The sequence below is a fragment of the Vigna unguiculata genome, chromosome 7 (assembly GCF_004118075.2).
Source record: "Vigna unguiculata cultivar IT97K-499-35 chromosome 7, ASM411807v1, whole genome shotgun sequence".
Lineage (NCBI taxonomy): Eukaryota > Viridiplantae > Streptophyta > Magnoliopsida > Fabales > Fabaceae > Vigna > Vigna unguiculata.
In genome coordinates, this window is record NC_040285.1 from 5,916,047 (window position 1) to 5,988,135 (window position 72,089).

Consider the following 72,089-nt stretch of genomic DNA (forward strand, 5'->3'; position numbering starts at 1 on the left):
CGAAGTAATGCCACACGATTAGTGGTCAAGCATTTGATCACATCTCTAAAAATCTTCTTTGAAATAATCTCACAAGACCGGTTTTGATCAGATTTCTGAAAATCTTCTTCAAATAATCTCATACGGCCAATCAGCGCATCCCAACCTACCAGCCCAAGGATAAGTATAGCTACACTATGCTCGTTGGTTACCATAGCTCTTTATATATAATGTATATCATAAATAGGCTTTTTCTTCCTGCACCTCCATAATTTCTAACTTACACTCATAAATTTTGAAATAACCCGTTTATCCTTCCTTAAGCTAACTTCTGGATTACTTATTATACAAATCTTCCAAAGCATTTTTTTTATTTTATTTTTGGAATAGGATTTTCAAAACAGAATTTGAATAACACAAATTCCTGAACAAGCCTCTTAAATTTTGAAACAAGATTTACAAAATGAACTTTCCATAAAAGGATTTTCACAACATGCTTTTGAAACATGTGAAATGTTTCTCAGAACAAGTTTTCCAAAATAAACTTCTCCATATATATAACACCTTTCCACAACAAATTTCCCACCAAATCCACAGTTTTTCTCTCTCTTCTTCCTCTCAATGATTGCAACGAAGAACAAAGGTGTAGTTAGAGATGCATCGATGGCGTAATGTAGTGAGGGCACTTTAGCCTTGTTGTTAGTATGGAGTGTGGATAGTAATCGAGGAGGTGCAAAAAGAAAATTTCATAATTAATGCCCAATTTGATGTGATGAAAACAAGAAAAAATGTGAAAATAGCAAGTGAAGATAATACCGATTATTTGGTTGACAAAAATAACAAGTAAAAAAGAAATAACACTTATCAGTACCTTTATAGTTTATTTTTCATATATTTTCTATTCAACTCTCCATTTATCTTTTTACTTCTTCATTAATGTCTTTAATTTTATTTTTCCTCATTTATTTCTGTTTACCAAAGAGCCCTAAAAGTGCTAATAAATGTGAGTCTATCAGTTCAATTGACAAATAAATAACAAACAAACTTCCTCTATAACAGCAATATTCCACCAGATACCTCTTTAATATATTCTCGTAATTACAAAAATCCATTTAAAGAGCATAACATAAAATCTTGAACCTTTAAAAGAGCAAAGAAGGGGTGTGTGAAATAAGGAATACAAAGAAACAAAAAAAAAAAAAAAAATCTCAGTGTTAACAATGAACACTACAATTTTAATGCCTCCCTGAACTTAATGCTGAAGCTATTTTCTAGACCTTTCTTACCAACCACTGGAAGATTTCCTTTCTGCATCATAGCCACAAACTCATTGTAATCTATGCGACCATCCTGCATATGACAAAACATAACTCACATTAATCATAACATAACTCTACATTCTATATCTTGCTAAAGGGTATTTAGTGTTTTAGCAAAACATTCAACATATAGCACGATACAGTAGTGTGGTTGTTCCAAGTACAAACTAACAACAGGAACATATGTACCATGATGTCCAAAATAACTACAAACAGTTATGAATTCATTGATTTGATGCCTCCTTGATTTCTTTTTTCAGTCAAATCAATTCTTGAAAGGAAGATATGATTCATTCTCAGATGTAATGAATCTACTGTTCATGCAAGCCTCTTGGGGTATGGAGGAAAAAGTGTCAGGTTTGGGAACTAAATACAAGGACAAAATCTACTGATTTTAAAAGCTGAAGACTAAAAACAAAATTTGGAAAATTTCAGGAACTAAAAACATCATTAACCTTTTTTTATGAAATTAGTGTTCCTTTTAATCAAAGGGGAGTGTTGAGCTGAAGAAATCAGAGGGGTTATCTAGAAATGATACCAAAGACAAGTAGTTCATCATTTGTTATAGAGTGACAATAGAATTGTAAATAACTTACATTATCTTCATCAATTTCCTTGATTATCTCTTCCAAACGAACATCTTTTATGCCAAACTCATCACAAGCCTGTTGAAGTTCTTCCTGAGTAATATAGCCACTTCCATCTTTATCAAAGTAAGAAAATGCTGCAAATAGATGATCTTCTCTTTCAATTTTGTTGCGGTGTAATGTTGCAGCAAGGAATTCGCCATAATCAATTGTCCCACTGTTATCAATATCAGCCTACAATTTCAAGACAGGGTAATAAGTTAGAGCTTAGAGTTAGCCTATTAAACAAAATACATTATTTCTATGAATATTTGATAAAGAAGAGGTTTAATGTTTTATTGGATATAGTAAACTTTTAATTCAAATATCATACAGAGTTCATGAACTTGCTGGCATGTGATATATAAACAAACAACAAAAAATGATAATATGTTTAAGTTAGTTGAAAAGGCAATATCTATGGTTATTTTAATACTAGAACTGAAAGCAAAGAAGCACAAATGACTACCAAATAACAGTTTCATTAAAAATTACAAATTAGGACTTGAAAAATCAAAGATTAATTAAGAATCATTGATTGCTACATTGTGATCAGCCCTTTCCTATAATTTCTTTGGTGGGAGATCTAAATATTTAAGGGTGTGAAATTTAAGTCAAAGACAGCCAAAATGTATTGTAAAAACTAAAGCCACTTTAATTACAGAAAGCTTAACCATTGCAAAAGATATTCATTTCTCATTGATTTTGTGCACCATATGTTATGCAATACACCTTGCTTCTTTTAATTTTATAAAATAAGCTTAAAAGCACTTACCGCTTGCATTAAATCATAAATTTCAGACTCATTAAGATTAGCACCGACTCTTTTCAAACCAGCTTTAAGTTCTTCAAAAGTGATTGTACCACTGTTGTCTGCATCTATCATCTTGAACATCTCTTTTAAGCCAGCAATTTCTTCTTCTGATAAGCTCTCAGCAATTATCTGAAAAACAAAAAAGGCAAACGATTGTTAAATGAAAAGGTTCACATTAAAGACTTCCAATCCAATAGACATAGTGTGAGTATCTCCATAGTCAATGTTATCTATCTCTAAGTCAAAATCAGACAACACGTGTGTCAATTTTATGTATTTGTAAGTCCAAATCATATAACATGTTACTTTGCGGCTTCAACATCCAGAGACTTACTATAAGAGCCATTTTCTTGAGCTTGTTCATAGCAGAAAATTGCTTCAAGCGACTTAATACAGCAGAATCAAGTGGCTTATCAGGAGCTACGCCATCAACTTGAATCCAAGGATGACCTACAGGCAATTAAACATATATAAGCAAGAAAAATTCAGTTTGGAATGCCATATTATTTCAAATTAATGATAATTGTAAAATTTATGCCTAAAGTAACTAGCTTGGGCGCTTATATAGCATAGAAAAGATTAATCCACATAGCATAGAAGAACTGTTATACTTCCTCTGATACAAAGGAGGATGGAAGAGAGGGAGGTTCATTTTTGTAGATTGAGCATTAGCTTTTTGGGAAAGGAGAAAACCTTTGTGAAGGTGAAACCCTTGGAGGAGAGAGTGCTCTCATATTTCTGGTTCTTTTCATTCTATTTAATAAAGTCTTTCTTGTATTTCTCTTTAAAATTCCAGGTTCTAACAATTGGTCAAACATGTCCGATATTTGAGAGCAAGAACCAATGTGCTTGAGATGAAGGAAACACAAATTTGGGCTAAGAAGGAAGAGTTGGTAGTGTTTGCAGGGTTAAACTCAATTGGTCCTATAGAGATCACACATTGACTAGAAATATAGCCAATAGCAATTCATGTTGCCTACCTTGATATAAAGTTTCTTAGTATGCGGGTTTATATCTAATTTGGTCTCACAAAACCGGCTCGAAAGATGAGAACTACACTCCACTCATATATTATAATTTGACCTTACTTTTAGTCAATGAGATCCCCTGGGCACCCCCTCACATCGAGGAATGAACATCTCAAGCGTGGGATTAGATATTTGTGAATGATCTAAAATTAGTCCAATAGCAAGTGACACAACAACCTCAACAACTTGACTAAAATAAGCTATGAATGGCTCTTGTACCATCTTAGTAAGTGGGTTTATACCTAACTCAACTACACAAAACTAGATTATAAGGTGTGGACTGCATCCCACTTATATATTATAATTTGGCCTTAGTCTTATTAGTCCACGTAGGATCTCCAACAAGGTGAAATCAACTAGAACTAATCGAAGTCGTATTACTGGATTGCTTGTAACATTGAGGGCTACCTAAAGGACCTCAAACAGCAGTTCATGTTATAGGGTTGCCCCGTGAAGGGATTCCCCTTCACAAAGAATTTCTCCTTTTAAAAAGAGTTAATGCTCCATCTACAAAAATGAGCATCCCCTCTTTACCCTAGCATCTAACTATAAGAAGTTCTTGCCAAACAATAAAATTTAACATCATTATTGTTCAACGAAGTCCCACATCCAAGTAAAGCCTAAAGTAATGTCAAGATCATGACTGAATTATCAATTAGTAAATTTATACTTACATAATACTTGATGTGCAGTCAACCTCCTTCTAGGGTCACGAACAAGCATATTTCGTACTAAATCTTTTGCACTTTCAGAAATATTAGGCCAGGGATCAGAAGAAAAATCAAGATCACCACGCAGAACCTGTTCAAATATTCCCTGTTCATTTTCTGCACAACCAAATGAACCACACAAAGGAAGAGAAAATTAATAATCAGACAAAAATAGTGGTACAAATGTAAAAGCATAATTACAGCGTCAAAATAAATCCAAAAGATCTCACCAGCCCAAAATGGAGGTACTCCACTCAAAAGAATGTAAAGGATAACACCAGCACTCCACACATCTGCCTCGGGACCATATCGCTTTCGCAAAACTTCAGGGGCAACATAGTATGGGCTACCCACCACATCAGAAAAGATATCACCTGGAAGTGAAATATCATCAGTTTTTCTCCATGGAATCAAATAACTTCTCCAACTTGTATAAAGCTTCAGTTAAAATAATGAACAGGCTCATGATTCATATAATTCTAGAAACCTGATTGAATATCTACATGTATACACACATGTGCGGAATTACTCTGATAAGAACCAACTGAACAGAGGTAGAAAAATTGTACAATAGACAAAATAAAACTATTACAAATGTTAACCACCTGTAATCCCAGATCAGAAGCCCCTCAGAGAAACAATTTCTCTACCTAATCACAACGTGTGTGTTCAAATAATTTGCTGTTCAAATGAGTAAATACTTGGAAAATTAACAACTCGTCCGATCTAACACTAATTGCAGTATACATAAATCGTCTTAAATGGGTATAAACAAAATTGCAGGATGGAAGGTAAAATACTAAAAGCTAAAGAAACATCCCAAACTTAGACGAGATAGCATATACATAGACTATTATGATGTTTTTTCTCCATAGAGTCTATAACACTTACATTGTTGCTATGAATCTAGGACATAGTAGACGGAAAAGCCCTCTAAACATTGAAGATTTGAAAAGGCCAACAAAAAATGTCGACCCCTTTTAAGACTAAAAAGTCTGTATGAAAAAAGAAGTTAACAAGTTCATACACAAGCAACAGCAACACATTGCATATTGGCAAATGCCAAGCACCTTAAAATATTAATCCAGTTCTATGAAAAATATTGCATGTAAAATATTCAGCAAATTAAGAAATCCAAAATAACTAAAATGCCTGCAGATCAAATTCAGCGTCCTATGATATCTCATTCCACTCGTGCTCCAGTCCTGTCTGAGTGTATGTGCTGATATGAAAATTTATGATTTCGGACTTCAAAAGGTATGTTTTTTTTTTTCACAATTTGACGTCTCAACAATTTAGTTTAATAAATTAAGTATTTTTATATGTTACAATTCATTACAACCTAATCATAACAGTTTGCATTTTCATATTTCAGTCCACCTCAATCTGACTATGTTAGTAAGTACATATTCATACCATTTCTCAGATCTTACACCATGCAGGTGCACAGTACGACTAAAATGAGAAAAACTGAACTTGCACAGACCAACCTGGCTTCTTATAAAGTAAATGTTTTATTTATAAAACATTTATTGCACTCTACATACTCTATATTTTTTTATACAATAAACGCTTTCTTTCTCAGTAAAACCGTTTTACCTTTAGTTGCTTAAAATCAACACTAAAGAGCAACATTAACAAAACCATTTATATAACCACAATATAAGTAAGACCATCTGAAAATACCTGGCTTAAAGAAGACAGACAATCCAAAGTCAATAGTTTTCAGAAGTGAATCTTCTTGCTGATTGACAAAGAGAAAATTCTCAGGTTTAAGGTCTCTGTGCATCACACCAAGAGAATGGCAAGCTTCCACAACCCCAACTATAGTTCTGATAAGTTCAGCTGCCTGTCTTTCAGTATAATGACCACGCTGTATAATCCTATCAAAAAGCTCTCCACCTGCACACAATTCCATCACAACATGAACAGCTACAGCATCCTCGTATGCACCTTTGATGGATATAACGTTAGGATGCCCAGCCAAGTGGTGCATTATCTGAATTTCTCTTCTCACATCTTCAACATCATCATCTGTGACAAGCTTCCTCTTTGCAATAGATTTGCAGGCATATTCATGTCCTGTTGCCTTCTCCACACACAAGAAAGTTGTCCCAAACTGACCCTGTCCAAGTTTCCTTCCAAGAGTGAAAAACTCCTTGAAATTATCAGTTTCTCTCTGCAACACAGAATCAACTCGAAGCCCTGCACTAGAAACTCTCTTCACAGAACCATGTTTCTTCTGCCTCTTCTTCCCTTGTTCCTTTGCTGGTTCTATTTCAGATTTTGCCTCTTGCTTGGCTTCATGTTTCGGCATAGTTATCTGCTCGGGAGGTTTATTTAGGACAGGCAAAGGCGTTTCGGGCACACTAGTTGCTTCCTCTTTTACAGATTCTCTATTGGACACTGATTCATCAGGTAATTGAGACCGCCAAATTGCTGCAGAAACCGATTGAAATAAACCATTTTTTGAAATGCTAGGACCAGTACATGTGTTTCCCATATTGCTTCACACTGATAAAAATTGTGCTACAGCTAACAAATATCCAATTTTCATCACTCGGATCTCAAAACCTGCATCATATGTAAACACAAGACACAAGATCTGAATATCAACTTCAAGTCCCTTTAAGTGAGCATCAAAGTCAAACCCCAAGTATTGAACCAATTTTTTTTTAAATAATCAACAAATCCAAAGATTCATATCCTCACCCAACAAAATGAGAGTTAGCTTGAACCAGAAAACAGAAAGAAAATCTTTTCATTTTTCAGACCACATTAAAAAATTTAATAGATAATGATTGATATTAACAATAACAGTCAACAAAAAAGGGGGGGAAGTCACAAAACTACAAAAATAATAGCAAAAGGTAATGAATAGTTAGAAAAGTTGAACACCCAAGTTGGTGAAAAGAACAAAGAATCGAACTTTATACAACTCCAAGGACACCCTTTTGAAAGGGAAAAAAAAAATGGAATCAAAAGAGCACAAATCAGAAACTATAAAAACCGGAAATGAAGGTGAAAAAATTAGAAGTTAAGGGGTGGCTAGAAGAGAGAGAAGTTAAAGATTGAAGCATAAAGAAAGAGACAGAGATTAGAGAGATTAGACAAACCTTGAGTTTACCTTGAGGTTGATGAATACAAAGATAGTTTGGTAGATAAACATGGTCTTCTGGTTTGGTTGTTTGGTGTCGTACCTCTTGGACCATGTTACACTGCTTCGTTAATTCGTTTATTTATTTCTAATTTCTCGTGTCATTTATATAATTTTTTTCTCAAACATAACACAAAAAATAATATTTAATTTACTATAATATAAATAAACTAGTTTTATTTTATATAACTATTTTGAAAATATAAACCTTTAAATTTGATTATCATTTTATAAATTAAATAAATTTGATAACTGTTTTGTACAAAATTAAATAATTAAATATTGTTTATTTTATTTGAATCTAGACTGAATCCAACTTTTTCTCCGGTCACTTTTTTTAATGGGAAAGAAATGTATTCAACTGGGAATGAATCTCCCTGCAGATACACTTTTTTTATTTATTGTTACAAAGAGAAATGCGAAGATAATGGAAATTTTCTACTTATAAAAATGTTATATAGCAAGAAACGTGAAATACGAATTGTTAATTACAAAAAGAAACAATTTAATTGATAATTTTTTTTATACAGTTACTTATATTTATAAAATTAAAATTAATTGAATAACGAAATAAAAAGTATACAAGATCGGAGATGACAACTTACCAATTTACAATCCAGTTAATAATACACTGATAAATACTTAAATTATACTCATTTTTTTCTTGGTGGATTACTTTTGCCATTAGAATTATTAATAAATTTCCGATATTTATCATCTGAAGGATAAATGATTACCATTTGTATCAACTAACATGTTACTAGATTGTAATATACAATCGTCAAGATAACATAGATATTCTAACGATGAAATTAATGAAAAAATATTTTTAATAAAATTATGAAAACAATTTGGTAATTCCATTTATAATTCAATGATTGTCTTGTCATAAAAAATTATAAAAAAATGCATGAAAAGCTAGTGGCATTTTCTTTTTGTGATATTATAATATTTAAGACAGTGGAGAAATAGCATGTTTGCGGGGATGAGTGGGAAAGCGAGTGAAACGCGTTTTGGTCGGAAGGAATGCGCTGATTCCGGCTTATACGTTTATGACGGAAGAATGATTAACAACCTCCTAATTATGTATAACTAGCTACAATCATTTATATTAACTTTTCATTAAATGGTTTAATTTATATTTTAATTCAATGTTTTATTATTGAAAAACAAAGTTGTGAAATAATTATTTATTAAAAAAGATGATTGTCCAAATATTTCTTTTCTTAATTGAATTCGCTTTTTATTCACTTTTTCTTCAGTTTCTGTATAAATAAATTTTGAGTTCAATTATCTCTTGGTATATAATTATTAAAAATATTCTAGAAAAATTTTGTATTAATTTAATCCTCGATATATGAACATATTTTTGTACATCGTAATACTTAAGACAAAAAATATGATTCAGTTAACTACTCAAATCATATCAACCAAAATTTCAAACATTTTATTACATTTTTTTCCAAACAGAATTTCAAAGGAGAGCGTCCATCCGTTGGTAACTACAACTCGAATGATTATCTTTTAAGTTTGTTTCAGATTATGGGTCAAATTCACATCTCGAAACAAATAGGTATGAACCCTAAAATTATTGGAGAAAAATAGAAGACGTCGATTTTAGAGATTTGTGAGACGGAAGAAAGTTACGCCCACTTAAAGGATATTCCAATATAAATAAGGAATATCCGCCATTTTGAATGAAAAATTCAAAGATAAGGATCGGTGGTTTGAAGAAGAACCTTGAGACTTGAGAGAGAAACTCATTTTTTCATTTACTCATATTTGTGTACTAATATGTCTCACGAAAACTTATATACTATGGGTCTAAAACAAAAAAAAAAATCCAACACGATTAAAGGTCTGATAAAGTCCAAACACAAAAATTACAAAATTATTGTATTTTCCCAGCCTAATAGAGGACATAACTTACCAAGGCCCAACGCACCTCTATTGGACATAACACTCATACATCCGCTAATCTCGTCAACACAATTGTAATTGTTCTACATATTTGAGGAGATATCAAGCCCTAGTCAAAATATCACAGTAAGACAATTGCTATTTGGCTAAATGGGTACCAACGCAAGTCCCAAGTTAAAATGACACTATAAATAAGAGTGTTTTGACTTTTTTGTATTTTAGGGTCCCTTTGACCAGAAAATTGTAAAATGGGGTCCGTTGATTTTTTTTTTAAATTGGGTTAAGTCGTTACCTAGGAGGACGACTTTCGGGGTGAAGTCGTTCTCCACCAGGCCGATTTCGCTTTTTTTTTTTTAAATTAATGTCGTTGCGTCAGATAACGACTTCTATTTAATAGAAAAGTGAAGTTGTCCTGTAACATGACAACTTCACTTTTAATATTTTTTTTAAACTTTTCAGTTTTTCAGTTTTAATTATTTGTTATTTTTTTCCTTGTTTTATTTTTTAAATATTTTAGATTTTTTTTTTAATTTAACGATTTTGCTTTTTTTTTCAGTTTTGATAAATTTTTTTATAATTTTTCAGTTTTCGTTACTTGTTTTTTTTAAACTGATGAGTTATCAATATTTTTTGAATTTTTAATTTTTTTTTTCAAATTTTGTTAGATATAAAAATTATATTGATTGTATTTGTAATTATTTTTATTCCTACAATAAATTAACTTCATAAAATAGATTAGATAATATAAAATTACATAATAAAAATAAACTAAAATTGGATAAAATAATAAATTACTGACGATAAGGACAATTTCCTTTATGATGTCCTTCATTCCTACAATATAAACATTTACTTCGTCTGTTGGAATTTGGTTGATCCATTTCATTATGGATTCTATTAGTTAGTGGTTTTCCCCGTACCCTACGGCGCATGTGGACCAATATTCTTTATTCTTAACCGGATGAAATTGTATTTCATATGCTTTGTTGATGTTGTAGAGGCTATAAACTGGATGGATATATGAGGTTAGATCTACATGAGAGAAAGAGCACACAACTATTACGTGATGACAAGGCAGTCGAAGAGCTTGAAAGTGACCACAATCACACCACCAATCATTTAATCTAATTGTAAAAGACATTGGTAAGCGATGATCATGTGGAGAAAACATCTCTTGAACTTCAACTTCATTATTTTCTCTTGAGTATCGACGGATTTGACACACTCCTGTTGTTGTTGATTTTTTTTCTAATAATAGCATTAATTTCGTCAGGATACTGGTGGCTTGCTCGTAACATGGAGTCTGCCTTAACCCCTCTCTCAACAAACCATGTTGCGGTCCTTTCAAATGTTGCTTTAATTAAAGCACAAATTGGTAATGAACGAGCTCTTTTTAAAACATAATTCATACATTCTGCTATATTTGTTGTCATGTGTCTGAATCTACTACCCCCATCGTAGGCCTGAGTCCACTTTTGTAGTGGTATCCTATCAATCCAAGTTGCCACTCTGGGTGAATGAGATTTCAATGCCGCCAATTTTGCATCCAATAAGGGTTGTTTGACTTCGTAAGCTGTTAAAATGCAATTATATTAGTTAGTTTAATTTATGCATACAATTATATTAAAATGCAATAATATGGTGAATGAAAAAAAAATATTACCCATATTCTTTAACCGTCTTTTCAACTCGTGATTCTTGAACTTTTTGTTGAAGTTTGAAGCAATATGGCGTATGCAGTATACTGATTGCAGACCATTTGCTTCCCATTCTACTTCTTCAGATTGTAGTGTTGCCAATATGTCTTTCCCCCTGTCCGTTATCAAACAGAGGTTTGATTGTGGTGTCACGTACTCCCTTAGGAGTTGAAAAAACCAGATTAAGGCCTCCTTTGTTTCTCCTTCCACTATCGGGAAGGCCAAAGAGAATATATTACGTGACCTATCTTGAGCAAGCGCTGTTAGCAATGTCCCTTGATATCTTCATGTGAGAAATGTCCCATCTACTTGGACAACAGGCTTGCAATAATTAAATCCTTGGATGCATGGTCCAAAAGACCAAAATACTTGTTCCATAATATAGCAAGAAGGGTCAGGTTGGCCATTGACAACTACATGAGGTCTTGTGCATTGAATTATTGTGTCGGGGTTACTTTCTTGTACAACTTGATAGGTATGGAAGGGTTTTCCTTTACAGAGTTGATGACAATAGAACCAATTTGGTTGGAATCAAGATTGACATGATCTGCAGGTTGCATGGTTGACAAACATGTGTGTGAACTGTCAATCTTCCTTATTTCCCACTTGAAATTGCGCTTGCTATAAGAAGCCCGTAAACGTCATGGGCAACCTTTTTTGTAGTTGATACATTGACATATATATTTATCATATTTGCTCTCAAGAACCACAAATCTAAAACCATTATCAATATGGTATTGCTTTATATATGACATTGTCGACTCCTTTGTGTCGAAACACATGCCGATACTTAGTTATTGTTCACTCGCTAGAATTGAAGTTTGAAAGGAAGTGTGACTTGAGGAGCCGCTTTGACTTGATGATCCCTAAGCCATTGTAGGGACTGTATACTAGTTTGGCAGTTGGGCCCAAGAACTAGGTTGTGAATATTGTTGAGGTTGATCCCACTGTGAGTATTGACAATTATTTGGAGCTGGTTCACCTTTGGTATCCATCTCATCCTCACTAAACTCAGAAAGAATATCAGGATACTGATTACACGAATCAGCCATTGTATGAAAATTTCACCACCAGAGAAAGAATATAAATTATGGCTGAAAAAGTGTTGTCCACAGATAGCTTTTCTCACATAAGTACACGTTTGAAATGGGTATGCATCAGAAACCCTAATTTACTGAAACTTTAATTAATGTCAACCACTTCCTCATTTAATTTACTAAAACCGTAATTAATACCAATCACTTACTCATTTAATTATCTGAAATCGTAATTAATGTCAACGACTTTCTCATTTAATTTACTGAAACCGTAATTAATGTCAATAACTTCTTCATTTAATTTACTAAAACCGTAATTAATGACAATGACTTTCTCATTTAATTAACCAAAGTCATCATCAATGAAAACATGGGCTTTAACTTTGTGTGAAGAAACCATATTAAATGAACTAGGTGCTTTAATTTTGGCTGCAGAAAACATATTAAATGAATTGAAACTTAATAACTCGCTATAATGAAGTCGCTGACCACGACCACGACATTAATTATCATATTAATGGGAAACCGGTCCAGTAGAGGACAGTTTTTGCTTCATTTAATAGAAACCGGTCCTAGCAAGCACGGTTTCATTACACAGAAATTGGTGCTGTTGCGCACGATTTTGTGTGGAAACGTTGATGGTGTGCACGGTTTTGCTGGAAACTGATCCCCCTAAGCACAATTTCTCTCTCCTCAGACGCTGATTCACGTTCACGGGAGCTGGGTCTTTCACGGGTTTGCTTCCAACAGTGCACTGCAGAGATTTCTTCCTGTTCAATTTGCATGCAATGGTCTACTACGACAACTTTTCAGCAATTATTTTGATGCTTTCAGAACCTCATTCATTGTTAATTTGAATGCAGGGTACAATAATTTAGGGAGTGCAACTGGACACCAACCAATGCAGTAATATATTTCATGCATTGGCTCATTTCATACACAATTTGCTCTCACTTTCCTTGGGTTGCCTCGTTACAATTTGCTCTCATTTTCCAGCAACACTTCTTCACCAACTTCATTGCTACTATTTTCAAGGTTTGCATTTTTTTAACTTTTAATTTGCAAATCACATTTTAGTCAATAGTTATGATGTTTATAATTAATATTTTCCTCTTACTCTAATTTCCTTTCACCCACTTTTTTTTAAGTATGGCTAACAACCGACACCTTCCCCCGGATATGTCACTACTCCGCCTTCAGCATGAACATATTACAAAGGACTTATGGGAAGACAACGAACGAGTTTTTAGACCAAGACGAACTGGAGTCTGGATTCTAAACAACCAAGATTTAATTGATCCGCGTGTCAAATTTTTAATGGAACAGGCTGGTTTTGGACACGCATTGTATATTCCAGACATGGATGTCAATCACCTTCTAATCACTTCCTTATTAGAAAGGTGGAGGACAGAAACTCATACATTCCACTTCCCACATGGAGAGACCATTGTGACATTATAGGATGTGGTAGTCCTCCTTGGCCTACCGATAGATGGAGATGTGGTCACCGATCCCACCATCGTGTAAGACATATTCTCGATGTTCCACGAACATCTGGTGGTAATTCCACCACCGACGATGATAAGAGGAAACTCAATTAGAGTTTCTTGGTTAAATAGTACTTTCGAACAAATCCTACAAAATACAAACAACAATGTTATTGCTCAATATGCAAGAGCGTATATACTAACATTGATTAGAAGCATTTTAATGCCAAACACGTCTGCTACAAGGGTACATGTGATGTATCTACTTAGGCTAGCTGACTTGAATGTAGTCAGCAATTATAGTTGGGGGGTCTGCCGTTTTGGCCTATCTATATTGTGGCCTAGATCATGGCATTCACCTAAGGCAAGAAAATATTGGTGGATGCATGATTTTGTTACAATGTTGGGCTTGGGAGAGGATCACTTCTATAGCTCCACAACTTGACCCTTTAAGTGATGAGGAAGTGGTTGCAGGGGATGGTTTTCTCGTATGTAGAAGGTAAAAACTAACTTTCTGGCAATTTTTTTTTATTCTGCTTTCCTTGTAATTTAACTTACTTCAAATTCATACACTTTTTAGGTAGATGAACCAAGCAGATCAGAGAAATGCTGGTTCTTTATCAGTTAGTGAATTTCGCTTGAAATTTGATCAAATTCGTACAAGACAGATAATAATTAAGTTACGTAATCATTTATTTTTCTAAATTTGAAACTAATGTCTACAAATTTTTTTCAGTTCTTATGGAGGCCTTATATTCAAAATGAAGTTCGTCGGTTGATTGTGGTTGACATCCCTATAGTGGCTAGAGCAACAATCCCTATAATTTGCTTCGCGACAGTCAAATTCCATCAGGCGGATAAGGTCATGCGTCAATTTGGTTTAAGACAAAACATCTCGCCTAACCCAATTAACCTCGATTAATTCCACATGAATGACTTGATGGGAGAAATGAAAGAGATTGGGTGGCACATCATCACCGTTGGATTGCAATTTGGAATGATCGACAAAATCGGGTCATTCAAGGTACACCATTTAGTGGAAATGACCATATGCGTGATGAAACACCCTACATGCAATGATATATAAACCACACTATCCGCTATATATCTCCAATTACGGAATCTTCTGATGATGAGGTCAGTTTTACTACAATGTCGTACATCTCTTTATCATGCTTACTTATTCATGGGAATGACCTTGCTATTTATTTTACAGTATGATATGTCACAAGAACCATCCCAACCTGCTTCACAACCTTACACTGGCCCTGTCGGGTCTTCTCCAGATTTTATACATCATCCCCAACAATTTTTTGGGCAATCGTCTATGGGTCACGGTTAAATGTTTGGACATTCATACCCTCAGTTTGACAACCCATCAAACACCCAATTCTAACATGTCCCTTCCTCGTACGGTTTCTTCCCGCATCAGTCAGGTTATGGTGTTGGTCCATCACAAATGTTTGGCACTTCAACCATGACACCATCATCCGCCTATTATTCAGGATCTTCTTCATCAATACCATTCTATCCTCCGCCAATGCCTTCTCAAACTCCCCAAACAACGGTTCACCATCCCCAATTTTCTCAAAGTCATCAACATGAAGATGATGATCATGATGAACCACACCAAGAAAAACCACCAACACGACCAACCAGACCCAGAAGACGACCTCCATGTGGAACTGGAGGACATAGATGATTTTCTACTAACTTAAATGTTGTATTTTAATTATTAATCAATGTTAAAATATATTAATGTAATGTTTATTTCTATTCTATTAATATTTTTTTACTGATTATTCTTCCAAATCCTAAAAAATAATCAAAATTCATTTACTACGAAAAAGAAAAAAAAAATGAAAAAGTGAAGTCGTCATGTGTGAGGACAACTTCACTTTTTTATTTCAAACAAATCGGTCCACTGCATAACGACATCACCTTTTTAAAAAAAATTAAGAAACCAGTAAGGGAGATGACGACATTACCTCTTATGTCATTACCCTCCCTGGCGACTTGACCTACTTCGGTAAAAAAAATTGACGTGCCCATTTTTGCAAATTCGAGTTCCAATAGACCCTAAACTACAAAAAAGTCGAGTGTTTCACTTGACTTGACATACGAACACTCACATTCTCTTACTTTAAACAAAGATACAAATTCACTTACTAACTTAAGCAACATAGAGTCTTTGCAAGTGGAGCTCCCCCATTCGAGCAACAACAAGCCAGATTCCAACCATAGTAACCACCTAGGTGACTACCTGAACCTCACCACTTGCATTCGGACCTTCCGGTAAGAACAATTATAAAAAATCTATATTTTATAATTCAAAATTAATATGAGATCCTTGTAAAGGTCTTGAACATGCTTCCATCAATTACTCTAAAATTCATGTGATGATCCTAGCCATGCTTCCATCATTAAATGTTATGGTTAATGAAGAGTATATATACAGAGAATGTTATTGGCAAGTCACATGTTTGTGGGTTTTATCATCTTGTCACTAAGAACTAACTCATCATAGCTTGATGTCTACTTCTTGTGCTTCAATGAAAATTACTTTCATCTCTTGTGGTACGCATTTTAAATGGTTGTATGATGTGCTCTTAACGAGAGTATAAATCGAACTAATAGATTAAAAATCAAGAAACTTTAATTTGTTTATTTTTTACAAATTTAAATTAAAAAAACCTATAACTCAAAGATATTCATTATTAAACCCTAAATTTAATATAAGGATTATATAAGTGTAAAAGTTTATATCTAAGATTAAAAAAATAGAGTTAACACAAAAGTTAGAGCAAAACACACCAAGATAGAACAAGATTATATTAAATTAAACTTGTCATTTGACACAAATTTAATTCATAAGATTATTCAAGTACAACACAATAAAGAAGATAAAAATAATTCTTAAAAGCTTACCATTTTACACAAGTGTAAAAGTCTCATTCTAAAAAAAAGCATGAACACCCATAAGACAAAAAAAACGAATGTGACACTTATGTATGTGTATTAATACATTAAACAAGTAAATTTTTTAAATGGGTTAAATATGTTTTTGGTCCCTCAAGTTTCACTAAAATTTAGAATTAGTCTCTCTTCAAAAAATTTGACCAATTTAGTCCTCCATCTTTAAAAATGCGTGAATTTGGTCATTTTAACCAAATTTTGTTAAGTTTATCTGACGTTTCAAGCGCATTTTATGATAGTATTTGAATTGTTTACACTGTTTGACACATATTCGCTTCAGTGTTAACTCAAATATTATCATAAAATGTGTTTAAAATGTCAAATAAACAACAAAATCTGGTAAGAAGGACTAAATTCACGCATTTCTAAAGATGAAAGACTAATTGGTATAAATTTTCAAAGATGGACTAATTCCAAAATTCACTTAAACTTGAGGGACAAAAAACATATTTAACCTTTTTTAAATTGACCAACTAGACAATTTAAGATTTAATAAAAAGACAATTAACCATTTTATTAACTCTAAAATAGGAAACAAATTTCATTTAGAAATACAATATCAAATTTCATTCTGAAATACATTACATAAAACAATTATAGTAGTAGAATAAATTTCTGAGTATAGTAAATTTTAATGCCTAAAATGAGATTTGATCTCAATATTGATACAATCATCGGATTTTTGGTTATGTAAGCCCAACCAACACCTACCAAATTTTCCAACGATAAAAACTTACAACATGAGCAAGTTTGTTCTTATTTTATTCCTTTTGGGAATTCTTAAATGTTAAACACAATATTTCAATATCATGTGATTATTTAAAATTAGGCACAAATATCATATAACATATAGACAAGATATATAGGTTTAATGTGTAAGTTAAAATGCACAATGTATATTTTTTACTATTTTATGCTTAGTATTATTATTTGTTGTATTTCGTGTCACCTACCTATTTTAACATTTTTCCCTAGATTGGTCTTACCAATTGTTCTTAATCAAAATGTTAACAATTTTAAGGGTCAATTTTAAACTAATCGAAACCCCGATAGTCATTATTTTAAAAGCTACCAAAAATTACAAACTATCAAGAAGAGTTGATTAAATATGTGTGTGTATTGGTAGTTTTTTTATATATTTAATTTCTCCAACACTAATTACAAATTAATATTTAAATGAAAAATAGGCTAAAGGTTTTTTTCATATTTTAATTAAAGTTATCTATTTGAAATAATTTTAAAAACAATTTTTTTTTGTTGGGTCAGTGTCTTGATCCACCAATGATTCATAGGTGGGGGAGAGTCCAAATGTCCAACCTATTTTTCATTAGCAAGAAAAATTGATTGATTGATTTAAGGAGAGCAAAGACTCCATACAGTTCAAAGATATAATCTTATCTTATTTTTGTCATTTTTAATTATTTTTCTTTATTTTTAAAAACGTATATAATGTTCTATTGAACACCAATAATATATCTTCTTACGATATTTTAAGAAATCAATTTACTTACAATTCAAAGATTTTAAAATCATCTTTATGGCTTAGAAAGTTCATTAAATCTTTTTTTTTTTCATGTGAAGTTTAGATTAAAGATTTTCATTTTTTTTTTCTTACAGATTAAGATATATAGGGTAAAATCTTCTAAAGTATTTCAAGTACTACAATTTTAAGGGATATATATTCTCTAACTCCAAAAGTACCCTCATCCTATAACTCCACTTGTAAAAGATACTGTGATTTGAAAGTCAGCTTGATGTGTCAAAAAATAATAAATGTTAATGAATACATAATTAATATATTTCCTAAAATATGCTATTTATAATACTATTTATGGATCTTACCTAACTGAGTTTTGATCCAAAACATTAATTGCCAGATAATTGGATTGATTTGATTAAAATTAGGTTTAATTGTTCTGAATGATAATAGTCTTATATCGGCTAACAAGCGTGAACTAAATACATATCATTCTAAAGGGTCGACATGTGCTCGTTCAAGTCATGTATCATGTAAGATTGAAGAGTGTCCTAAACTCGTATATTACATCTTTTATATGCAAGTGAAAGTTTAGAATATAAAAGAATGTGTTTTTTACATTCTTAGACACATTACAAACATGTTGATTATCTTATTATGTTATTATGGCAAATAATATTTCTCAAAGGAAAACAATTTATCTTAGATTACTGGGATGAATTTTTGAGAAACTTAAATTGATTAACAAATCTTAATGCTACATTTAAATTCTCAAAACAAGGTGATTTAATGATTTTTTTTAAGTTTGAAAGGGAAGTTTTATTTTCTGAAATTTGATTTTATTATAATGTTAATATTTTTTTTTCCTTCTTGATAATTTAGTGATAATTTCTTTTAAGATAAAGTAATCAATTAATTGTCATCATCATTGTTCCTTAAGACAAATTTTTAATCTTCTTCATTTGGAAAAAATCTTAGTAATAAACATCATATAAGTCAATAATTTCGATCTTAACATGTTTCATTCAACTTTCCTCAAAATTGTGGGAAATTGACCTTTTCACCTAGCATAATCAACACCAATTAATATATTCTTCCATATGAACATTCATAATTTTTTTGGTCATCAACTTTCTCTAATAGACTTAACCAATATATATTTATAATCACCTCTCTCTCTTTAGGAGTTGTTTGGATGAAAGCATTTAACACGGTAGTTCATTTTTTAAGGAATTTAAACTTTCCTAGGACAGAGCAAATTGTTTTGATAAGACGTTCAAAAAATTAATTGAAATTTGAAACTTTTTTTCAAACATTTTAACAATTCAAAATAGTACAGATTCAAACTATCCTAAAAAGTCAATGAATTTTGAATTCCTTTTCATATGGGTCCACATTATTCACAACTATTCATCCCTATTCTAATAATATTTTCACCCTTAGAGCACATTGTTAATTGAGTTCACACATTATTTAGATTTTTTTTTCTTCAATAACATTGAATAAAAATGGTTAATGTTATTTTTTTAATTATTAAATATTTAAGTTTTAGAATTGTTAAATATTTAAAATTATTTTTAAAATATTTAATTTAAAATTAGTAATTATTATTAATGTTTAGTATCAATATTTTAAATTAAAAAAATGATTTAAAATAAAATTAATTACTTTATCTAAGGAAATTGAAATGTTAAATATTTTAACTATTTAAACTAAGTAAAATCTTTAAAAATAATAATAATACTCAATTGCAAGTACTTTAAGTATTATCATTTTTAATTTATATTTAAATCCAATTTTATTCCCTGTAAGTGTGAACTTTTAATATTTATAAACACATTCAATAATTCAGTTTCTCAAAATTAAGTAATTTTAATTATTTGATTGTTAATATATCATTTAATAGTTAGAGTTGTTACTCATAATATAATAGGTGGCCCATTACTAGAGTTTATTGATAAACTTGCAATAAATATGGTTAGGTTCACACACACACACACACACACACACACACATATATATATATATATATATATATATATATATATATATATATATATATATATATATTAGTTTCGATTAGTAATTGCATGAACATATATCAATAAAAGATCCTATAATTAAAACTTTATAAAAAGATTAAAATTACATATGAAATAAAAGTTAATTTGAAATGTTTATTTATTGAATGGTTAAAATTTCCAGTTATTTTTTTATTAGGATGGAAAAAATATCCTGGCTTAAAACTTTTTGCCTCAGCCCTCTCCATCATTTGATCACAGGCATATCTCCTAAGAATATCATTGTGGTTCAATTTCCTGCATTTGGAAATATTTTGTTTGTTTTTATTTAATTTAATAACTTTCTTATTCTGTAAACGCTTAATAGTTTCACTGTTTTTAATATACCACTAAATGTTGGTTTGACTATGAAACTGTGATATAATTTAAGTAGACTTTTAAAAATAAATATCAAATCCAATAACACTACATCTGCCTTTTTATTTTCTCTTAAAAATTAGAAATCAAAGTAAAAAGGTTTTGCAAAAAAAAATATAATGTGTTTGATAACTTTATTAGTTAACTTTTTTTATTTTATTCACGCGATTGGTTAGTTTTTTAATAAGTAGTTTTTTTTCTTCTTTTCAATATTACAAAATATATAATGTGTTTGATAATTTTAATTGACTTTTTTACAAATTCAATTATTAATATTTTGATATTACTTTTTCCCATAGATCTTATCTAATTTCTAATAAAAAAAAACGAAAGCACAGGCTAAGCTAAAGAATGTTAAGAATTTCTAAGATGTGTTAATTTAAACCTATTTTTCTTTTTTGTGAATAATATTTAATTAAAATATTTTTGGTATTTGCTTCTTAATGTGATGGTTGACCTATGTACGATTACAATTATTGATTTTTTTTTTCTTTAAGGGTCATATTTTCTAAATCATATTCTTTTATATTAACAATAATATTAACAATATCAAGAAAGAAAGAAAGAACAGAACAACAAAAAAATTATCATAGATCTTCGATTAAAATAATATAATATATATATATATATATATATATATAAATAAATAAATAAAATGTTGTACGTTTCTGCCAACATAAACGCAAGCTGGCATGCATGTGAATTATGAAGCATGTCAAGTTTAGAATGATAATTTTGAACCATTTTGGGAGACATACCATTTCTAAGAATATTTGCTGTTTGTGAGGCAATAAATAAAGGAATGGGAAATAAATTTTTTTATGTACATCACAATTAATATTAGTATTTCAATTTGTTATTATTTTTTTGTTATTGACAAATAGTATTTATTAATATGTTATCGCAATATAAAAAACAGATGTAAAATGATAAACATAAAACTCTACAAAAATTATATATTAAGCTTCACAAATAGTTTTAGCTCATGAGGACTTTATATTGTATCTTAGAAGAATATGAGTTGAGTAGATTATTGTTTACACTTTGAAGAAACTAATGATGATCCTAAGAAGAAGTAATAGTCAAAAGAGAATCTCCAAGAGTTAATACAAGTAATGCATTTTAAGTCACAAAAGCACGTTTAGTTTAATGTGAGTGCATATGAAAAGACCTTATACCGGTAACTTTTTAATTCAGTTTAATTTTGGACGGATAATTTTATAATTTTAATTCAGTTTAACTTTGAATTAATCTCATTTTAAATGTTTGTTTTTGGATAATATTATTTAAATTTGGTGAATTTTAATTTTATTATTTGGATCAAGTATTTTAATTATTATCAATTCAAAAATTATTTAAATATTAAATAAATGTTACAAATTAAATAATATTAATGTTGATGTTCTTGTATAATTGATTGATTGATATTATTTTTTATCAAGGTTTTTAATATTCTTTTATTTTATATTTGTACATTTTTTTTCTTAATTTATGTCGAACAAAATAACAAAATGATTTTAAAGTTATGAAATGTTAAATCGAACTAGATCCAAGAAAGATAACATTATGTTAGACTTATGTAAGGCAAAGCCATGTCAATTCAAGTTAATGTCAAGGCAAATTGATTTGAGTTCAGGTCGAGTCAAGTCAATGTGTCCAGTTTGAGCCAAGTAGACTCATGTCTTGGTTGTGCTGAGTTGGCTTAGACCCAAGTTAAGTTAAGTTTGTTTGGGTCTAGATTGAGTTGAGTTGGCTTAAGGATGTGTTGAATTGAGTTGGCTTGTGCCTAGGTTGATCCAAGTATGTCTAGGCCTATGTCAAGTTAAGTCAGTCCAACCCAAGTAAGTTGAGTCAGTTCAGATTCAGGTTTCTCTGAGCCTATGTTAAGTTGAGTTGAGCCATCCCACATTCAATCAAGTTAGGACGAGTCTAACTACATTCAAGTTGGGTTGATCCCACATCTAGTCAAGTTTGGCTAGGCCCAGGTTTATTCTAGTTCAATCAATACCAAGTCCAACCTAACCTAATAAAGACCAAGTTAAGTCGAGTATGCTTGATTCGAAGTTGAGTCAAGTCCATCCAAGTAAGCCTAGTCAAGCCAAGTCAGCTCAAACCTAAGTTAAGTAGAGTTGATGTGGGCCTAAGTTAACTTAGGTTGGGGTGGTTCCACATCCATTCGAATTAGGACCAACCTATATTCAATCGAGTTGGATTAGGTTTGGATGGGTCCTAGTTTGAATAACATTAGGTTGGACCTAGCTTGATCAAGTCAGGTTGAGCCAATGTTAGGTTGTGTTGACTTGGGTCCAGGTCGATCCGAGTCGACTCAGACTCATGTTAAGCCGAGATGACTTAGACCCAAGTCAAGCTAAATCAGGGCAGGATCATGTTGAGACCACCTGGGCTAAGCCCATGTCGAGTCAAATTTTATCAAGTCGAGTTAGGGCCATATTCAAAGTGAGTTCAACCTAGATGGGACTAAGACAAATGAAATCATGTTTGACTAAGTTGAGTTGGAAAAGACACCATGTTATGGACATGTCAAACTAAGTTGGGACAATCTAACGTGAGGTCAAACGAAGTCTATTTAAGCTAAGTCAAGCTGAATTGACTCGGACTTAAGTTAACGAAACTACAAAGACCAAATTATGAATTTGAGAATACAAAAATTTTAATTTTTACTTTTTTTTAATTGAAATTTGAAATTTTTTAATTTTAAATAATTCAATCACTCTAATGAAATTATAAAAATTCCAATTCTTTAAGACTTATTTATCCAAAAACATATTTTTTTCATAATTTATTTCAAATTCTTTGAAAAAATAAATTACCTTCTTAAATACCTTATCCAGATACAAGGTAAGAGTATGACAACAACCTGATGATGTAAATTAAGAGAACATGGCAATAATTGGCTTAGAAAAATCACTCTATAGTATATAATAAATTTAATGTGTGTTAAGTAAATCAATAAGCTTTATGTGGGATGAAGGTTCAAATATAGGATCGTTAACCTCTTTATATTGTAGACATATTATTACGGATCCTAATAGTTCAAGAATTTTTTCATGTGATGACACCATTAACATTTATTCACGTGAATTGTTTATATATTTAGTTTGAAGCCTAAATCGAAGAGCTGAAAATGATCTTCCAATTCAAATTAACTACGTTGAAGTCAAATGGTGCATATAAACGTGAAACAGGTGCTTTGAATCAAAAATGCATTTGGTTTGGTGTAATCATGAACACATAATATATAAATAGGAGTACTCATAATAAATGTATTGATGTTTTCAATTTGAAAAATGGTGTCGTTTGATTTTGTATGTGTTTGTCTACAACTTTTACTTCTCCTTTGTGTTGTTCAAACTCATTCATGGATAAAGTTTTGAATCAACAAATTGGTTATAAATATATATCTACATTTGACAAGGTCTAATTAAAATTGAGTCTTTTATACTATATTTGTGTTTTTTTTTTTATAAATCATAAAAATAATCATACTCATTTGAGAAAAAAAAGTTCAATTATAATATGTAGGTATGTATTTGTTTTTGTGTTTGTTTGTATGTAATAAATAACTAAATTCTCTTTAGGGTATTAAGTAAACTTTTCATTTTTATATTTTAATTTTATAATGAAGTTGACAATTTTTTCTCTTATTTCGTCTCTTAATTTTCTTCCACATTTTTTATGTTTCTAACTATTCAATTGAACTTTTCAAAAATATTAGTCTTCCTAATCTTTGGTATTTAATAAATATAGTTTATAAATATTTTATTATGTTGCTTTAGGTGAAAATAAGGGGTAATGTTCAAACAAGTAGAAATTTTAGAGATGATTTGATCATAAGTTTTAATGACACTTAAGATTTTACTTTTATATTGGGCATTATAATTATATTTTTTAGTTGTGTTACATACGAGAAATGTGTGAATTTAAGTTAAATAAAACAAAAGAATTTCGAGAATATTTTAATTGATTTTATTATGTAATAATCAATTATCATCATGATAACAATCGATTATCATTAATATTAAGCGATTATTTTTCGGTCAAAATAATATACGTAAATAATAAATTCTATTTTTAATTAATCTTTGAAATGTTTATTTGTTCTATTTTTAAAATGTTATTGGTCGCACGTTTAATCGATTATCATTTAACATAATTGATTATCTTTTACGAATTGTTTTTGTCATGCTATGTAGATAACTGTATAAGAGGAGCATTCATCAATTAGATTTTTTCAATTATGTTTCAAAAAACAATTAAAATCAAAATAATGAATTATTACTTAGCATAATCATTAAAAATTATTTCAAAAGGTTGTTTACTCGACATTTTTTGTGAAGTATTGACTAATTCAATCCCTAGTATCCATCATAAACAAATGATATTTTTTTTGTTTCTTTTGTTGATTTTTATTTCACCTTGTATTGGTGTGTTTATAATAGGATTTAACAAAAAAAATAAAAGGTTTGCAGTATCTCTAAAGGGTTGGTCTAGGAATTGTGATTGCATGTTTCACGAGAGTGTTCTAGCTGTAATTTAAACATTACTAAATAGTAAAAATAGTTATTCTAAGGTTGAATGATTTATATTGAATGTATAATTGAGATATTCAAACAAGTTTAAAAGGTATTGTGCAATATCTTTAGCCCCACTCACCTTTATCTTTAATGCTTCTTTAAGTTGTAAAAAAATCTACTCTCTTATCAAGTGTTTAACAAAATATTTTTAAAATATTTTATTAATAGCTAAAAATGAAGACAAATACATGTTTTGTTTGTTTTTTTATCTATATGTTGTTGTGAGTTAAATTCATTAATGTTTTTGTTTCTACTATTTTATGCTTTTATATTAAATCATGATTGTAATAAGTTTTTGAATGTTAATGAAATGAGAGTTTTACTTTTTTCTAATGCCTAAAGAGGGAGAAATGTGCATTTTTTTATGATCCCAAAATGTAGAATTTTAAACAAATATATTGTTTAATAATCGATGATAATCAATTATCATTATTAATAATAAATTATTCTTTGATCAACATAGTATACTTCAAAAGCCTGTTTTCTCAAATAATAAACTATTTTTCTAGATAGTTGATTATGTATTAACTTACTCTTTTTTATAAAAGGTTATTTGTTGTGCATTTAATAGATTATCCTTTATTTGTTTTTTGGTGGTGGTGCATATAAACATTAATTGAGTAAATTTTCCCTAAATATGTTTCTAAAAACTACTAAAAACAAAATAATTGATTACCACTTAATATCATTGATTAAGTTAAAATTGAAATGATGTTACAAACACTTCTCAAGATTGTCTTTAAGTGAGAAATATTTTAAGAAGTTCATACTCGTTAACATGTTCATTATCCTTACATAGTACTGAGATGGTTCTTCAATTATATTTGTCAATCACCAAAATTATTTTGCAATTTACTAAACAATGCCTAAAATGTGAGTTATCTAAGATGTTTACTTATGAAAGGTTTTCTAAAGCTTAAATTAGTGTATCTTGTGTTATTGGGTAATCAATGCTACAACAAAAAGTTATGAAACTTGTGAAATGTCAATGTATTTGTGGGCTTTGAACAGGCTTTTACACGATGAGTCTTTATTAGCACAATCATACTACATAAATGGGTGATTATTGTTTAATTTGTTTAATTAATGAGTACGATCAATGTAACATCATTTATTAACGTACTCAACCAAGCGTCTTATATCTCATTGGTGGAACATGTCTAACACCTTGATTCTTCTTATACCTCTTCGATTTATGGTGTCCAAAGTTATATCGACTTCATGTAGTATGTTCATAGACATTGTTGAGAAATATTCCAAGAACATCATTTTATAATAATTCATTAAAAAATATTTTAGAGGGTTGTCTACTCAATATTTTGCTAAGTATTGACCAACTCAATCCTTAATATCCATCACAAACAAGTGATATATATCTTGATTATATTTTGTTTATTTTTATTTTACATTGTATTAATGCGTTTGCAAATAGATTTTATGAAAATGTTTGTAATATCTCTTGAGGGTAGTTCAAGGAGTTGTTAATTGTATTATTTATAACTGTGATTGCATGTTTGAAAAGACCGTTGTGGTTGTGATATAAACATTTATAAATAACCTTAAAATTTATACTCAATATAGAATTAGTGAGATTCAAACTAGTCTAAAATATATTATATAATCTGTTATCCTTGACTTTTATTATTTTTATGTATTCAAATGATAAAAAAAACCCACAAACTCATTAAGTGTTTGAAAAAATATCTATCAAAAAATTTCTTAATAATTAAAAATATTTCAAGGAACTAATTCATCCTCTCTCAATTACTAATTTAGTGTTATCTCTTAACAACTTTTAGCAGACATTTTTAAATATTGTTGACAAAACTATCTTTCTTCATTAATATTATTATCTCTTATTTATTTTAATATTATCTAATTTTTGATTAAAAACAAAGAAGAATAATAATATAAGAAATGTTAGTTTTATAAACATAGTTCAAGAAAGGCGAGTTGAATTATCACATATTTTTTAAAAAAAAAACCTAGAATGAGAATATTATTAAATATATTAATTTTAGAATATTGTTACTTCTAATTAATGCATACAAAGAAATATGACAAATAAAAAATCCAAGACATAAACAAAGAGAAAAAAAATTGAAACAACATATTTTCATATTGATTCACTATATAAAGTCATGCCTAGTTATTCAACCACACCAATTAAGATCACACTATGATTTCAAAATTTTTACAAAACAAACAACCAAATAGTGAAAATAAAAGTAGACAACTAAAACAAACCAAATATTCAATTTCTACACAACTTATTACTCTCTTAGTAATACCTATTACTACATTACACTTGAAAACCCTATTCAAGAACATATAAAGGCTAAAATTTAATTGAGAGATAAGAACAATATCACCTAGAACTAAGTCATCACATCAATGAAGAAAAACTTAGCTAAATCTCCATGTTTTCAAATCAAGATAGTGATTACACAAATGCACAAAAAAAAAAGTCTAAAAAACAATTTCCAACATAGTTTGGATTCTTTCTGTAAGTGATTTTAAAAAGAATAATTTTGATTTCATGTGAATTGATTTTAAAATAAGAGATTATATAAAATTCAATTTGTCAAATGGATTAAAATTACAATTCATTTTATTAGTTTTACTTATTAGTTAAAATGATCTATTAACTTGTCATTTTAATTAGAACATAAGTGTACAAAATAAATGTTTAATATATTAAAAACCCGTTTTAATAGATTAAAAAAAATAGACTTGCATATGATTTTTAATGATTCAAATAGATTAAAATATTACCTAATCAATGACAATACTTCATAAATCCAAACCAACAAAATTTTAATAAATTAAAAACACCTCTAAAACGATTAAAAAAAAAACTACCTATCACTAATAAAAACTCCAATAAATAAAAAAAAGTTGTACAGGTGTAACGAATGATCAAATAATTAAAAAGTAAACTTACATTAAGTCCTAATAATAAAAACAACTTACAATACTTTTAAGTATTCAAGAATTTTCAAAAAAGTTATGTGAATGGTTGGATTCGTTAAATATACAAATTATAACTCTAAGACGAAAAATCCTTTTAATATTTAATTTTTTATTTATTATTATTGGCAAATATAAAAGAAAAGATATTATAATGCAAATCTTGACAAACTAATGTTCTTATCATCCTTATCATTTTTGTTGTCTTAGAAAAAAATAATTGTAAGGATTTATGTGAATTATCATATTTTTCCATTGACATAATTATTTTTCAAACAATTTGTTATTTAAAAAATATCAATAAAACAACTTACTAAAATAAACAATAAGTTTTGTAAACATCAAAGTTGAAAAAATAATATTTACGATGAAAACAGTATGTAAACATTTATTTGGGATAAAAAGAACTACCTTATCACTTACAATAAGCTACGAATGAATCAAACGAAGTATTATTTAATGTACATCAATAACAGAACATAGTAGAAATTACTTTTTTATTAAATACTACAATAATACAAAAAATTAATTAAGGTTCATATGTAAAATATAATTTTTGAGGAACAAAAAGTTATTTTAGACAAAATAATAATACAAAAGTAGTGAGAGATTCGCTTCCGCGCTCATCGGATATCCGTTACCTGTTTCATTTTCCTTTTACAATTATTTATTTATTTTTCTATTTTATTTTACTTAATTTTTATTTTTTGTTTTTTTTTTCTCTCTCTCCTATCTTTCTATCTCTGGGATTAAAACCCTAATTTTGCTCTCTCTTAACTTCTTCTTCTCTCGAATTCGAAGCTCTCTCTTTCTCTCTCATGGCGCCGGCGCATGAAGAGAACCCTTACGAAGGCGGCGGCGGGGGGTTTGGCAAGTTCCGTAAAAGACCCTTACGCAAAACTCAAACGACGCCGTATGATCGTCCACCGACAGCGCTGCGAAACCCTAACCGAAACAACGGTTGGTTCTCAAAGCTCGTCGATCCCGCGCAGAGACTAATCGCTTCCAGCGCTCACAAACTCTTCGGCTCGCTTTTCCTCAAACGCCTTCCCGCACCACCAGGACCAGCAGCAGCAGCACCAACACCACAAGGTTTCTCTCTGAACACATTATCAATTAATTTAGATTGATACCTTATAATTTAGGTTTTTCTTTTGCATGTGTTTTTTATTTATTTCACTATAATATTATCTCTTTCGGCGTTGTTAGTGCTGACAATTAATAATGTCAATGTGTTCAATTTTTAAAGCATTTAAGGCGGGATTTGGATAATTATTATCACTATTATTGTGTGTACATTTCTGAACTAATTGAATTTTAGTTCATGGAATCTTAATTGTCTAAAAGCATGAGAATTTTGCGCTATGTTACGTGTTTCTGAACATTTGTGAAAAAATCCTGTTGTGTGATACTGTGTATCCTGTTACTAAATTATAAAACTTGTCTTATATAACAAGAGGGTGCTGTAATTTAATGTGATGGAAATGCGGGTTTTAAATTGAGTTTGGTGTATTGAGGATGTGGGTGAAAGGATAGAATGAAACTGGGTGTGTGTAAACGAAGGAAACTCTCTTCTTCACTTAGAATGTTGGGATGGAGCACAAGGTCGGGATTTTTGTTTTTGGAGTTTACAGGAAGTGGTTGCTTTCTAGAGAAAAGTGCATGTGGGGGTTTGGGAACTAGATTCTGCATCCCTGAACCGATTTGGCTTGGCTTTGGGTTGGTTGTAGAGTTGTAGATTCTCTCAGTGGTTTCCATCATTTGTAACGTGGAATTAGTTTGTAAACAGTATCTATAAGAATGTAAGTAGTGTGGTATAATTTGTGCTATTAAGCCTTTGTTTGCTTGGGAAGAAAGAAATCCGAGGGAAGGGAAGAGAAAAGGAAAGAGGAGAAATGTGTCAGAAATAAGTGGAAGATGGGTTTGTTTGGTTGAAGTGAAATAGGGTGGAAAGAGGGAGGAAATTAATGAGAATGTAAAGGTGTATGTATGTGTTTGATTTGAAAGAAACTAAAGAACAAAGATAAAATAAGTTATTATTATTAATAATAATTTTATTATTAATATATTTTTAATATTAGCATTTATCATTTTATTATCAATATTATTTTTGTCATTAACTATGAATATTGATTATTTTTTTGAATGTTATATGTTATATTTATTATTTAGTATTTTAAAATGATATTATTTCTATTATAATAAATAAATTAATAGAACAGGTAAAGTTTCTGCAAAGGAGGAGAGGGGGTTTGGTGTTTTGTCTGCACAAGAGACAAAGGGGACGGGATGGGTGACGTAATGTTAAATTGTGCAGGGAAGGGGTTGGATCTATATATAAAGATACAATGAGAAATGCAGTTGGTTCAACAGTGTGTAATATTGAAAGTTTTGATTATTGGACCCATTGGAATTTACACATTCCATTTATTTCTGGTTTTCTAAAGCATCTTATTCCATCATTTTCTTTCCTTTTCTTTCATCTCATCATCTTTCTACACATACAAACATGCTGCAAATGGTTTGTGTTGCTTATCTAATTTCAAAGTTGAGAGTAGGAAAGTGTAAATGAGAAATGGGAATCAATGCTATGAAATTTTTCTCTGGGCTTTCTGCTTTCCCTATTTTTCATTTTGGGAACCAATGCCCATGTAACTTGTTAGTTGTAAATTTTATGTGAATTTTCATTTTTTTAATTTCCTTTTTATTTTGTTTGCTGTTCTCTGATATTTGAGTGAGAAATATGATTCCTTTTTTTATTTCTGGTATATATATTTTGGCACAGAAGTAGTACAGGCAGTGAGGGACCATCACCAGGAAACAGCTCTCATTGTAAGTAGACATGCTTTACATATCTTATATGTGTTCGCTTCTCCTTATGAATAGTATTTTGGGTGTTGATAAGCATGCATTTCTACTGTGCTGCTAGTAATTCGTTGGCTTCTTCATTATTAAATTACAGCATAAAATTACCCAGTTATGAAGATTGAGTAATAGTGAAGCTTTACTTTTTTCTCTTGATTATTGATACACTAATTTTTTTTTTGTTGACAAATCATTATTGAGAGCTCAGACTCTTCGATGATTATTTTGTCTCTCTTTCAAAGGAATATAATTTTGAATGTATAATATGCCAAGATGGATAGTTTTCACTGGAAATTCAAAACATGTTCAATTGATTTGGTTGAATAACTCTGCTCCTTGTTTGTTAAATTAATTGGGGTGCCTACTGAACTTCATATCATAGCTCTGCCCCAAAGAGCCGATTCTAGAGGACTTTCACTAAATGACACCTCACTTAGTAGCACTTTCCGAGACATCAACAATTAGCTCTAATATTAATTGATAAGTAGTACCCATGCACTTGGGGAAGCTACCCTCAAAAGCTAGCTACTTAGGTGGGATAACCAAACTCTTAAATGCTCCATGAGCATCTCATACTACTTGAAGTGGGACTTAGACAACCTAAAATACCCACGTTGCTATTATTGCTACTAATATTTGATTCTTGTCTTTTATGCCATGTTTATTGATATTAGTTCCTGTTATTGTTGTTGTGATTATCATTTTGTTTTTCTGTTTGAGGAATAGGTTGGAAATGAATACTCGGGCAAGCAAAAAGGAGTAGTAGGTGAAACTAGTATTCAAAGTTCTGATGGAGATGGATTAACTGAACTTGAGAAACTGCTGAAGCAAAAAACTTTCACCAGGTATTTTTCTATGACGTGCATGACTGCCTGTAGCACCGCTGATTCTGGTGTTGGGTTGATCTGTCTGTGTCTAGTACTTCCTTCCAATATATAACTTAGTTGTATCTTTATGATGTGGATTGGTGGTACGATCCTTTGGTTCTTAACAGAGCCAATGTTGCCCCTTGATCATGTAGTTGAGCCCACTTCATTCATAGTATGTGTAGTGATTGGTGGTTGTTTGTGATTTGCGCAAGCTGCAATATTTATTGAATTTATGGACTTCTTGTTTTGAAACTTGCACTTTGCATCTTCTGTATTCCATTGCAAATTTGTTTCATTTTGTAGTATTACAACATTCCTTTTAGGACAAGTTTGAATGTAATAAAATTATATTATTCCACAGATCAGAGATAGAGCATTTGACTGAAGTTATGCGATCAAGAACTGTTGGTTCTTCTGTTGAGGAAGAAAGGAAGAGCAGAGAAGTGATTCCGTCAGATCCAATTTTACCTCGTGCACAAAGGGAAGAATATCCCAAAACTCCAGCAGTAGAAAATGTGATGGATCTTGTTTCAACCCCATACGTTGCGAAGGTTACTTCAAATGTATGATCATTTGCTTCATACCTATCTTTCATACATGTTTCATTGTAATTGTAAAATTATTAATTACCTGTTTTGTTTCATCTGTCTTCTTATATTATGCCTACAGGTTTCTGTTGATGATATTTCTTCCCCTGCTGAGCTTGCCAAGGCTTACATGGGTAGCAGGTCTTCAAAGTTATCACCATCAATGTTAGGCTTGCGAAGTTCTCCCAGGGAGGATCCTACACTACTGAAAAGTCAAAATTTTGCTCAAAAATCACCTATTATGTCAATTGTGCCAAGGACTACTACCCTTACCAGGGTTCATGAAAATGGTTTTGTGACTCCAAGATCTCGTGGCAGATCAGCAATATATAATATGGCTCGAACACCTTATTCAAGGGTTCATCCAGGCTCTCTACCCAAGGTTTGCCCGTTTACTGAATGATATTTTTTATCATTATGTATCTGGTGTTGAAATTTATTTGGTTTCTCTTACAGGGTACCAGTGTTGCTGTTGAAGGTGAGCCATCATCTTCAGCTCAGCATGTAACTGATCATCATATGCTTTCTGGATCTAAACAAGGGGTACTGATTCATATGATTGCAAGTCCTATTGTTTTTAGTTCATTTGTTTAAGATCTCTCGGGGATATTTTATTGGATTTTTCCTTATTTTCCCTCCTTTTTTTTTTTGCAGCTATTAAAACGTAGAAGTTCTGTATTAGATAATGATATAGGATCTTTTGGTCCTATACGCAGAATCCGTCACAAGTCTAATCTTCTATCTTCTAATAGATTGACCTCATCTCATTTGGGAAACCCTCATTCTATAGATAGGAGTGTAGTTGGTACTGATGCTGCTCAACAACCCTCATCTTCCATGCAGAAGCCTAATCTGCTGGGTGAAGTTAGGCATACACATTCAAAATTGTCTGCAGAAACTGTAGATAACACCATGCCTAGTACCAGCATTCCTCCTTTACCATCAAAGTCTAGTGAGATGGCTTCAAAAATACTTCAGCAGCTTGATAAGTTGGTTTCTCCTAAAGAAAAATCCCCAACAAAGTTGTCTTCATCCATGCTACGAGGGCAGGCTCTTCGAAGTATGGAGACAGTAGATTCATCAAAATTCCTGGATAACATTAGGGATAATGAATTGGATGGCACACTTAAAAATATGTCTGCTGGTGCTCCAAGGTTAAAATCAAAAATAGATGAAACTGAAAATGGTTCTTCAAAACTGGTTGCTTCTACTGATGCTACTGTTGATGCAAATGCAACAGTCCCAAGGAAACAAGATATTTCTATTTTAAAATCTGGAGATTCCTCTGGAAAAAAAGCAGGGTATCATTCTCCACAGAAAAACAGGGCATTCCATATGAGTGCACCCGAGGTTTGTGATTTTGCTTTTTTAATTTCTTTGCGATGATTTTATTTTATTTAGGATTATTTGTTGATTTAATGCAATTTCATGTTAATTACTTTTTATCATAGTGGAAAGAGCTGGCACTATTAATCTTGTTACTAGTCATTTGTTTCTTCCCCCCCCAATAATGATTATTGAAGCAGTTGCCAGGAAGTGTTCTTAAATACTTAAGATTTTTTATTTGACAAACTAAACTGAATGGCTTTTCAAATGAAAAAGGCGATTCAATATGTCACAATGATTATTCACTGTTGTTTTTGTACTCTATCTCTTGTAAAGGATTATCTGGAGCTGGATGACGATGCCAGTCCTAATGGAGCTGTGTCTCCTTTCTCTACATCGGGGAAGGAAACTGCCGTCTCCACTGCTTTGGCTGATAAAACTGCCTCTTCTATTGAACCAACTGTACTGGAGAAAACCCCGGGTTCATCTGTGCTGGTGCCGTCCAAAATTTTTACTGTAGATGGTAAACCTCACGTTAGGACAGCTGATGGGTCTACTGTTGAAGAGAAGGTTGATGTATCACCCTATATAACTTCATCTGTCTCTGATCCTATTGTTAAGCCAACTACAGGTGCAATTACAGTAGCTTCTAACACAAGTTTAGGCTCCAACAAGTCTACTACACCTAATGGATCAGTTGCTAATTCTCCCCTGTTTAACTTTGGGAATAAAGTTGTTCCATCAACTGAGCTGGCAGCTGCTGTTGCTCCATCAAAGGACTCTACTAAGCCTAGTCCACTATTTGGTTTAGAGAAGGTTGCATCGTCAAAAGAGCCAGGTACTGAGGCTCCTTTGGTTAATTCTGGCTTCAACAAAATTGTTGACAAGGTTCCCCAAGTACCGTTTACTTTCTCCTCATCTGGTGGTGAATCTACTGTGTTTAAATTTGGCTCTTCTTCTGACTCAAAGCCAAAAAGCTTGATCAGGTTAGCATATGTAATTTTGGCTTGCATTTAAATCTCAATAGATCTTTTACTCGCATAGGGTATTTTTATTGTGGCTTAAATTATACTTTCATATTTAGAGTGAAATTTGAACTTGTGTCTGCGTTTTGCAAATTGACCCGGATCTTTGTTATTTATATGTTTTTCTTGATTCACTGTTCAATTGAAATTGGAATGATATATGAAGGCATTTACATTATATTCAGTGAAGTACCTCAACAATCAGTTGACTAAATGTCTTCTTCATTTGCAGCTCAAGTCCTGTTGATTCAATGCCAAAACTTGAACTAGAAAATGCTGGTGCTAAGTCTAATACTATATTCACTGGTTTCACCGCCAAGTCGTCTGAACCAGCTGTTTCTTCAGCATTGATGCCATCATCTACAAATATATTTACTTTTGGAAACAGTTCAAATCTAAACGCTGTACCTGCTGCTTCAAGCCCCTCTCCATTTTCCTCTGTTGTTACAAACAATTTTACAGATCAGAATATATTTAGTAGCTCATCACTTGCAGCAAGCAACGGCAGCAATAGTGCCACTGTAACCTCCAGTAGCCCTTGCACTACAAGTAGCACCCCTGCCATAGTTGCAGTGACTAATAACAGTTCCTCCTCCCAAGTGCCATCTTTATCTCCCACAACTTCAGTTTTCAAATTTGGATCTACTCCTTTACCATCAACAAGTTTACCTGTATCATCATCTTCTGGCTCAGAACCACTGGAAAACAAGAACAGCATTTTTGGGAGCTCTTCTGCTTCGGTTGGAATCACAGGGAGTGGCATTGTTGGCTTTAATTCCTCAGTAGCGACTACTGGAAGTAGCCAGTCTCTGGGTTCTATCATGGGCACTACAAGTGGGTCTGTTCCTGGTAGTCTGGCATCTTCTGTTACCAGTGTGTTTCCAACTTCTTCTGAGACTCAGTCAGTACCATTTAGTTCATCTGCATCAGCCCCATTATTTGGGTTGACTGGGAGCACAGGTTTTGCTTCAGGCAGTTCATTGTTTTCCTCTAGTTCCGCCACAAACGTTTTCAACGCGGGTACAACTTCAGGGCAGAGTACCCCTGCCGCTTCTTCAGAAGCCAATGCTGTTAGTTCCAGTAGTGGCACAACTTCTTCTGTGTTTGGGGTTTCAAGTTGGCAGCCCAACAAGTCTGTATTTGGGTCTTCATTTACTTCAGCATCTACACCTTCCTCTGGGTTTTCCTTTGGTTCATCTTTTAATTCATCATCTTCATCTACCCCTGGGTTTTCCTTTGGATCATCCACACCTAATGTTACTTCTACCAGTTCTCCCATGATGTTTGGATCCTCTGCTGTTGCATCAACTCCTCAGTTTTCATTCACTTCTGCTACAGCTACTACCAACACCCAGCCTGCTTTTGGAAGTTCTAGTCCTGTATTCTCATTTGGTTCAGCTCCTGTTAATAACGATCAGATGAACATGGAGGACAGTATGGCCGAGGACACAGTTCAAGCAACTCCACCAGCAAATCCACCCACAACTCCTGTGTTTGGCCAACAACCTGCACCTGCCCCACTTCAATCAAATTTTGCATTTGGAGCATCAGCTCCAACAGCGGCGGCTACTCCTTTCCAGTTTGGGAGTCAACAGAACATCGCACCTCAGAATCCATCTCCATTTCAAGCTTCTGGCAGTCTTGAATTTAATGCTGGAGGGAGTTTCTCATTGGGCACTGGTGGCGGTGACAAGTCTGGTCGAAAATTTGTGAAAGTTAAGCATAGGCAGCGGAAGAAGTAAGACTATTTGTTGATGAAAATGGTTTTTTCCGTCGCTGCTACAGGCTTTATTAATGCTACAAATTAATAAGCTCTAAGGCGAGTGATCTCTGAATTTCTGTCCGGATAAGTGACGCTATTGAAAGTAAATCAGGTGCAATGTTGTCAATCTCGTTTGTCTTGCTTCTTGCTGGGTGCAAGACAATTTTTCACAATTTTGTATTACTATGATATGGTTGAACATAATCTGTGCTCTACTTGTAATGGTTTTAGGTCATAGTACTAAATCAAAGATTTGGTCAGTTATGTTCACAAAATCCCTGTATTCTCGTTACTTGTATCATAGCCAGAAATAGGCATGAATTTATGGCTTAGCTGGTTCTGAAATAACTTACAATTCAAGTGAGTAAGCTTTGAATGATTATTAGCTAGCTAGTAGGTCTTTTATTTTTTCCATTTATTTTAGCATCAAGTTTTGTTTGTTCACTGACAACGAGGTGGTGGTTTATTTTGGGCTATTCCATCAATGGTGGCATTTTCTTGTCAAATTTTGGTGTTTAGTTTAAAGTTAGATATATCTTTCAGCTATTCCTAATCGCGAGAGTTTATAGTAGGAATCAATACTGTGGTGTTCTGTTTACATATGATAAACAGTTTAGTTCCTAAATTTATTTCCTTTGTTATTTTTACTATTTATTATTGAGAAGATACATGTTCAGTTTATACTAGGTATAAATTACATTTTTAGTAAATTTTTATAGAATGTACATTTAACAAATCTAAATGTTAAATGTAATATTCTTGTTAATTATTTTATGCATATGATAGATAATTTTTAAATTATCTGGAAGTTTTTTTTCCAGCTTAAATGGCCTATTTGGTCTTTTGTAAATTTGTTCATTTAGGAATTCCATAATTAATTTTTATTTTTGATTCTATGAATTATATCAGTTAAGGGAAATTTATTTGTATAAAATGACATTTTTTTCTCAATATTTTTCTCTATTCAGGTTTGACACTCTTTCCCTAGCAACATTGGTGAAACTCCCTTTATCAATGATGAGTGTGCAGGTTTAATATATAATTAATCATTTCAAAAGAATTTGAATTTTTTAAAATCCATTTTAACATGGTAAAGCCTGATCATCAATACATCTCTTTCGATTGAATATACTTCACATTATTTATCATTTTCCCTTAAGGAAGAAGACTAATATTTTCTAATAATATTATAAATAGTAATATGATATAGAAATTTCGTGTGAAATTTAATTTTATTAACTATTAATATTTTAAGAAAATTATAAATTTTTGGGTAACGTTTTCATCGTACGTTTGAAGTGAATTTATCTTTTATAATTATAAGCATAAATTATTTTTTCTTAAAATGGTTCAAACATGGTCGGTCGCTCGGGTGACTTAAACATATTTAACTTTAGAAAGATTTAAAAAAAAATCTTACAATTTTTTCCAGTAAAACGTCTAAGGAGTAAAAATGTGAATCAAAGGAGTAAAACATGTTCAACCACATTTATCATCTAACAACGAAATTCCCACATGAATTGCAAAATCTGTGGTAACAGTTCAAGAAAACTTAGAATTGCTCATTTTTCAGTTTTGATTCTAGACCAAGTTTACCTCAAACTAATATATTTCGATCTTTCGGACACACTAGGTTACAGACATGAATCCATAACCAAAACTTAGTAGGATATGGAAGCAAAAGTGATCAAAACAAAATTCGAAGATGAACTTTGAACAAAAAAATTGGAAAATCACATGAACTCAACATGAACATGGGTAAGAACGAAAATGAATAAGAGAATTTAATCTATGGAAACTGAAAAGAAACATGAATTGAAACACAATACCGAATGTAGAACACAATCCTTGGAGTTCTTGAGCCTATCTCACTTAGTTTCTTGAGCTCCAAGCCAAAAATGAGAGAAAAATGGAGAGAAAACTAAGAAATTGTTTATGTTCTCTGCATAATGTGAGTTGTATCAAAACCAATGAAAAACAACTAAACTAAGCTAGTGAACTAGTATATTTCAAACTAAAAGTATGACACAACTCGACTACTACTATTCTAACTAGTCTAAGCTGTCTATATTTTCTAACTATGGTGCTAATTAAAGGAAACTAATACCAGCAACAATACTATGTACTAAACGGATACTACACTACTAAACCAATGAATAAATATAATTAAACTAGAACTTATGCGCCTAACATTAGATTACTTACGTTTTTACTATCTAAAACTCAAAGTCCTAAACTTCAAATTACAAAGCTAAACTACTGAAAACTAATCCATTAACACTAATTCTAAAATAAAAGAGAAATTAACAAATAATATAAGCTAATTAACTAGAATAATTCCTAAGAAAGACACAATTAACTATTAAAAACATCACAAAATATCTACTTAACACACCCCCACACTTAACCCTTTTGGACTCCTTGCCAAAACAAAAAACAGAACACACATCCCAACAACTTAATCACACTCCATTCCCTGTGAAAAAATCTGCATAATTCAGCTGTATTAAACTAGCTAAAACTGTCAAATGGCCATCAAACCTCCAAATCCAAGTTTCATGAATTCCAACAAGTCAAAACATCATCATTCAATACAATTTCAGTAGAAAACAATCAAGATTAGTAGCAATGTCAGTTTGACCTCTCAAGGCTAGTGTTTACACTTAAAAGTTCAAAGTGTATAGGCTTGTTTTTATCACTCAGCACAACATGTAAAAGCACAATTTCATGAATTTGAAAAGCTTCCCATTAGCATCACTCTATCCAAAGCACACTCCAAATCACTAGGACTTTATCTTGGCTTGTAATGTGGTCAGGTTTTTGGGTAGGATTTAGAAAGGGATTCAAAGCTATGAACCTGTGAGCATGAGAAAAGCAAGGTGACAGCATAAAATTCAAGTGCAGTTTTAGTTCAATGAATTTGTCATCAAGTTCCTCTTTCAATTCAGCTTTGTTTCCCACCCTTTTATTTCTTTCTTCTCTTTTGTAATTCAGACCACCTTTTCTTTTTCTTTTCCCATTTTTTTCTTTTTCCAGCTTTTGTTTCATCACTCAACCAATTCTGTTTTTTTTTTTTTTTTCTCAAATCAGATTTCCCACGCTCACACTTGAAATTCCCAATGCACCTTCACCTTCTCATACTCACAAATTAGGTAAATCATGGTTTTTCAGGTCTTCTTGGCTTGTAACAGGGTACTATTGAAGCTTAAAGATTCATGTGCAATGGCAAAAGATCTAGGTAAGTCACATTTGGCTAAGTGGCTGGAATAAACAAGGCCTAGATCATGTTTAGAGTGTATCTAAGGTCAAGTAACACCAAAAGGAATATGTTGGAATTGTTAGGAATCCAAGTGTGAGTCTAAGTCCCACATTGACCAGAATTGAGAAAGTAGAGCACCATATAAGGATCAAGGCCCATAAACCCATTGCCTTAAGGTTTTGGGTTGAGAGTGGTGTCAATGTCTTATGTGATTGGGCTCAGGTCTCATTGGTGTTGTTCTCCCCGGTGAAACCCCCTCTGTAAAACCTGACAAAGTGGTATCAGAGCCGATGGTTAAAATCGGTTCAGACGAGTGCAGTAAGGTCCCTGTATCGAAAGTCTTCCTGGCAAAGAGTTCCAGGTAAGCGTGTCCCGTTAAGATGAACGGCGGTACGAGAAGGGGTACTCGTGGTTGGGAATGCTTCCGCTGGAGGGGGAGTGTACCAATGTGGTTGAAGGGACTCACCCTTGAGGGGGAGAATGTTAGGAATCCAAGTGTGAGTCTAAGTCCCACATTGACCAGTATTGAGAAAGTAGAGCACCATATAAGGATCAAGGCCCATAAACCCATTGCCTTAAGGTTTTGGGTTGAGAGTGGTGTCAATGTCTTATGTGGTTGGGCTCAGGTCTCATTGGTGTTGTTCTCCCCGGTGAAACCCCCTCTGTAAAACCTAACAGGAATAATTATTAAATTTATGTATGTTAGAGTAATTATTAAGTCTAAAATAGGGAGTGTTGTGTTTGGAACTACTTCCAGTTGTACTTATGAGTCTAGTGCACTCTATGAGTTGTACCTAGGTATTTAGGGTAGTCTTTTGATTTTTCATCTTCCATCGTATCAGTTTTTATCATTATAAATAGAAGGTTGTGAGAGGGATCTATTAAGACCTTCCAATTGTGTAATTTCTTTTTATTTTCACAGAATCAATGCAAATTCTGAAATGCTACTCTACATGAATGCAAGCACACAGTCAAGAATTAAGGCTCAAAATCTCTTCAGGATTAATTTTTGTCAAAACTGAAATGCTACATCTCTATCATGCAAAAACTACTTAAATCAATTGAACCAAAATGCAAAAACTACAAGAAATCATTCACTCAAATTTAGAATCTAATGACACACTTAGCAATAAAAAACTAGAATTAACTCTACTATCATCATGCAAATCTATAAAAAGTGCAACAAAACTACCGAAACAAGTTTTAAAAGACACAAACACTAAAAAAATTACTTACTTCCCAAAACTAAACCTCAAAACAGAATTTCACTATCTAGAACTAAGACAACTCTCTAAAACTACTCTAAAAAGCTAAAAATCTAAACTGCACTAAAACAATATAGAAAAGTTTAAGGAAACTCTCTAGATAAGTTTAAAATGGTAAAAAGAAACTCAAAAACAACTCGATTACCAAAATCTACCAAAAACTCAAAAATTGACTATCTAGAACCTAAAACTTCCACTAAACTAGGTCCAACTAGGCTAAAATGCAAAACTGTACCAAACTAGTAAATGTAACTATCATGCAACTACTTCATCACATTCTAAATGATATATAAAGGATAAAAACTGAGTTAAAAATCAGGAACGGCAAGAACCATGAAAAATGATATGTGCAGGCCTAAACTACTCTAAAACAGCAAAGTAGTCCTATCATTATACTACAATGACTAAAAATAGATGCTTAAGCTATCTATACATAAATCACTATCTAAGCAAGTTCTAAATGATAAAAGACTATTAAAAACTAAGCTATCTACCTAAAACAGAAAAGAATGCAAAACCTGACATTAAACACCCAATATTAGCACTATTTGACAGCAAAACAGAACATCAGCATAGACTAAGCCTAAAACAGCATCTATGATTTACCTTATTGATTCCTACAAGTTTAGAACAGTAAAACAAAACTAAAATCAAGGTTAATTACTGAAAATTATAAAGGAACCAAAATCTAGCATGTGCACTACTTTTATCTTAAAAAAACAGGACAAAGAAAAACCAGCTGTCAAAATTGAATTCTACAAACTGTCTGGTATTTTCGAATTTAAACTGCACCTACCACAGAACTCCAAAAATGACATTCTTGTACTCAAATCAAATATAATTGAGGCAGGTATCGATAGCAAAAAGAATCCATTCAATTGGATCATTGTGGATAAAGTTATAGGCCAGACAAGCAGTAGAGGTCAAAGCTGTCAGCATTTATTTTTTTATGCAACCTAATCTTAATTTTCATGCTAAACGTATTCCAACAGAAAAGTAACTATGTGAGCAGGTGTAAATTCATGAAAGCATACTATTATATCTACTAATTACTCTACAACTCAAGAACATCAGAATTTGACTCTACAACTCATGAAAAGCATACTATTCATGAAAGCTGTAAATTCATGTAAATTATTCTATATAGTAAACTGAATTTAAACTAGCTACACAAATGTAAATCAGCAAGATAAAACGACAATTAAACTAAACTACCGATTTTTCAAGAATAAAAATAGCACAATTGAAACTAACTAAATCTACCTAAAACAGAATTTAAAACTGGACAGAATTTAAAAAAACAGAAAAATTGGCAGAACTGAAGTATTTAGATGAAACAAAAGTAGAACCAAATTGTTGGGCCATCTTCAAGCTATTAGGACTAAATGCCAGTAAGTACAGTACCTGAAACACGAAAAACAAAAAACAAACTAAAACCAGAAAAACAAAACTGTTAGTGCTGTTAGTTAAGAAAACTCGAAAAAATTAAAGCCTCCCCCCACACTTAAACTGCACATTGACCTCAATATGGCAAGGGAGTCAAACTCAAAACAGAAAAAAGAAGAGAAAGGGACCTAATCTATCCTAGACTAATGAAAAAGAAAAGAAAGCTACATTACTCCTAAAACTACAACAAACTGGCCCAATTCAGATTGGCCACAAATCAAAGTTGATCTTTTTTAGTTTTAGGTAAAATACACTATTTTCTACTTCACTATTTACTATGCTAGAGAGGAATACCCCAAATAGCATGCAAAATCTAATACTACTATATTTACATACAAAAGTCAGAAAATAACTCTTCACTATGGATCCTATGTGCTCATCCAGTCTATGCAATGTATCCAAATCAGCTCTTCCAGAGAATTTTTATGTAGCTGCAGCAGCAGATCTGCATCCAAAATCACTGGTCCTTTCACACTTGCAGCAGCTTTTTCAGCATAAGCATCAAGGTAAAAATCAGCTTCAATAAGTGAATCAGCTGCATTGAGACTAATTAACACAACACTGAAAATGTCAGCCTTAATCTCAAAACTGGAATCAGAAATTTTATCACTAAGTTTAACACTAGCTGCCTCTTCATTGATTCATCATGATCAAGAACAGGATTATGCATTTCAGCAGTGAACTCCTCATCAAAGAGAGGTGGTGCCTCAAAATCCACTGTAACAGCTGAATCATTCAATTCAGAATTTTGTGTCGAGATACATTTCTCAAATTTTGTTCCAATTCTCTCTATTCGATCTCTGGCTTATTAGTGAAGTTGTTCAGACTTCAGATTCAAGAAAATGGTCATCTTCGTTGAGATAACAGCGTAATTGGTTTGAAGAGCTTAGAAAGTATAGAATTGCTAATGATACCAACTAAAGAGGGGGAGAAAGAGAAGGTCAACTGCTGTCCGTTTGATCCCCGCATAGAAGCAACTTAGTGTGGGATCTTACCTGCGTACATGTTACTTATCAGTGCCCTTCTAGAGTTGCCTTCTCCATAATCTTTTCGGGTTAAAATAAGAAAGGGCTTTCTGTCCTCTACAATGTTGTGGGAATACAGTTCAAAAACAAGAAAGGTAAATAAACATTGATTTTGTATCTAAGTTTTCTTTTGCTTGTAAATACATAGAAGATTAGTGTTGGCTTTTGCTAGCAGATACAAATAAAAAATTACCTGGATAATACGTGTGATCATCCTAGGTCCACCCTGAAGTTACTTTCAGAAAATCATAAAGAAAAAAGTGAAATAATTGCAGCAACAATACAAATATACTATACCACCCAAAATAGCACTTCCAAACTAAAACGGCATCAATCAATGAGTTATGACTTTTACTTACAACTAGAAGTTAGAACCTTTAAAGACAAACATGAGGGACAAACATGAGGGTCACTGAATTATCCAAAGTGGTTGATTCAAGTCTGATGACTTCAGCCTAGCCATAGGACCAATCAAAGGCCAATCACGATGCTTCTTTCTTGGGCCTAAAGGACTCCAAATGCTTCTCCCATGGGCCAAGGAAGACATCAAGCTTCCTAAAAGTTCATCAGAATATATTTATTTTTGACCAATTATTTAGGCCATGCTTTGAAAATAAATTGTAAAATTACTAGAAGTAATTTTGGATCATAATCCATCTAGCTTTTGCAATTGGGTCCATTCAAGCCCAATTACAAAAGTCTAGACCAAGTTTACATCTAGCATTAGCCATGAGTTGCACATTTAGCACATGTGTTAAATGAGGAAAGTGTGACATGCCACATGGCATGTTATCCACTTTTTGTGGATCTTAGATCTAGATACACATTTTGCACATGTCTAGTTACATTTGCATGCCATTTCATGTCTCATTTGAGTTACATTTAGGAGCTCACTCTCTACTATAAATGAGTCTACACACCTTTGTGAAGGTTACTATTGAATGAATGCAAAGTTACTATGTCGAGATCACTCTATAAACCTTGCCTTTGAGAGTCCTTAGCTAAAGTATTCTCCTAGAATTCTCCTTTAGCCTTCCTCCTCTAAGTTGGCCTAACCTCTTAGAGATCTTCCACCACCAACCATTCTGCAACCTTCAAACACTTCCAAATACCTTTGCTTCCGCTCAATCCAGTCATGGAGGCTCCTTCTCTCATCAAGCACATCCAAGGAGCTTCATCAAGGATGATGACTTGGGCCAATCAAAGGCCTAGTCAATAGAAACATGCTAAGGAAGATACAAGAGGGCATGGATCTTCAAAGGCCCAATGGGCTTCAAATCTTATTCTCTTGGGACAAAGAAGATATCAAGATATGATGGGCTTATTCTAGATCATTAGAGTAGCTTTCAATTGGGCCAATTGTTTAGGCCTTGCTTTCTAAAATAAATTGTAAAGCACATTGCATCTAGCTTTGCAATTGGGTCAAATCAAGCCCAATTACAAAGTCTAGGCCACGAGTTGCATCTAGAGTAAATCATGCTTTGCACATTAAGCACATGTGGTAAAACAAGGGAGACGTGACTAGACACATGGCACTTGATCCATAATTTTCAGATCTTAGATCTAGATCTAGATACACATTTAGCACATGCTTAACTACATTGCATGCCATTTCACGTCACATTTGAGTTGGATTTAGGACTCACTCTCTACTATAAATGAGAGTCTCCACACCTTGTAAAGACTACTCTTGAAAGAATGCAAAGTTATTATGTCGAGATCACTCCATAAACCTGATGACTCTGATACCACTTGATGAAGCTCCTTCGATGTGCTTGATGAGAGAAGTGTTTGGGGAATGGTTGGGGATGGAAAATCTCTAAGAGGTTAGGCCAACTTAGAGGAGAATTCTAAGAGAATACTTTAGCTAAGGACTCTCAATTGCAAGGTTTATGGAGTGATCTTGACATAGTAACTTTGCATTCACTCAAGAGTAACATTTACAAGATGTGAAGACTCTCATTTATAGTATAGAAAGTGAGCTCCCAAATGCAACTCAAATGAGACGTGAAATGGCATGCAAATGTAACTATACATGTGCAAAATGTGCATCTAGATCTAGATCTAAGATCCACAAAAAGTGGATCACATGCCATGTGGCATGTCACACTTTCCTTATTTAACACATGTGCTAAATGTGCAACTCATGGCTAATGATAGATGTAAACTTGGTCTAGACTTTTGTAATTGGACTTAAATGGACCTGACTACAAAAGCTAGATGAATTACGATCTAAAACTACCTATAGTAATTTTACGACTTATTTTCAAAGCATGACCTAAACAATTGGCCAAAAATAAATATATTCTGATGGACTTTTAGGAAGCTTGATGTCTTCATTGGCCCATGGGAGAAACATTTGGAGTCCTTTAGGCCCATTGTGATCTTGAAGCTATTAGGCCCAAGAAAGAAGCATCGTGATTGGCCTTTGATTAGGCCTATGGCTAGGCCCAAGTCATAAAAATCCTAAGTTGCTGAAAATGTACACTTTGGTTTGAGACTTCTTGAGAAATCTTGATTGTCTCAGCCGTAAATATTCCTTTCTTGTCAAAACTAGAAAATGCAGAACGTATGTATTGTGGCTTCTGGCCAGTCCCACACCAAGTAGGTGCAGACACAGATCCAAACATGTGGATAGAAAGTAATGGGACATTTATGCTTTCAGATGAATGTGATAGCATACCACTGGTCAAATTGTAGTCTACACCAAATGTAATTTGTTTCTTCTACCAGTAATCCTGACAAGAGCAAGAACCATCCTTGAAATGATGAAATCGAGTTGCATCTCTAACTACGATTTCTCTTTCCACAAGCTTAGAGATGTATTTAATAGCAGTATGACAGTCATTACAAACTCTAAGGTTCTTCATGATCCTCAGTGTAGAATGCTCTGGAGTATTTATTAATGCAAATGCAATGGCAAGTTTTTCACTGTGATGTCTAAGGATTTGTTCTTTCACTTCTTGCTCCAAGTCATGCAACACAGAATTGGTGTCAGGAATAAAGCCCATTTTCTTTATCTCATTCCATATTTTTGAAATCATACGGTAGATTGCATCTCTTTGGGGATGAAGTGCATCGTCAACCCCAAAAGTGTGGACTTTGTTCTCGATTTGAACCCAACTGAATCCTTGTTCTTTCTTTACTGCTCTGTCCTTCATTGACTTCCTAACCATAGCAGCATCCTAACATTTACCACATGCTGAAAGTGTATTAGCAAGTGCTGAGTACGCCCCACTATTATTGGGGTCAATAAGAAGCAACTTTTTAGCTGCTACTTTAGCCAAATCAACATTTTTATAAACCCTACAAGAAGACAAAAGTGAACCCCAGGCTACCACATCTGGTTCGATGGGCATATTTGTAATAAAATGATATGCTTCTTCAAGCAATCCAGCACGCCCAAGAAGGTCAATCATGCATGCGTAGTGGCTAGAGGTAGGTTCAATGTTATGAACATTTTTCATCAAATTAAAGTAACGTTTACCCTGTTCTACCAATCCAACATGCGTGCAAGCAGACAACACACTAACATAAGTAATGTGATCGGGCTTTAGGTTAATTTTCAACATCTTTTCAAACAGTTCTATGGCCACATTTCCAAGTCCATGTTGAGCTAGAGCCAAAATCATGGAAGTCCAAGTCAAGGTATCCCTGTAGGAGCAGATCTGATTGAATACTTTCCTAGCATCAAAGATGCTACCAGATCTTGAGTACGTTGTAATTAAAGCATTACCCACAGAAATTGATGATGCTTCTTCCAATCTCATAGCAACTGCATGAATCTGCTTACCGTGATCCAGAGAAGCCAAGCTTGAGAAGACACTTAATAGTGCTGCCAAAGTATAACTGTTTGGCTTTGGACCTTCTCTTATCATCGACCTAAAGAGAGCCAAAGCATTACTAATTAAGCCATTCTGTGCATAACCAACAATCATGGCAGTCCATGCAACTACATCAGGACACTTCAGTGAATCAAATATCTCTCTCGCAGGCTTTATATCCCCAATTTAGACATAGCCATCTAAAAGTGATGTGAATGCTATAACATTAAGACTCGAAGTTCCAGTTAGCTGTATAATCCTTCGAGCAATTTCAACAGCACCCGACTTTGAATACATTGAAATCAGAGCATTCCCCACAGCCCCGGCAATGTCAATATAGATTCTTACAATATATGCATGAATTTGTTTCCCAAGTTTCATGCTTTCGAGATTTGCACAAGCTGACAGAACACTTGCCAAAGTGAACTTATCCGGAGACAGAGATGAACTCTTAAGCATAGAAGAAAACGTTTCCAGGGCTTTGCTGTCATATCCCTGATGACAGTACCCTGCGATGATGGAATTCCAAGAGACAATATCCGGATCACTCATTTGATCAAAGAGTGAAAGCGCAAGGTCAAGTCGACCGAACTGGATGTGCATTGAAATCATAGTATTCCAAGTTGATTTGTCCTTCAGCCTCATTCGCTCAAACACAACCTTTGCCATAACAGAATCACCACACTTTGAATACATGTTAAGCAGTGAATTTGCCACAGGAACAACCCCAGATAGCCCAGTTTAACAACAAAGGAATGAACCTTATTTCCAATATTCAGGGTCTTCTTTGCAGAACATGAGGCAATAACATTGGTAAATGTGAATTGGGTAGGCGAAACTCCAGAGGAAACCATGCGGAGAACGTGTTTATAGCGCTATTGAAAAGACCCAAGTGATTATACCCCACTATCATGGTGGTCCAAGACACGGAATCTGGGTGGGGAATTTCATCAAACAGTTGACGTGCAGAGTCCAAGTGGCCGCCCTTAACATGCATGGAGAGAATGGTGTTCCATGAGAAGGTAGTCTTGAGGGGCATTTCATGGAACAAGCAGTGGGCATCGGAGAAGAACCCAGTTTTGGCATAGAAATTGAGGAGGTTGTTCATCAAGAAGACGCCGAGGCAAAGGCCCTGTTTGATGATTGGAGCGTGAATGCATCTTCCCAACAATGGGTTTCGGGATTTGATTGCGGATTGAAGAAGGAGAGCCCATTTGTCGGAAAGAGAGGGAGGGTTTGAGTTTTGCATCGACACAAGCACAGTGTCCAAAAACCCACTTAATTAAATGAAACTTTGAGACTCAACAAAATCAAAACGTAAAACCTATAAGCCATGGAAAATAGATCAATGATTTTGAGCTACCAAAACCCAATGTGTGTGTACTGTGTTGCTAAAATCAATTCATGCAAAAGATTCATTAAAACAATAAATTTATCTATTTTATTTATGTTGTTCAATTTTTGTTTTTATTCAAATGTAAACTCATATTTAGATTCTACTCATTAGATTAGAACATATTTCATAATAAATTATAGAAATAACAATAGTTTTGGTATTTAAACTATAACTATAAAGTGATTTTGATTTTGATTTCTATACAAATTGTATAGGGTCAAAATTTGATATAGAGATGAAAAACAAAATCATATTTAACTTTATTTTATTTGTGGCTGCTTAAATGAAAATGAAACTCAAACAATTCCTTTACGTCCATTGTTTTTTGACCAGCAAAAATTTACAGGGAGGGTGCTTATTTAGTAGGAAATAGTATTTTGTCAGAGCCACCTTTAAATTAGAAAATTTAAATAAAAATAATATAAAGAAAGAATAAAAAATAAAACAAGGAAAGGAGAGTTCTTTTAGAAGAGACTAGCATACGTATCGCATCTTTGTATACACATTTTTTAAATATAAATAATAGTATCTTAGTAGGTGATAATAATGTAATGTTATTAAGTTGATATATAAAATAAATTTATATTTATTAAAAATGAAGTGAAATGTTAAAAATAAAGTGAAATGAATAGAAAGATTAATTGTTGATGAATAAAAAATAATTAAGATAAACAATTTTATAGAAAATAGGTAAAAATAAATATTAATTTTAAAAATAATAAATAAGTATATTATAAAGGGTAGAATTGGTATTATGAATTGTGGACATAAAAGAGGGAATTCCCTTTATTATTACTAGTGCAACACAGGCGCTATCACGCATGTGTGTATGCATTTTCTAAATATGCGTGATATTATATTAGTAGGTGATAATATTATAATGTTATTAAGTTAATATATATTAAAATTATATTTATTAAAAATAAAGTGAAATATATCATAACAAATAAAAGAATAACCATTGATAAATAAAGAAGAAGAGAAGAAGCAGATATCTGATTTTATAAAAGGTTTAATAACGGTTAATTTTTTAAAATTTAATAAATTATTATATTTAAAAGGTAAAATCGATATTTTAAAAAGTGGACAAAGAAAGAGAAATCTTTTATATATTATTATAAATTATATAAATTGAGTTTATTATTTAAATTATTCATTATAAAATTAACTGATGCGTCATTTCATATTAATACACCAATGATAGTTTAACAAAATTCATTTTGACAAACTACTAATTTAGATAAAAAAATACTACTTTATTATTTTATTTTGATTAAAAAATAAAATTTTATTTTATTTTAATTCTATTATAACAACTTTGTTAAATTTATAAAATAAAATTTGTCAAAAAGATAATTTTCCTGATACACCATTATGTTTTTTCTTTAAATATTTTAGTAGTCCCATTGTACTTTTTCTTTTTCTTCGCACCCTTATTTCTTTTTGCACCTACTTACCCTACCTTCAGAACCCTCCATTTATAATATGCCACGTGCCATTCATGCTTTCCTCATGTTTTAGCAGACACTCCTTTCTTACCCGTAATCCTGAAAATAATCTTTTAACAAAGTCTTGGAAAATAATTCTTTAACAATTAAATTTTAGCAATTTTATTTTATAAAAATAAATTTTTTAAATAATTTTTTATTTTTTACTTTTCTATATTTTTAAAAGATGTTACCTCATGTCTTCACTCATATTTTATTCACACATCACTCTAAAATAAAAACTCTCCAATCCTCACTTGCCAAGTCTCACAGTATCAAGGATCCTATCTGCACACTGATCTATCCAATTTCATTCTCAATCTTCATTCTCTACGCATCCACACTCGCACAAGTCATCATCATTGCGAGGAAAATAAAAAATCAGAAAGAAGAGCGAGAAGAGTTCTGTAGAGAGAAAATTGAGCTCTGGAAATCGACGCTTCAACGGAGGTTTTTGTTTTCTTGTGATTTGCTTTTCGTTTGTTTTGTTACCGATTTGGCTGTTTGAATAAATTATATGTCCGATTGACTTGTACTGCTAAGTTGCTTTAATTTCTTCATTTGCGCCATATTCTCATATAATCAATCCAGAAACAGCATTAACAATTACAGAGACAAATAAAATCCAGAAATTTTCTTATTGGAATGAAAAATAAAAAATAAAAAAAGAGAACAGAGAATTAGATGAAATTTTAAATAAAGCGAGAAAAAAAAATTGTCGATGGCGGTTACTAGTGGTGTCGTAGGCAAGTTTAAATGAGCGGAGTTTGGCTGTATTGGCACTGGCGTACTCGGAGGTAGCCGCTAGCAACGGAGGCGCGGCAATGAGGTAGCAAGGTAGAGTTAGGGTTTGGCGTGCTTAAGTTTTGCGGAGGACGATGAAGAAAAGGAGAGTGAACCCACGCGCTAACGCTGAAACCGGTGACGACATTGATACCGGCGGCGACTTTCGCACAACAGCGACATGGCGGTGGCTTGGTGAAAAAGTGGAGATGCGTCGCTAGAGGAGCTAGGTTTGGTGTTTTACGAATTGAAGAGGGGAAACAGGTGTTTCCACCGATGAAATTACCGGTGATGATAGCCGCAGGCGATTAGGTGGTCAGTGAATCCAGCGGCTTGGGTGAGATAATGTTTTAGCTATGGTTCGTGTTACGAAGAGGAAGATGTCTCTGTTACGTTTCAAAAAAAAAAAAAGGCTAGACTAAAAAGTTAATTATAGAAAAAAATAGAATGAATAAAAGAAATAGTAAAAAATATAATAATAAAAAGAATTAGAAACTGGTTATGGATCCAGCCCAGTCCAGTTTTCTTTTTACGCTCCCAATTTTAGTTTCCTAATAATTGGTCTCTACCCATATTACTTGCTGCACCCCTCACATTACTCTCTACACATGCCTCTTTGTTTAGACTTCATGTACTGTTTGCACCCTTCATTTCCACTACTTTCATCTGTTGTATCTTTTTATGTTTTGGACTAGACTTTTATACTGCACATTGCAGATTTTATTATAGTTATTGGTGTGTGTTTGTGTGATCGTATGTACAAGTACAATTGTCAGTTCAATTGAAGAACAAACTATCCATGCTAGACAAAATTTATGATTAACTGGGTGGAATGATGGTTATATTATATTGCTTTGTGTATTTAGTGAATGTAGCTCTGCTTTGTGGAAATTTGCAAACGGAGGATGGCAATTATCATTGCAGCAAATATGTGTTCCATAACAAATTCCAAGACGGTTGAAGGGATCAAAAGATTTGTTAATGAAGGTATGTCCTAGAATTTCAAAATGCTTTTTTTAGGGATGTTGGTGACACCTTTTGTGGTTTTTCTACCTTGGATGGAAGCTACTAGTTGTAGCTTTTGCATCATATAACCATTTTGACGTGATTTGTTCCGGGTGAACATGTTTCCAATAATAGCTTAGTATTTTTTATGTTTGTTGTTTCTGTATTACTATTCTTCTTTTAGGTTCCTATTTCACTATTTATCATGCTGAAGGGCATAATTCTTTTGGGTTGCTATTTTCTGATTGATTATATAGAAAGAATGACTTATTTTGATGAAAAAGGAAACAGAAAGTAGAATCAATAAGAATATTATACATAATTTGTGTAGAAGAACATGATATATGAGTACAGTAGGTCCTTCATTTATTGACAACTTCTGCAACATAACAGATAAACTGCAATCCAGGTCTAATATTGCATTGCCTCATCTGGAAGCTTCATCAAGTCGCAGACATCTTTTAGTGAGTGTTGGCCCTTCATTGGCTACCTTGGCTTGTGGTTTGTCACCATCAGTGGTATGGGCTGAAGAGAGTTATGGTGACAAACAGGAAGAAGAAGATAAAGGGGTTATTGGGGCTATCAAATCATTATTTGATCCTACTGAGAAAACAAAGTCTGGGAAGGTGTTGCCTAAGGCTTACCTAAAGTCAGCAAGAGAAGTAGTGAAAACACTGCGTGAATCTTTAAATGAAACCAGTGATGACATTGCCAAATTTAGAAGGACTGCAGATTCCGCAAAGGAGTCAATTCGGGAATATTTGGGCAGTTGGAGGGGAAATCAAACTGTTGTGCAAGAAGTATGGATTTCTTCTTTTCAATGCCTTGTGTGAAAATTTTGTTGCAAATTAACAGCGGCATACCTACGTATACACGTGGGTGGACAAACACATTCTCTGGTTTTGTTCAAATTATTATTATGTACATGAAAAAAAATTATTTTATCTCTCTTAATTTTATATATTTGTTCTCCTCAACATAACATATTGTTCCTACTGATCTAAGATCTTAGATCCGATATTGTAAATTACCCTTCATTGATCATATTTTGAATGTCTTGCAGGAATCATATGTTATTTTGGAGAAAGTAATAAGATCTTTGGCAAACTTTTACTCGAAGGCAGGGCCATCAGCTACACTGTCGCAGGAAGTTAAGTCTGAAATATTAGATTACCTAAATACAGCTGAACAATTTTTGTAGAAAAGGTGTTGCAGAAATGACACCATTTTAACTCCCTCGAGTTATTAAGCACAATTATTCTTCAATCAAATTAATTTAATTCCAAAAAATTGATCCAACTTTTCTTGTTCTTCATCTAAATTTTGAATGTTTGTTTTGGTTGATGATTATCCTCCCCTCCCCATCTCTCCCCTGTGTCCAAAACTAGAGAAGACTGGGAAAATTGAGTCACTTGATGGGTTATAACGTATTTTTATCTAAGTCATGTATTACAAGCGCAAGATATATTGTTATCTTGTTTTATTTCCATAATAAGATTTGCATGAAGATAAATTAAATTGCCATAGCAATAATATTAATAAATATATATGATAGTTATTTTGAAAACTAGTTAAGTTATACCCGCAGCAAAACAAACTCATTGTTTACACACGCTTCTCAAAAGTGCATTTCATCCCATCACCACAAAAATAGTATGACATGCTGGTCAATTACGTGCCTATGGTGCTGCATACATTTTTAACCTTTATATATTTATTGATGGAATAATGAATTAAATAAAATATAATTTAAATAATAAAATAAGGTATTAAACATGTTTTTGTCCCTATGCACAAAATAAAAAATGGTCCTTTAGTAAAATTTTAAACTATTTTGGTTCTCATGTTTTCAAAGTTAATAGTTTTAGTCTTTGATTTTAGAGGGCGTTAACATTTGCCCACATAACATTACATGTTAGGTATATTGTCATTCCATGAAAATTTTATTAAAAAAAAAGAAAAATATATGAAAATTTTATTAAAAAAAAAGAAAAACATAGGAATGGTATCAATCTATGATAAAATTACATTGCACATATAGGCAAGAAAAAATTATTATAAAAATAAAATCTATGATTTTTTTTACAAAAATCATTCAATACTTTGAACTTCGTATATAAGAAAAGAGGCAAATTCTTCAACATATTATAAAATTTATCATTAGTCAATCTTCTTACATTCCAAAAATAAGCCTTTTATTTGTAGGATTTAATATTAACTTTATTTGGCTTACCTCTACTAAGTTTTCTTGTAGTTTGATTCGTCTCATCATTCTCTTTGGTATGAGAATCTTCTCTATCATTGGTTCCTTTATAAAATGAGCCTCCTTGAACATCAGATGATTATGAATTGTCGCTGAACTACTATGAGTTGAATCTAATTATTATAAACCTTGCAAACTATTGATAGTGGGAGTGACATTCTTCAAATAAGACATATCAACAAATAAATTAAGTTTCATTGACATACCACCATCAAGATTCTTAATAAGAAAATATTCACTCACACACACACAATTATTATCATGATTAACCAACCCTAACTTAAATTGTGATTGAGCAACAAGTTATACCACAAAAGGTTGCACTATAAAAGACTAAACCACAAACTCCACCACTAACTTCACTACTAGCTCCACCATAGGTTTCACCATAGACTTTACCACTTGAGCTAAAAAGCCTTTATTCTCACATTGTGCACTAACCACCTTAGGATCAATAATGTTATTGTATTTTTGTGTCAACTACTTTCTCTTCACCAGAAATAACATTAGTATCCTATTGTAACCATCTACAATTAGATAAATAATGGCCAATTATTTTACAATTTAAATAAAATAGAGACAGTTGTTTATACTCCAAATCATCGATAAACAGAGTTAAACAATATGATTTGGATACGTTTTGAATAAATGTTTTTATTTGGTATGCTTTATATAAATTGATTATGTTATTTCAAAATTGTTATCTACATTAGCTTATTGATGAAAATAAAATGTTATATGAGATGAAATACCAATGACAAATAAATTATACTTCAAAGCATTTTATTGAATTTGAGTTATATTACTAAAACTAAAAATGAAGACAACAATGAAAAATTATTTAGTGGTAAAGTGTTTTTTAGAGGTGATTTAGAAAATCTTTTGTATGTTAGAAAGAGATTAAGATGTGATGTGATCAAGTCATCGATAAATTATGGAAAATTGCAAACTTTACAACTTTGAGAAAGTATGAGATTAAACATTGTGAAAAAAGAAATTAAAGTGTAAGACATATAAAAGAATTTGTAGATTGAACTTTTTTAATATTAAATGTGGAGACATGGATTTAAGTGAAGATGGTAAAGACAGTGTTAACATACCATAAGATTTTTAGTTCAAAACATTAATCACTATTATTCTCACTAGTTGAATATGTTTTTTATATCAAAAATGAATTTGATTAGTTCTGATTCAAGATTATTTTTCAAGCTTAACATTGTGTTTGTTTCCACATGTAGCACTGTTTTCAAGTGAGTGTGAGAGCATATTTGTAAATGGAATGCATGTTTATTTCAAACGATTTAACCATATTTGAGGACAATGATATCCTTTAGACCGTGTTCTTTTTAAGGTGTTTATTATTTAGAGATGATAGCAAGCGATAAATTGAGATAATTTTTGTGTTTTTTTATGTGAATTTGAAAATGAAGGAGGACGTTGATTTGTGGGGTTATTCTCTATATCACATCCCACTAGCAAGATGAGATTGGAAGGTGATTAGAAACATTTTATGATTATGCCCTCATTATTTTATTCAAAATAAACAAACCCATCATTGCTTAATGGGTCTACAAAGTGAGCTTCTGCCTTACCACTCTCATTCCTTTGTCCTTCCTTTGAATGTTCAGTACGACTTGCTACCTTTCCACCATTGGTTCTTAAGAGGATGGACAATGACCACGATAGCGGCGTGATGGACAGTTGACGGCATAGAGAAGGGTTCGCGATGAGGCGAAGCATTCACGAAAGTGGATCTGTGCAAGGGATCTCTTTTGCAATCGAATCTGTTTTTTTGGTTATTGAATGGAACCGGATCTTGTTTTGACATAAGCAAATGGAACATGTTCTCTTTTATTTAGATCTGATTCCAACCACACATGCATGATTATTTTTTTTTTTCAAAATTAAAATATTAAAATTTTCAAATCAAATATATTATAATATTTTTTTCAATTAATAAATATTGTTAATATTTTTATTTATGATAAAAATATATAAAAAAATAACTAGAACTTGTCTAAATATATTTTATATTACTTTTTAACGCCAAGGACAATTAAGTAATTTTATATTTTCATCTATTAAATTTAATTTTTTATCAATCACATCAATCAACTTTTTCACATACTTTCATAAAAGTTACTCTCAAATCTACTCTATTATCATCCCCAAATCTATTAAAAAGAATAACATGTACATCACCTTCTAATCAACCCAAATCAATCCTCTCTCTCTCCCTCAAATTATCACCCAGATAAGAACGCACCCTTAAGCCCATCCGCGCACATTGGAGAGATATGCGAGTATTTACTGTTCATGCATAGTAGAAAGACAAAAATAGCTCTCCTTTATTTTGAATTAAAGTTTGACAACATATTCCTAAAGTATGCACCGTAAACCAAACAAAGAAATTGTATTTAAATTTACTAATTTTATTTTTATCTTCCAAAATTTAACTTTATTTTTAATTAGAAATATGAATTTTCATTTAAATTTCATGTCATTTGAACTATTTAATTTAAACTTATATCACATTTGTGACTAAGGATAAAAGATAATCACATGCTTCTATCTATTAAAATAATTTTTTTAATCTATCGTAACCATCAAAATGGCACACTAACTTTTCCAAATTTTCATCTCATATTTACTCAAATAACACAATTTATCTCTTAATCCAAACAACAACATAATTTTCTCGGATTCATCTATTCACTCTACCTCACATCACTTCCCAATCTAAACATACCCTAAAAGAATAAAACTCCCTGTTTATTTATGTTGCAATGACAAAAAAAAAATCACTTTGGACTTTATCTTTAGCGTTTAATATACACCAATTAATTATATGTAGTTGTTTATGGATTAAAAACAAAAATGGACAATTTTTTGTTATATATAAGTTGCTTTATTAATGTACCAACCCATGTTATTTTGTTATTTTTCCCAAGTCTCTTATCAAAACACTTAAATCAAGTTCATGGTCAGGTAAGAACATTCTAAATTATAAATGTCAAAAACCTCTTCAAAAGTGTGTATGAGTCATTCAATTATAATTTAAGTTGATTTTTTTCTACCGAGAAATAATTAGAAAGATAACTACTATAGTTATATAATTGTTTATTCATTCACGAAAGACACGACTCTTATTACAAACCATAATCCTAAACATATATATAAATATTTTTTTAATTTGTGACTAAATTTATTTTAAGTTTGTAAAACTTATTTTATTTTAATACACTTTCATATAATATTTGATTAAATGTTCACTAATCTGAAATTATTAACTATCATTTCTTTTGGATTTTGGATTTCGATTATTTATTTAAGGTGATTTACAATTATTATACATTGTTTGAAATAAGTCTATAATAGAGTGCATTTTATTACTAAAGTGAATAAATAACTTAAATGCAATAAAGTAGTATTACAAAATTTTACAAAAAATAGATTTTAGTCATATTTTCATAAACTTAAATAAATATATTGTATTTAAAAACAATATAAAAGTATTAGTTTCTTACAATCTAGAATATGTTAGTAATATTTTAATTTTTTGGGGATGAAATATCTATAGGCAGCAAATCTCCGCTTCCCAAATTGTTCCTCTTTTTGTATTTTAAGTACTGCAAGGCAAGCTCTTCATTTTCAAACTAACTGAAACGACATATGCAGAATCAAGGGTTTCGTTTCTTCTATCGCATCTATTCATTCCTTATGCTTGCACTAACAACCGCCAAAATCTCTATGAATTAATCTTCTCTCGTTTCAAATTTTCGAATCCTCGCTTTAGCTGGTTCTTTCTCTTTCTCTCTCTCTCTCTGCGATTTTCAGTAGCGCATCTTAGTTCCTTAATTTTATGCATGCCTTGTTTAGAACACGTTCGCACATTTAATCTTTGGATTCTATTTTTTTGTTTAATCGCTTGAATACTTAGGAAACCCAAGAGCTGAAGTGATTCGCTCCTTTGTCTTAATATATATATATATATATATATATATATATATATATATATATATATATATATATATATATATATATATATATATATTTTAAAATTGAAGCAGTGTTGAATTTCTAGATTGCTTGTGAAAAGTTAACAGTTCCACTTGTTATACGTATTTGTTTTTGTTTGCTGTTAAACTGGATACCTTTGATGTCAGTAGGACTAGCCTTGGTTGAAGAGGTTGGCGTTAATTTTTTCACGGGTCTGTTTAATAGGCACAGTCTCTGCTAATTAGGCCCTTAATTTTGGTCTGTTTCTGAAAATTTTCACAAGTCTTTTACCTTGTTTTGATTGTTCAATTCACTGAGATTTTTTTTGCATCCTAATCTGACCAAGTGCGTTCGTGCAATTACAGGCTTGGCATGACGGATTCAAACTCACCGTTGCTGCCTCATGGCAATTCTGATGCAAAAAACGCATTTCGCAAGCCTTCTGGTGATGCAGCTAGTAGGAATTATCGGCGTCGGTCACCTGTTGATGGATCACCCTCACCTGATGGTTGGGATCTTTTACGCTCTTGGTCTTATTTCTTTTAGAAGTTTCAATGGTATTGTGATGAGTTTTCAATCAATATTAGTAATGTGGTATTTGAAACTTTTTCATTTGTGGTGTTCATGCATGGTTCTTCTTGTGGCGGAGATTAGATAGGTGCAGTGTTGTATGTTTGTGATTAGCACAAGGTGGGGTTGTGATCGTGGTTTAGAAAAATTTAAAACTTGCTCTATTTTACTTCATAGCTGACGCAACCTAATTCTTTTGCCTGTCTGTGTGGTCAGTGTTATAGAGAAGATTTTAGTTAGTATGTTATGAATGTTAATTCCACTATAGGTGGAATGATTTTTTCTCTTATTAAGGTAGGGATATGCAGTTAAACAACCCATTGTTATGAGTTTTTTATTGTGATGTAAGAATTTGGAAAATAATTAATTACATTTGCACATGGAGTAGGTTTCCAGTTTTGAAGCTTATGTGCTGATGTGATCTTATAAAAGCCGCGGTGACAATTTTCAGAACTTGTTGATGTCTTTTATCTGGTTAATGTTGTCTCTCTTTTGGTTATCTGTTGTTATTTCTTATTCCTCCTCTTTGAGCAAAATTTTTATCACTTGTGTCATGGATATTGCTGTTTGATTCCCGGAATGTTTTTGAGTTCTTAGAATTTGCATGTAGAACCATAAATCCTAACGGGAATTGTGCCTCCTAATCTTATGTGATGCTGTCGCATTACCTCTGGTTCTAAATTTGAAGGAATGAACTTCGTTTATCCTTAATTGAAAATCTTCTAGTATGATGGAATAGACATCTCGTATGTTTTCTTAACTTGATTTGGTGATTAGACTATTTTTAAGAAGATGCCTACATTATCCATTTGGAAGCCTATAAATTTTATATTTTAGCTTAAAAAAAACCTGAATGGTATTTAACTATATTTCAAATGTTATAGGATATGAATGATTAGGTAATCCAGTACGAAGTAGTTAATAGTCTGTCTGCTGTGGTGGCTTTGAGATTGGAGTGCCACACCATAATAGCCCTTGGTTGTGTCTCAAATAGCTATAACACATTTCAGGCTAGAAGCCATTGTTACTGGCCCAAATTCATTCTCATCTGGCTGTGACAAAGCTTCTTTTGTTGCTCTTCGATGAAGAATCTGCCAACTGTTCTGAACCTGAAGTCTTGTTTCCAGCCTTACCCTAGTCCTTTCACGTTTTGTTTTGGTGTTATCACAACTTTTGGAGCCATATTTTTTTTTTATATACTTTTTGTTTTGTTTCGGGTGCAATTTGTTCTTGTTTTGTTATCACTTTAATAAATAAGATGGAGAAAACACAATGTGTCATGGACGCGAAAGATCTACATTAGGGAAGGATGAATAGTTGCCTTACGGACACTAGTACTGACTTTCAACCATTGAGGACGACGATCTTTTTCATCAATGGAGGCTATTGTTTGGGTAAGATCATCACCATGATCTTGTTCCTTAATCCAATGCTTGACATCTGAGGTCTAGAAAGTTAATGACCTGGAAAAGAAAAAAATAAGATAGTGTCTCATTTTTTTGTATAAGCTGAATTTTGAGCCCTTGGTCAAGGTTTGTGTGAAGGGCTCTGGATGAAGATTATACTTGATGACCTTAAAATAATGGTTGACATCCCTATGCGCCATCTTGTGTTAACAAGTTAACCATGAGCATCCCTATAGCATACATTTTCACTAAAGGGCTTCCTCAGGGAAATTGTAGGATCATGTAGGCAAGTTGGGTTTGATTGATATTCATTTACCCACTTGAGGGGAGTGTTGTAAATAGGAGATTATTAGTTCTCAATATCTACATAATAATTAGGAAAAAGTATCTTTAGAATGTTTCTATTCATTTCGGCATATTTTTATTTCCATTTTTATAGGTTTCAATTATTGCAAGTAGAGATGATGAGAATGTAATTGGTATCAGTTAAGTAATTGTTTATTTTATTGCGTTTAAACCAAACCCTTAAAAATTGCTTATTTTTAAGAAAGTAGTTGTTTGACCTGAGCTGTTCCTGTGCACAACCAGTCTGATTCAGCAAATTATTCAAGGTAAAAAACATGATTCAGCTAATGATTCAAGGTCAAAACCCTGTTTAAGTGATATGTTAGAACTATGAAGATATTTGTATCAAATCATGATACAAGTAATGAAATTTTCAATTCTAACTACATTGGTGCCTATTGTGTCTTTTTATCTTTTTGTTTTTGTAATGAAAAGCTAAAAGCAAATGTCTATTATCTTCCTAGTCACTTAAATGTTTTACTATTCATATCAGTTAATTGTTTTAGTGCGTGTAGTCAATTACCTTCAGTTACGCAGAAACTGAGTGGTTTCTTGAGTAAAACATGCATGAAATACTGCGGAACAAGAAAACAAACATTCTGTCACTTGTTCTTGCCTCATGCATCGAGAACCATTCATTACACATTATGGCATTACTTATTGTTTTTTTAAGCTGTTCGCTTTTGGGTATGTTCTAATATCATTGACCCTGTGCTGCAATCCACCATTAACTATTTTTTCTGGAAGCATCTCCATAAAAGTGTTTTGCATAATATATTCCATTGCAATACTGATCTTAGTGTTGTAAAATTCATTGCTGAACTAAACATAGTCTGTGACTTCAATAAGTAAATTTATGCTCTTTATATGCAGATAATCCTAGGCATGGACATAGCTCAAGTCCAAATCCAGTGAGAGAAAATTCCTCAAGAGTCTCTCACCATTATTCAAGGAAGTATGATGATGACCGGGAACAGGACCAACAATATGGAAGGAATCACTATGGCAGAAGCAGTGACTCTCTTAGAAATCCTGATAGACAGTCATCCAAGAGTTCCCATGGTCACTCTCGGCGTGACAAATATGCAAACGAAGATAGATATCGTGAGAGGCTAATCTCTCGTTCTGGACATGAGTCAAGGGATGATCGTCTGAGAGAAGAGAGTGATATCAGGTCAAAAAACTACCATCGCAGTGTAGACAAGTATTCACATGACAAATATGACAGGCCTGATCATAGAAGCAAAGAAAAACGAAGAGAAACATACTTGGATCATAAAAAGTATAAAGAGATTGATTCTTATGAAAAATCTGCATCTAGCAAGAAGCATGATGAGGTGGAGAGGGATGGACTTTCATTGGACTGGGATGGACGAAATGAAAGAAGAGAATCGCGCAGAAGCTCAGGGGACTACAACAGAAATGACCATTCAGAGGCTAGGAACCAAAGAGAGGACTCAAGCCCACACAGAGACAATGGTAAATTCAGTCTAAAAGAGAAGGAGTCAAATGATCAAAACATTCCATGGAAAGATAAACGAAAACATGACACTGAGGTTGGGAAGGGAAAAGACTGGAAAACTAGAAAAGAAGGCGAGCAGTGTGCTATTGAAGATAAAGAAACTTCCGGAAAGAAACTAAAGTTGTTTGATACTGACAGGGATGAAAATAATAGAAAAGATGGTATTGTTTGCATACTTTTTGTACTGATTTTTTTTATATATGTTCCATTATATGAACTTACTGTGTTGCTTCATTTCAGGTACTGAAGCCCATGAAAGTAAAACTTCAAGTTCAAAGCTTTCTCACGAGAGCAAGGCAGATTCATTGGCTGCTAAGTCCAGTGGCTTTGATGGTGACAATGATCTAGATGCTGCAAAAATTGCAGCCATGAGAGCTGCTGAATTAGGTATGCACTAGTTATCCTGAAAATTTCCCTACTTTTGGGTTATGGACATACGTGTGCTTTTCTATATGATTGATTGGAGTTTGATAGATTTAAAGTTCACAATTTCAACTTTCACATATGCTTAAGGTGAACTGATGCGGGTTTAGATGTATATGCCGTGGATATCTGCCCTTAAGTCCGCAGATTTATTTTCATTATGGAGTGGGTTTTCTCTCTCTGCTAATGATTTGAGTCCACGTCATCAACCATAAAATAATATTTTAGCCAAGCATCTAGAAATTGACAGTCTGAAATAGGAACTTGATTATAGATCACATGCATGTTGTATTCATTTTGAAATTTTGGTGCATAACAGTTAATAGGAACTTAGTTGGTGCTGGTTGCTTGACTACTGACCAAAAGAAGAAACTGTTGTGGGGCAGCAAGAAGAGTACACCAACCGAAGAGGTATTTTGCATCTTTCGTTTTTTGGATGTGTTCTTTCCTTTTGCAAACAGAATGGTATATAAGACAGTAACTTTTCTTTCGGATTAATATACTTGAGGAATGATCATGAAGTTGAAATGAACTGAATTAGTATAATTCACATTTCTAGGTTTTTGTTTCCTAGGAACTAGTGCTTTGCAATTTAGATGGTTGAGATGAGAGGTTGAAATTGTTCAGTTAATGATGACCAATTTTAAAACACAATTCTGTTAGGGTTATGGTTTTCTAACTCGAGAGTCTACATAGATTTTAAGAGTTTACTTAGCATGAAGAGAAAAATATACCACATGTAAATACCATACCAATTCAACAATTAAACACCATAATTAGTCAAAGTAGTAAACAATAAATCCATAATTCTAAAATAACTAAGTAGTGCATGACTACTATACTATATAAATTCAAACCAAACCAATTAGATAGATTTATGCAATTACAAAACATAAGTTTTTTAAGTGATAATGATTAAATAACTAAGAAGGGACAAATTGTGTGCTCCCCTTTTTTCACATACACTTAACTACTTTGCATGACCTCCCACAACTAATTTTACACCACTCGTTCTAATTTGGCCAATTAAACCAGGTCACCCTTATCTGACCATCATCCATGTTCTCTGCATAGTCCTGGGTTAGCTTGCCCTAAGGAGGAAGGTGATCGGAAGGATTGTACCTTCAGCCTCATCTAGGTTGAAGCCAAAAGGCTAATTTGTTTGTAACACTTCCCCTTCTTCAAATCCAGTTTTTGACACATCTCCGAATAAAAAAAACCTTAGGTGGGATTTTTAGTTACCAAATTTCGGATCAAATGGTACATACTATCTGTATGCTCCAACTTGAGGGTGTTGTTAGAATTGCTTAACTTATGGGAAAGGGGTAGACTAGGTTATCTCATCTTTGGTATTACATATCTGACTCCTATGTCTAGATCACAATATCTTTTTGGTTTTCTACTAACGTAAGAATCCATGTAGTTGAATGAAACAACTAAGAGATCATAGAACTCTCTTAGATATTTTTTCATATTTTCCGGTCTCAAGTCATAATAAGAGGGAAGTTTATAGCCAAAAGTGTCTCCAATCGTCTCTCACATTTTTGTAGAAGCTGGATTTCTAATTACATTGAATGGAATGACACTTGTGTAGGAAAATTGAGCAGCTTGAGCTTCAACTTTATTTGTCTCCTTTTTTTCACAATTGATTTAATGGAGCTTGAACACTTTCACTAGATTTTTCGTTTCCTTTATTTTTAAGCTTACTATTGCTACTTTAAATGGTATTTGTATCCACACTTTAACTCTTTCAGAATCAAAATATTCAATGCTATTTGTCGAAATAAAAGAAAGAGAAGCATAGGATGAACCCTAATGCGTATTGAGCACATAGAGTTATGCATTTATAAATAGAAAAATATAAAGAGATAGGCCTAAGCCCATTACAACTAACTCTTCCTCTCAAGCTAGTGCGTATAAATCGTATGTACCAAGTTTGTTATAAATATAATCAATTCTAGGTGCTCATAAATACTTAGTGAAAATGTTTTTTAATTGATTACTTGAGTTAACAAACTCATTCTTTGTCTCTAGATATAATTTTTTCTCGAATAAAATGATAGTCAATCTCAATGTGCTTGGTCTTTTCATGAAAGACAGGGTTAGAGCTAATATGAAGAACAACTTGATTGTCACATACAAGTATCATTTAAGTGACATATCCATATTCCGATTCTTTAACTAATTGTAACAAGTTCACAAGTGGCTGGGACCATAGCTCTATATTCTGCTTTTTGCACTAGATTTTACCACAACACTTTTGTTTCTTACTCTTCCAAGAAATCAAGTTACCTGCAGCGGAAAGACACGGGGAATTGGGAAATTGACTCACCACATTGATTGCAAAGGAAATGTTAGGACAAGTAATAGTAAGATAGTTCAATTTTCCAACTAATCTTTTGTATTTCTCAGGATATGAGAAAGACTCTCCCTGATTAGGTAGGAGTTTGGTATTGTTGAGGCTTGTAAGATGAGGTTCGCACTTATGTAATGTAAACTCGTCTTATCTCTAGTTGATGTGGGATCTCCAACACACCCCTCTCACATCAAGGCATATGCATCTCAAGCGTGAGACTAGACATTAATGGGTGGTTCAATAACGGCATCATAACAGGTGACATAACAAATAACAAATTTCGTTAGGATAAACTCTGATCCATGACTTTTATACCATGTTGAAATATAAGAGAGAGAAACATAAGATGGATAATGTGTATTGAGCACATAGGGTTATGGATTTATAAATAGAAAAGTATAAAGAGATAGGTCTAAGCCCGTTACATCTATTCAACCTTCTTTTCTTCATTTATAGTTCCTTACCTTTTCTTCTTTCCTTCTTTTCTTCATTGAACCAGTTCCACTTTCAGACATTTTAAACTTTCTACAACTAAACATTAAATGAAAAGGAAAAAAAAAAGCTTTAAAAACAGAACATAACCAAGGAATAGACAAAACCAACATAAAGAAGAAACGAAAAAGATCAAAACAGATCTAGACTTGGAAAAGTCTAACAAAATGAAAGAGCATAGGAATGAAACTAAAAGACAGAAGCTCACCTCTTTGAAGAAACACTAGGCAGTGGCGATTCAAGAAGACACTGTTGTGCAAAGCCTAGATCGTGAAGCATGACGTAGTGGTAGTCAATGAAGATGTAAGGCAGTGTCCCAACAAGATGCGAGGCAGTGGTCCGAGAAGTCGAGATTTGCAAAGCATGAGATCACCAGTTTTATCTAACAGTAGAGCTACTTATTCCAAAAGCACAAGCCAAACACTATGGGAGCCTAACCCGTCTTGTTTTGAAACATTGTATTTCAAATGCAACACATGTTCTTTTGTGCCAAATGGCATGTCTCGTTGACCCAAACTTGAACTATTAATGAATTAACGCTGTCTTATGTTCTATTAATGAGTGCAAATGTTGGGATTTGTTGCTTCAAGTGGTCCTGTAGCATTGACCTGAAATGTCGCATACCTATCGATAATTGTTCATAAAAATATAAGATTACATATTGCTCAAAACTGTACCTTTGGTTGAGTTTGTACGTAATAAGTAACTGAGTAGTGATGTAGAGAGTGACCTCTCCGCGATATGTTCATGATTTTGTTATTGTGCGTGTTCCTGTTTTATGACATGGGTAATTTTTACATTTTGGATAATTTGGTACTGACAATGCAATCATTGCTTTATGAATGCTCTCGCCAAATATTGTAGTCTGGCCATCGTTGGGATACAGCTATGTTTTCTGACCGTGACCGGCAAGAGAAATTCAACAAACTCATGGTAAGTGTTTATTTAGACCCAAAAATTGCATGAAGGCGAATGAATGTTACTTTGAATGATTCAGTCCATTGGAGTTTGTTCAGCTACTAACTCAGTTTGAGTCTAAGGTTGTGCTCTTGCCTATGGCAAATTGTAGGGTATGAAAGGCGAAGCAAAAGTAGAGCAGAATAGCAACAACCAAAGCAGTAACGATATTCTCCGTGCTGAGAAGCAGAAGGAACTTCAGATTGATCTTGAGAAACAATATACTGCAGGTCTTCGACGAAGAGATGGTCGCACTGTTGGTTTAGGCCTTTAAGCATTCTCTCTTTGGTTTGGAAATTTTTCTTCTTTTCACATTTACTCCTTTGTTTAGACATGTTTGAGATTTTATGTATCATCACTTGGCACCTGATTCAGACAACGCATGCTATTTCTATGAAATTCTTGTCGTCGTTGTAACTAAATATGTATTTTCGCATACTTCATATGAGACTGGTCTAGACAATTTGGTTTTGTTATAAGGGTCACAAAATCATCTTATTCATTAATCATTCCCTCTACACAAAACTAAATTTATCTAGTTCTTTATTGCAAAATACAAGAAAAATTAATGTGGACAGCTATTATTAGTTTATTTTTCGAATTTATCTAGTCATTAATCATTCTTTATTGTTTCATTTTTAGATGTTTCAATTTGACTCAGGGTGTATAGTTAATTTCAATCTACACGAATTTCTGAAATATTTTAAGTAATAAATTAATTTTAAATATTTTATATTAATTATAAATTAGTTTTTAATTTTAATTATTTGAATTTAACAAAGAAGTTAGGTTTTAATTCAACATGTCCCATTAGGTCGATCTAACCCAATCCGTACATACACAGTTGTATATCTTGATCAATTGTATCTCAACTTAGCATTACATGATCCTATAGATCTTTAAACATTATGTTTCTAATTTAGAAAAAAATTACTAGGTTCTTTACTTCATTCTTGGATTAAGGGAGATTATACCATACTGAATATAATTTTTCTATCTGATATAGTTAAGAACTAATCAAAGAACATAGTGACAATAAATAGTAGATGTTACAGAAAAGTTTTATGAAATTCTTAATCACCTGAAAAAAATTCCAAACAAGTGTATTCTACAGTATAAGTACGACAGTGTTTTTTCTTAAAAAATAAATAAATCATAGTTTGCACACTCTCTTTGTGTCTCTCTTTTCACAGATATAATATATAACTTTTATATAACTTGTATATAATTATATTTTTATAAACTCAAATTAATATAATAAAAATATTATAACTTTTAAAAATCGCGTACGTACCAACTATAACATGTTAATGTTTTAAATACTTTTATATGGAAGTTGGACCTTTAACCTAAGTAAATAGACCATTAAACTAAAGTTTTGTAATTTTACTTAAGAGATGAATTATAAATATAGGTTAAATTTATTTTGAATAATTAATAATAGTAATATTTTATTTTTATTTATAATAAAATTAGATTAAAGTTAATAAATTGTAGAATTATATATTTATTATATAGAAAATTCTGAACAAGAAACTAAATCATTTTTGAAAATAATGTATATAATATTAATAAATATATGTTTTAAACTAGAAGTAAAATTAATTAATATATTAAATAATATTTACTAATATTTTATTATTCAAAATGCAAACTAATACTCTTAATTAATAAAATGAAAGTTAATTACTTGAATTTCAAAAGATAACAAACATTAAATTTTTTGTTATGAAACTAGACTTAAATAAATAAGATATGACTTTATAGTAATCATTGAGTGAGATTATTAGACCAACCAACCAGATCGATTCAATCCAATTCATTTTAAATCAATTGTGTTAGATATTATTTATGATTAGACCAAACTTAAACTAACCTATTTTTATATGGATTAAGTTATGAGTTTAGTACAAGTGATTGGATTAGAGATGACAACGAATTGGACATTCAATCCAACCCAATTCAATTGTGTTAAAGAAGATCCATTTGTTTCCTATACGTTTTCCGCAAATCTTTTAAAATTCGCGACTACTCGTGGATACTACGAACATTTCAAAAAATTATAAATTTTTAAAATAAAATTTAAGTAAAATTATAAAAAAATATAAAGTAAAATATAAATTAAATTTTAATTTTAATTTAATTTAATCTAATAAAATATACATTAAATTTTAATTTTAATTAAAATTAACTTAATAAAATGTAAATTAAATTTTGCTTTAAATTTTTTGTGGGTAACATATATCTACAGGTATAGATAGTATGATACCCACACCCGATCCATTTATAAACATGTATTAAAATACCCGTTACCTGTAAATAATAAATACTCGCAGATATATGATATCCACACCCAACCTATTTATAAACAGGTATTAAAATACCCGTTACCACATATTTTATCTAGATCTCTAGATTCAATATCTAATTTTGAAACTCACTTTTATACTTATGGTATGAACATATTATGTTATAATTTTCTTTTTATGTCTAAATTATATTGGATAAGTTTGTTATGAGACTTATTATCTTACTTGAAGTCTTGAATTATTTTTTTTAAGGATTGTGATTCTTTAATTAGGTTGATAATAGAAAGTTACAAATTTTAACAAAAGAATGTTTGATTTATGTTTATCTTTGACATGTTGTAAAAATTTGCAAACATAAAAAAAAGTTCTACTTTATATGCAATATTTACATTATTGCTTTCATAGAGCGGATATTATTCTCGTCCATTTCATTCAATTCTTTTTATTATTAATTGAAGTTCCTAGCTAGTTATGTTATTTTTCTTACTGGTTTATAAATTTTTCTATATTCTCAAACATTATTTGTTCAATTCTTTCAATTTTATTCATCAATTGAGTCACATCTCTTGAAGGTAAATTTACCAATTTCTTTCTTATAAAAAAGTGTAACCTTGTTGCAGCCATGCCAACCAACTCATGTTAAGTGAATTGAGTATAACATTTACATTTTACTTATATAAATCAAATTAGATAATAATCGATATTCTGACTGTTATAAATATTCATCAAATCAATTAAACTTACTCGAGTTTCTTGTCTAAAAATTTACTGACCAAAATTTCTTTCCAATTAAGCTCAAGTATGAAATTTGGTTGTAAATTGGTAAACCAAGTAAAAAAAAAATGTTGACGAACTCATAAATACTTCACCCGTATATTTTTGTTAAATGTTATATCTCCACGTTATATTTAATATTGAGCTATACACTCATTTGTGTACTCTCTCATTTTCCTATACTATACTAGAAATTTTTATATATTTGAACACTTGGGAACGAAGATACAAAATATGTTTGGTTGGATTGCATACAGATATGTGATGGTAAACATGTTATAATTATAACATTTTGGTTGTCAATGATAAATTAATCTAAAAGATAGGTTTGCTGTTTCATATGCTTTATTATCAATGTTTGATCATTACAATAAGATATCCCTAATAATTAATATTACTCTTCAAAGACTTGATAGATAATGCATTAGGTGTCTTGAGATAGGTTAAAACATTATTTGAATATATATATATATATATATATATATATATTATTTGTGGGCCATTCACTACACCTTCATTGAATGGTCAACAATATTTTATATCATTCATAGGCGATTACTCTAGGTATGCATAATTATAGCTTATACATGAAAAATCTCAATCTCTAGACGTATTCAAATCATTTAAGGCTAAAGTTGAGAATTAACTCAACAAAAGGATTAAGAATGTCAGGTCTGATCGTGGTGGTAAATTCTATGATGGAAATGACTAATTAGGTGAACAACGTCCAGGGCCTTTTGCCAAGTATCTAGAAGAATGTGGAATCGTCCCATAATACACCATGTCGAGTTCACCCAACATGAATGAATGGTGTGACTGAAAGGCAAAACATGACTCTTTAGGATATGGTAAGGAGTATGATTTATCATTATACCTTGCCAGAGTCACTATGGGGAGAGACATTAAAGAATGCAACTTACATTTTAAATAGAGTGCCAACAAAGGAACCTGTTACAACACCTCATGAGCTTTGGGTTGGGTGAAAGCCTAGTTTAAAAAGACTTTCTCACAAGTTTCATTGAAAGACAATTTTAGAACAATCATCGCTCTTGTTGCACTTTATGATTTGGAGCTTCATCAAATGGATGTCAAGACGATGCTTCTCAATGGCAACAGTGACGAGACAATTTATATGGTGCAACAAAAAAATTGTGTCAGGCGACCTAAAGAATATGATTTGTGAATTGATAAAATCCATTTATGGACTAAAATAAACATCTCATCAATGGTACCACAAATTTCATCAAATGATTCTTTCATTTGGTTACAGTACGATTAAAGCGTAAAATGTAAGTGATTGAAGCGGAAAAAATAATACTCCAACGCGACATAACAGAAAAGCAAACTCCAAAACAAAATCATGTCTCTGCAGTCACACTTAAAAAGAAGAGGAACGAATAAGAACAAAGAAAAATCAGGGGAGGAAGATTGATGCCAACAACATGCCTCTTACTCCTCAAAGTCTTATAGATAAATACTCTTCTTCCTAATTCTTTTTGTTCTCCTCAATTCCAAAGGTGGCTAGGCTTATGCCACATATGTTTCTGTTACAACCAATTCTGCTTCCACGTTTCCATGGGCCAACTCATTACCCCTACCTGTTACATTTGCTCTTTAATTATTAATTGTTAATATGGATTGGATGCATAATCTAAACATTACCCACTAAACCCTTTCTCAAATAGTTTCTCATTTTATGCAACTCTTGATCTTCCTCTTGTGCACTTTCTACAACAAAAAAATTACCCGATATCCTAATATTAACATTTTGAAGCTTCAAATTCCTACCACATTCATAATAGAAATCTCTTACACATTAACAAATATGTAAAACCTAAAACTAATCTCTCTAATTTTTAACTTATAACTTATAACCTCTCTTCTAATACAATATTATTACTTTAATTAATAATATATCGTATTATTTCTCATCATTTCCCTTCTTTTCCATTAAATCTTTATCATATTATTTCTCAACCATGATGTCCTAGTTTATAGAGTGCTTTAAAATTTAGTAACAAAAGGACTTCCTTTCCCACACATGACAATCAATTAAACACTCCTCAATTTCTCATTTTCTTATAAGGTTGATGATAGTCACTTTTCTTTACCCATTATTCAATTGGAACTTTTTCATAAGTCACAAGTTTTATGAAACTTCCTATCACCTCTAATTAACATTTGAATTGTTTGCTTACCCTTGAAATTGTAATTTTGTTGATGATTCATCAACTTTTTATTGTTTTCAAACTCAAAAGTATTTGCTTCTGACTGATATAACACAACACTACGAGTTCAGATTTTTTACTGATTTTTTTGGTGATGTTCTTTGCTGAACATTAAAAATATATTGTATTGACATTTTAAATATCTTTTTAATATATTTTAAAACGTCAAAATTAGTGATAATCAGTGTATTATGAAGATACAATAGAGAAACAACATCAAAAAACCTTGTAGAGAATCCAAATTCCGACACTACACCTTAGGCACAATGAAACATCTTCATCACCTTCCTT

At 32.0% G+C, this 72,089-nt stretch overlaps 4 protein-coding genes, 1 long non-coding RNA gene and 1 pseudogene across 11 annotated transcripts; 4 read left to right on the forward strand and 2 right to left on the reverse strand.

Moving 5' to 3' along the window:
* Positions 1-1,012: 1,012 nt before the first annotated feature.
* Positions 1,013-7,713, reverse strand: LOC114191478 (calcium-dependent protein kinase 1-like). Of its 3 annotated transcripts, none has more exons than XM_028080659.1 (8): positions 7,593-7,713; positions 6,163-7,050; positions 4,707-4,850; positions 4,441-4,593; positions 3,073-3,188; positions 2,700-2,867; positions 1,895-2,119; positions 1,013-1,329 (listed from the first exon to the last, which is right to left on the reverse strand). In XM_028080659.1, exons 2-8 carry the CDS (start codon positions 6,977-6,979, stop codon positions 1,207-1,209), a joined length of 1,746 nt encoding a protein of 581 aa, XP_027936460.1. In that variant the 5' UTR covers positions 6,980-7,050; positions 7,593-7,713; the 3' UTR covers positions 1,013-1,206. The 3 variants fall into 3 exon arrangements, with proteins under 3 accessions (XP_027936460.1, XP_027936461.1, XP_027936462.1); XM_028080660.1 differs by having other exon boundaries at positions 7,604-7,698; XM_028080661.1 differs by lacking the exon at positions 7,593-7,713 and adding an exon at positions 7,189-7,551.
* Positions 7,714-13,319: 5,606 nt separating this feature from the next.
* LOC114192744 lies at positions 13,320-15,478 on the forward strand. Its single transcript, XR_003606139.1, has 3 exons — positions 13,320-14,273; positions 14,511-14,911; positions 14,991-15,478. It is a non-coding gene; the product is annotated as an uncharacterized LOC114192744 (long non-coding RNA).
* A 13,490-nt stretch (positions 15,479-28,968) lies between these two features.
* Positions 28,969-37,164, forward strand: LOC114192306 (nuclear pore complex protein NUP1-like). 2 transcript variants are annotated; one of them, XM_028081993.1, is made up of 9 exons: positions 28,969-29,322; positions 31,016-31,062; positions 31,822-31,940; positions 32,326-32,527; positions 32,634-32,933; positions 33,008-33,094; positions 33,206-33,901; positions 34,214-34,863; positions 35,135-37,164. In XM_028081993.1, exons 1-9 carry the CDS (start codon positions 29,049-29,051, stop codon positions 36,642-36,644), a joined length of 3,885 nt encoding a protein of 1,294 aa, XP_027937794.1. In that variant the 5' UTR covers positions 28,969-29,048; the 3' UTR covers positions 36,645-37,164. The 2 variants fall into 2 exon arrangements, with proteins under 2 accessions (XP_027937794.1, XP_027937795.1); XM_028081994.1 differs by having other exon boundaries at positions 31,019-31,062.
* Positions 37,165-43,044: 5,880 nt separating this feature from the next.
* LOC114192782 lies at positions 43,045-48,811 on the reverse strand (annotated as a pseudogene).
* A 1,767-nt stretch (positions 48,812-50,578) lies between these two features.
* On the forward strand, positions 50,579-53,463 carry LOC114190117 (photosystem II D1 precursor processing protein PSB27-H2, chloroplastic-like). 2 transcript variants are annotated; one of them, XM_028078886.1, is made up of 4 exons: positions 50,579-50,816; positions 52,016-52,136; positions 52,548-52,954; positions 53,218-53,463. In XM_028078886.1, the coding sequence occupies exons 2-4, from the start codon at positions 52,055-52,057 to the stop codon at positions 53,353-53,355; spliced, it is 627 nt and encodes a 208-aa protein (XP_027934687.1). In that variant the 5' UTR covers positions 50,579-50,816; positions 52,016-52,054; the 3' UTR covers positions 53,356-53,463. The 2 variants fall into 2 exon arrangements, with proteins under 2 accessions (XP_027934687.1, XP_027934688.1); XM_028078887.1 differs by having other exon boundaries at positions 52,548-53,029; positions 53,218-53,338.
* Positions 53,464-57,966: 4,503 nt separating this feature from the next.
* LOC114190848 (arginine/serine-rich coiled-coil protein 2) lies at positions 57,967-66,993 on the forward strand. 3 transcript variants are annotated; one of them, XM_028079897.1, is made up of 7 exons: positions 57,967-58,216; positions 58,782-58,973; positions 61,611-62,420; positions 62,500-62,646; positions 63,002-63,093; positions 66,395-66,463; positions 66,571-66,993. In XM_028079897.1, exons 2-7 carry the CDS (start codon positions 58,820-58,822, stop codon positions 66,604-66,606), a joined length of 1,308 nt encoding a protein of 435 aa, XP_027935698.1. In that variant the 5' UTR covers positions 57,967-58,216; positions 58,782-58,819; the 3' UTR covers positions 66,607-66,993. The 3 variants fall into 3 exon arrangements, with proteins under 3 accessions (XP_027935698.1, XP_027935696.1, XP_027935697.1); XM_028079895.1 differs by having other exon boundaries at positions 66,600-66,993; XM_028079896.1 differs by having other exon boundaries at positions 58,782-58,924; positions 66,600-66,993.
* Positions 66,994-72,089: the final 5,096 nt, after the last annotated feature.

Coding starts and splice junctions, on each gene's coding strand:
- LOC114191478 (XM_028080659.1), bottom strand. CDS start 6,979: ATGGGAAACACATGTACTGGTCCTAGCATTTCAAAAAATGGTTTATTT. Junction 3,189..4,440: donor GACTGCACATCAAGTATTAT/GTAAGTATAAAT, acceptor AATTGCCTGTAG/GTCATCCTTGGATTCAAGTT. Junction 2,868..3,072: donor TCAAGAAAATGGCTCTTATA/GTAAGTCTCTGG, acceptor TTTGTTTTTCAG/ATAATTGCTGAGAGCTTATC.
- LOC114192306 (XM_028081993.1), top strand. CDS start 29,049: ATGGCGCCGGCGCATGAAGAGAACCCTTACGAAGGCGGCGGCGGGGGG. Junction 31,941..32,325: donor AAGCAAAAAACTTTCACCAG/GTATTTTTCTAT, acceptor ATTATTCCACAG/ATCAGAGATAGAGCATTTGA. Junction 33,095..33,205: donor TTTCTGGATCTAAACAAGGG/GTACTGATTCAT, acceptor TTTTTTTTGCAG/CTATTAAAACGTAGAAGTTC.
- LOC114190117 (XM_028078886.1), top strand. CDS start 52,055: ATGGCAATTATCATTGCAGCAAATATGTGTTCCATAACAAATTCCAAG. Junction 52,137..52,547: donor CAAAAGATTTGTTAATGAAG/GTATGTCCTAGA, acceptor GCAACATAACAG/ATAAACTGCAATCCAGGTCT. Junction 52,955..53,217: donor ATCAAACTGTTGTGCAAGAA/GTATGGATTTCT, acceptor AATGTCTTGCAG/GAATCATATGTTATTTTGGA.
- LOC114190848 (XM_028079895.1), top strand. CDS start 58,820: ATGGCAATTCTGATGCAAAAAACGCATTTCGCAAGCCTTCTGGTGATG. Junction 62,421..62,499: donor TGAAAATAATAGAAAAGATG/GTATTGTTTGCA, acceptor GCTTCATTTCAG/GTACTGAAGCCCATGAAAGT. Junction 66,464..66,599: donor AGAAATTCAACAAACTCATG/GTAAGTGTTTAT, acceptor GGCAAATTGTAG/GGTATGAAAGGCGAAGCAAA.